Source organism: Budorcas taxicolor, chromosome 14, assembly GCF_023091745.1.
Source record: "Budorcas taxicolor isolate Tak-1 chromosome 14, Takin1.1, whole genome shotgun sequence".
Lineage (NCBI taxonomy): Eukaryota > Metazoa > Chordata > Mammalia > Artiodactyla > Bovidae > Budorcas > Budorcas taxicolor.
The window spans coordinates 26,143,388-26,215,476 of NC_068923.1; the positions used below are offsets into that span (position 1 = coordinate 26,143,388).

The 72,089-nt window shown below is 45.1% G+C and overlaps 1 protein-coding gene across 1 annotated transcript; it reads right to left on the bottom strand.

The window, feature by feature from the left end:
• Positions 1–22,234: 22,234 nt before the first annotated feature.
• Positions 22,235–27,419, bottom strand: MYC (MYC proto-oncogene, bHLH transcription factor). Its single transcript, XM_052651515.1, has 3 exons — positions 26,851–27,419; positions 24,358–25,123; positions 22,235–23,111 (listed from the first exon to the last, which is right to left on the bottom strand). Exons 2-3 carry the CDS (start codon positions 25,112–25,114, stop codon positions 22,549–22,551), a joined length of 1,320 nt encoding a protein of 439 aa, XP_052507475.1. The 5' UTR covers positions 25,115–25,123; positions 26,851–27,419; the 3' UTR covers positions 22,235–22,548.
• Between the last annotated feature and the right edge of the window lie 44,670 nt (positions 27,420–72,089).

The window sequence follows — 72,089 nt, forward strand, 5'->3', positions numbered from 1 at the left end:
ATCATCTTTTCCTTAATGCCCCCAGAGTTTAAAATAAAGTAAACACATGAAAAATTCATTGTAATCACTGTCTCCAAAAAGAAGAGCTATCTTGGCCCTGAGACAGACAAGAGCTTTTTCATATGGATTCAGATAAAGGTGACTATAGTGACTGTATCAATCATTACTGACAGGCCTACTTTGTGATAGCATGTGACCACAGGTAAATTTTGATTTAGATGAAAATATTGTTAACAATTCAGGTAAGCAGACCAACAATACGATTTGTTGATGAACTGAAGGTTGAGTTAAGTTATAATTCTCAAGGTGATAAAGTGGCCAAAGTAGGCTAGGTAATGCCACGGTGACAAGTAACTCCAAAATCTTAGAGGTCTGCCACAACAGGGGCTTTTTCTTACTCTCAGGCCTTACTCCTGGGGAACTGGGTGGCTCTGCTCTGTCATCCTCAGCCAGGAGACCAGATGGGGAGGTCCTATCACCGTATTTCTAGTACTGCCGCACAGGAAAAAAGCAAGGTAGTGACTTGCATATATTGTTTTATAAAAAGTTTGTCCAGAGATGGCATGTGTCACTTCCACTCACAATCTGTTGCTCAATGCAGATCATTTGGCCGCATCCAACTCAAAGGATAGGAAAAGTAAATCTGTAATCTTCCCAGAAGGAGGAAGAACTGGTGAACTATTTGGTGAACAGAATCAATGACTATTCCTATGGAGTAATTTTTTTTTTTTAATTAGGTGTATTAGTCATCTACTCCTGTGTAACAGATGACCCCCAAAGTCAATGAATGAAAACAACAGATGTTTACTATCTCACAGTTTCACGGGGGCAGGAATCTAGGCTCAGTTAGTTGGTGATTTTTGTTCAAGGTTTCCCTTGAGGCCGCTCTCAAGGGACTAGTCAGAGTTGCAGTCACTTCAAGGCTGGACCAGGAATGAATTCCCTTCCATGGTCGCTCCTGTGGCTTTCGAAAGACTTTAGGTCTTTCTTGGAGGCTGGAGATATTAGCTCCTTACCAAGTAAGCCCCTCCATCATGCAGGCTCATGGTATGGCAGCTGGCTCTCCCCAGAGTGAGTCATCTGAGGAAGAACAACAAGTAACATAAGATGGGGCCACAGTCCCTTATGACCTAACCTCAGAAGGGACATCCCATCATCTCTACCATAGTATGTCTGTTATAGGCAAGTCGCTAGGTTCAGCCCACACCTAGGGAGAGGAACTAGGCAGGGATGAGAATACCAGGAGGTGAGGAACCGGGGGCCGTTTAGAGGCTGCTTTCCACCATGGGATTGCTGGCAAATCCCAGTTCTACCATTCACTGACTTGGTGACCGTGTGCAGACAATTCAACCCACCTAAGCTTTCTCATGTACAAGAAGGCACTTGTAATAGGATGTACCTCCCTGGGGGATATAGTGTAATATTCTTTTATACATATGAATGCTCCCCTGGTGGCTCAACGGTAAAGAATCCACCTGCCAGTGCAGGAGATACAGGAGACATGGGTTTGATCCCAGGTCGGGAAGATCCCCTGGAGGAGGAAATGGCAACCCACTCCAGTTTTCTTACCTGAAAAATCCCATGGACAGAGGAGTCTGGCAGGCTACAGTCCATGGAGAGGCAAGAGTTGGACATGACTTAGCAACTAAACAACAACACACATGAACACATCTGGCCTGGTGATTGTAAACAGTTTCTAAGTTTGCTTGCTCTCTCTCTCTTTTCTTTTCCCTTTCTTTGACTCTGTGTAGGCTCTTTGATGTATTAGAAGATGACGCCTCTCTTTGTTGATGCAAAGGAATTGGCAAGCTATTGGGTACATGCTATTGGACGTGCTTATCTTTCTATCAAGAATCTCAGGGTTGGAAAGAATTTAACACATCATCTAATCTTTCTAATGATCTGATGTGTGTCCATCAGCCTTCTTTTTCTTTTCTCCCATTGGCCTGGTTTTTGCTCCATCCAATCAGGATATTCTTTACAATTGGGTATTCCCTACAAAATGGGACCCTTAATGCTTTCTTCTTTTTTTTTAAGATTATTTTATTTTCTAATTCTTATTTTTTGGCTGCACCACACAGCATGTGGGATCCTAGTCCCTGGAACAGGGATCGAACCTGTGAGCCTTGCATTGGAAGCACAGAGTCTTAACCACTGGACCACCGTGGAAGTCCCTAATGCTTTCTTAAGTCCTGTGTCTTCATGCCCTCCGCACTACTCAACTCCTGGCAGCTTCTGCCTTTATCTTTCTTGTGTGCTCTGGCCTTGGCTGCTGTGTTCCAAGGAAAGTTTAATTACCATTGACTTCCTGCCTGCCTGCCTCCCTGTCATTAGCTTATGATACTCTCGTTGGCATCTTGTCCCAAGCAGAACCAATATTCTGAGTAATGAGCTGAAGCACATGAGGTCTGGTGAGGTCGCTGCACCAACCCCAGAATCGGACAGTCAGGAAAATGGAGTTTAGGTACCTCGTGGGACTTCGGATGAGGCTGGACACAGAATCTTCTCCTTGACAATCTCCAGTATCCCCCAGTTTTATACTATTATTCTTCCAGCTTCTGTAAAATGTTCTTCTCAGACAACTTCAGGTCATCCTTTCCAACCCAACTGCCTCCCACAAAAGTATTTTACATGGAAATATTAGAGCCACGGGAGACTGTGAAAATAGGGAAGTAAGTGGGAAGATATGTTACGCTTTTCTCGTGAGAACATATTTAACAATATCTCCTTTATTGATTCATTCAACCCACAGTTTTTAGATTTATTTATTTATTAAAAAAGTCATTTATTTAGTCTGTGCTGGGTCTTCGCTGCAGCTCTCAGGATCTTTACTGTGGCATGCAGGCCTCTTACTTGTGGCACCTGACTCTTGGTTGCAGCGTGCATGCGGTTCTAGTTCTCTGATTAGGGATCGAACCCTGGACCGTCTGGATTGGGGGCATGGAGTCTTATCCACTGGACAACCAGGGCAGTCCGTACAGTTTTTATTGTCTTCTATCTACCAGGCACTCAGCAGGTTCTGAAGATACAATGGGGAGCAACAAGAAGGACAGTCTTTATCTACAAGGACTCTACAGACTGAGAAAGGCCACAAGCTCGAAGAAGACAGGCTCTGGGGCACCAAGGGTCAGCCAGGGCAGAGTTCACACCTCCTTATCGCAACAGATGAAATGAGGGGTTCCTCTCTTTGTTGAATCCGCCTGCAATGCGGGAGACCTGGGTTTGATCCCTGGATTGGGAAGATCCCCTGTAGAAGGGAAAGGCTACCGACTCCAGTATTCTGGCCTAGAGAATTCCATGGACTATACAGTCCATGGGGTCGCAAATAGTCGGACACGACTGAGTGACTTTCACTTTCTCTTTTTGGGCAATGTCTCAGGCTTCCTTAACCTTCTAGTTATTTTTTGCTTTTTCCTGGGATTCTCTAGCAAGAATATTGGAATGGGTTACCATTTCTTCCTCCAGAAGGTGAGATGGTTAGATAGCATCATTAACTCAATGGACATGAATTGGAGCAAACTCCAGGAGACAGTGGAGGACAGAGGAGCCTGGCGTGCTGCAGACCATGGGGTTACAAAGAGTCAAACATGACTTAGTGACTGAACAACAACACATTCTTTGCCATCCAGTCAATCCTATTCTGAAGTAGGAAATAGCCACCCACCCCCGTATTCTTGCAAGGAAAATCCCTGGCAGGCTACAGTCCATGGGGTTGTAAAGAGTTGGACTTTACTGAGCATGCACACACACATAATCCTGTTACCTCTTTTTTGATCTTAAAGGATTGGAAAAGATTTAGCTTTCAAATCTAAATCAGTTCCTTCTGGTAAGAATGAAGAATGCAGTAGTTGACTTTTACCCCAGGCACAGGGATGCAAAGATGAACAAATCCAGTCCCCATTTCCAGGAGCTCACAGCATAGAAGAGAAAATTGGAATCAGTTGTGGCTTCCCCTTTGGCTCAGTAGTAAAGAACCTGCCTGCAGTGCAGGAGACTTGGGCTTGATTAGGAAGATCTTCCTTGATTAGGAAGATCCCCTGGAGAAGTGAATGACTACCCACTCCAGTATTCTTGCCTGGAGAATCTCATGGACAGAGGAGCTTGGCAGGCTATAATCGAAGAGTCAGACCTGACTGAAGTGACTTAGCACGCATGCAAGGAGTCATTATCGGGCTTCCCTGGTGGCTCAGATGGTAAAGCGTCTGCCTACAATGCGAGAGACCCGGGTTCAATCCCTGGGTTAGGAAGATCTCCTGGAGAAGGAATATGGCAACCCACTCCAGTATTCTTGCCTGGAAAATCCCCCATACAGAGAAGCCTGGTAGGCTACAGTCCATGGGGTCGAAAAGAATAGGTCACGAGTGAGCGACTTCACTTTTCTACTTTCCTTTTCTAAGGAGTCATTATAATGACAGGAGGGGAAAGCTATAGCCCAGGGCTTCCCAAGCTGGGATAAAGCTACAGTATAGAAACACAACATGATTTTAGATGGAGAAGGAAATAGCAACCCACTCCAGTACTCTTGCTTGGAGAATCCCATGGAGGGAGGAGCCTGGTGGGCTACAGTCCATGGGGTCACGAAGAGTCGGACACGACTGAGCAACTTCACTTTCACTTTCACTTTAGATGGTACACACTGTTTAAATAGCAATAATTGTATATATCAATGTACCTCGAGTATGAATGAGAAAAAATATATATCCAACACCTCAATCTCATGCTAAATGTTTTTGTTTTTATGAATTTACTCATTCATTGAACAAATACAGTGTTGGTTACTCTGTACCTGGTCACTATTCTAGCTACTGAGGGTCCAGAAGTGAACAAACTGCTGAAAATCTTGGCCTTCATGGATTTCACATCAAATTCAAATAACTTACTTAACTTCAAAACATGAGATGACTTAAAGAAAGAAATCCACAGATAAGCCAGTTCTGCCACTTACTCCTCAGGTAAAGTCAAACCAGTTTCTCATCTTTTCATGCCTCAGTTTCCACCAATATTCTTGCCTGGGAAATTTCATGGACAGAGGAGCCTGGTGGGCTACAGTCCATGGGGTCATAAGGAGTAGGACACGACTGAGCACACACACACCATCATTCCTCATCTGAAAAATAGGGCTAATAGGATGTGTTCCTCACTGGGTTACTCTGGCTTTTGTGAGAATGGATCGTGTGAAATGCACACAGTACCTGGAACACAGAGAGCCCAGTGTGAGTGTCTATTAATTTTTTTTTTTTAATAAGGACAAAAATTTTGAACAACTATGGGAAGCTGGAGGCTCAGCCTGGGACATCTTCCCAAGAGCCTGGAGAACTAGTTAAGATGCATGCTTCCCAGAGTCTGAAATCCCCTCCCCACTACTACCCTGAGACTGACCCACCAGCGGGCTGTGTTAGGGTTCAGATGAGAATTCCTTAAGGTGCACTGTGTGTGTGTCTGACTCATGCTCATTTGTGTCCGACTTTTTGCGACCTCCTGGACTATGATCCACTATAACCCACCAGGCTCCTCTGTCCATGGGGTTTTCCAGGCAAGGATACTGGAGTGTTGCCATTTCCTATTCCAGGGTTAAGTTGCAGTATGGTGGGGAAATGCCTTCCTTGGTGCTCTGGTGCCTTGAAGGGCAAACTCCCCAGCAAGTTGTATTTGTGGGAGGCATTCAGCAGAGGGACCAACAGGTACAAACAAACAGGAGTAAACTGATTTGCTTGTGAAACTGCAAGAAATTTGCCAGGGTTGAGGTGTTGGGTATGTGAGGCTGAGTTGACTCTGATTTGAGGAGACACTGGCTGGTTGTCCCCAGCATGCAGAACATGCTGAATCAAGTTCGGTGGAAACCTGCCAACAAGCTTTTTGAAAGTGTGAGAAGTTTGCATTTTAAGGCTTAAGTTATTGCAGCCAGAAGCCCAAAGTAGCTGCTCTAAGAAAAATGGATTCTAAGAGAACCTTTGATAAAGATCTGCAGGCTGTCACTTTGTCTGCAGGGTTCCCTTTTAATAGCATTTTATAGCAACTCCCCACAATGATTACAGAGGAGATGGCAAATGGAAAGAGTCTGTCCAACCCTTTAAAGAAAGCAACAGTCTCATATGTTTTCCAGAAGCTTTACTGGCAAGCAATGTGACGGAAGACAATTTCCAAGAATTCCTTTCATAACCCCAGGGTGGGGAAGAGAAAGTGCCGGGGAATCTGATGGATGTAGGTTCAAATTCTGACTCTACCTTGAGCTGGCTGCCTGACCCGGGGTGAACTATACAGTTGCTTAAGACCTCATCTCATCTGTCTGATGACAATCATGTCAAGAATAAAAGAGGCTTGGGGTGGGAGAAGAGGAGGTACGTGCTCTTATGTATAAAATCAGCTACAAAGACTTCCTGTACGACTCGAGGAATACAACAAATATTTTATAACGACTATGAATGAAGCATAACCTTTAAAAATTGTGAATCACTATATTGTTCACCTGAAACTTATATAATGTAACATTAAACATTAACTATACTTTAATAAAATAAATAAGCTTCAAGGATATATTGTATGATACAGAGACTGTAAGCCAATATTTTCTAAAAACTACAAGTGGATTATCACCTTTAAAAATTGTGACTCACTATGCTGTATTATACATCTGAAACATATAATATTGTATTAATATATCAGGGAATTCTCTGGTGGTCCAGTGATCAGGACTCTTCACTTTCATTGCTAAGGTCCCAGGTTCAGCCTCTGATTGGGGAACTAAGATCCTGCAAACCACAAGGTGTGGACAAAAAAATAAAAAGCAATTGTACATCAACTGTATCTCTACAAAAAAATAATAAAGAAAGAAATCAACATAGGAAAACAAAAGCAAAACAACAGAGTATGTGACCTAATTAGTGTGATATGTGTGGCACAGTTTGGCACAAGGTAAAGGTTCATTGAGTGACAACATGTTATTCATTTTTTGTTGTTATGTTATTTATTTTTTTATCAGAAAAAGTGAACTGGTGTCCAGAAACCAGAGAAAGAGGAAGACACAGGCAGCGCTCTCCATGAGGGAACTTTTCATTTCAGACTTTTAGAGAAAAAAAATTTCCAAAGGGTATGTGGCTGAGAGAGGCAATCTGACCAAGGGCTGAGAATTCAGCTGGACTTTCTGCAGGGGCAGGAATGGCCTTGTCCCGTCAGAGCACAGAGTAAGGAAGTGCTTGGGTGGGTGAGGGAACTCGAAGTGCCGAGGACAGAGGCACCAAACAGAGGGAGTTCTCCTCTCGCCAGCACACACACACACACATACATCCCGTTGTGGGTTCAGCCACTCATGGGGAGTTATGAGGAGGAAGGAAGCAAGGCAGGGTAGGAGGCAGAAAGAGAAAACCACATCGAAAAAGGAAGGAAGGGGACTTGGAGGTGGTTTGCTGTGCAGAGCGTTGGCGTGGAGAGAAAGCTGGCCTCCAGTGAACTGAGTTCCTGGCTGCTCTCCCCCAGTTCTGCCTTCATCAGTGGGCCCCACCAGGCTCCTGGAGGGCCTGTGATGTGCTCCCCAGTTTGGGCACTGAGACTGGAGTTCATCGATGCCACAAATCCGGCCCTCGAGGGGCTGACCCACCTGCACTGGTCTAAACTGTGTCTGTCCTCTCCCCCCGTCCCAGAGTTCATATCTACCAGGAATCTCGGAATGTTTGGAAAATAACATCTCTGCAGATGCAATTAGCTAAGATGAGCTCATACTGGACTAGAGTGGGCCCCCATTTAATGACTGATGTCCTTAGAATAAGGAGAGGGGAGATGGAGAGATAAGCACAAGTATAGGGGAGAGGCCGCGTGATGACAGAGGCAGAGACTGGAGTGATGCAGCTGGGAGCCAGGCATGGCAAGGATCGCCGGAATCCACCAGAAGCTGGGAAGAGGTAGAAAAACGTTCTCCCCTAGACCCTTCAGAGGCCTCCCTGGTGCTCAGCAGTGAAGAACCCACCCGCAATGCAGAAGACTGAAGTTCCATCCCTGGGTTGGGAAGACCCCCTGGAGAAGGAAATGGTGACCCACTCCAACATTCTGGTCTGGAGAATCCCATGGACAGAGGAACCTGGCAGGCTACAGTCCACAGGGTCGCAAAGAGTCGGACACGGCTGAGCCGCTAACAACGAGAGCCTTCAGAGGGAGCACAGCCTCGCTGACACCTGTGAGAGTACCTTTCTGTTCTGTCAGCCACCCAGTTTGGGATGATTTGCTATGGCAGCCCCCAAAATCTGATGATTTACTACTGTAAGAGAAAAACAGAACGCTGACACCCCTCACTTTGCAAGGTACTGTATTAACCGAAACCCGAGCAAATCAGAACTGCGTCCACACCTTGCGGGCCCTGTGGTAGCTGAGCCCCAGTCTCAGTTACCATGGAACCATACCAAGCGTGCCTGTGCACACCCCCTCCCAGCACCCCCGGGGAAAGCACAGACAGCTCATAATCAAGAGAGAAGTAATGAAGAGCAGGACAAGGTAAGTTATTTTAAAAAATCAACTATATTGAATCAGGAAGGGCTTTCTGCTATAGTGAAAGTGTGTGTGTGAAAGTTGCTCAGCCGTGTTCGACTCTTTGTGACCCCATAGACCATACAGTCCATGGAATTCTCCAGGCCAGAATACTGGGGTGGGTAGCCATTCCCTTCTCCAGGGGATCTTCCTGACCCAGGAATCGAACTGGGATCTCCTGCATTGCAGAGGGATTCTTTACCAACTGTGCTATCAGGGAAGCCCCTTTCTGCTATAAGCGAGTTTTAAAAGATTAGCAGAGGCTCTCAGAAAAGTCATCTAGGGGAATGTAGGGGGCCTCCTCTACTTCTTTCAGGATTCAGCTCTGACCCTGTCACTTCTTTGCTGTGAGATCCTTCTCTACCTGAGGCTCAGTTTCCTCACCTATGAAATGGTGATCACAAATCGAGGTATTCCTGGGGGAATCCAGACCTGATCGTTCACAGAAGCCCCTTTCACTCTCACTGGTGCCCTGGTTTGTATTAAAAATCAGTCAAGCCAGAGAAAAAGTAGGGGAGGGGACTTCTCTGGTAGTCCAGTGGTTGAAACACTGTGTTCCCAATACAAGGGGCCCAGGTTTGATCCCTCATGCTGCAACTGAGAGTTTGCATGCCTCAACTGAAGTTCCTGAATGTTGCAACTGAGACCTGGAGCAGCCAAATAAATAAAACAAAATAAATAAACATCTAGGACTTCCTTGGCAGTCTAGTGGTTTAAGACGCCACTGCATGGAACATGGGTTCAATCCCTGGTCTGGGAACTAAGATCCTATTTACCATGTGGATCAGCCAGATAAATAATTAGGTAAAATAAAAACAAGCAAAACTATAGGATTGCTTTGATTTTCTACTTTTCAAATGTGAAATTATAATATCATATGCTTTTCAAACAACAATTTCCGAAGAAGTTCTGGTATTCAGGTTTCCTACCTCAAGGGGATTTCCAGACTGAGAACCACTTGAATGAACTGTCTCTGGTCCATTCCCAGACAATTCAGCTTCAGGGCTTCAGAGCAAAGCCTCCAGAATTGGACTAAACTGAGTTGACATCTAAGGTCTACTACCTATTCACTTTGTGACCCTGGCAATTTGTTTATTATCCCTCTCCTCAATCTTGGAGTTTTTTCTTTCATACAGTGGAGCTAATCACAGTGCGTAATTTGTTGAGATGATTAAATGATATATGTAAAATCCTTAGTGCAATACCTGTCACAAAACAATTATTTCTTACATGGGACATGAGAAAAAGGATTGCGTTTAAGTTATGCAGAGTTTATTTGGGTTTGCATGAAGGAAGAACTCCTGGACAGTCGGAGTGAAGACACTACGGCATCCAGACGGCCTGCTGTCATTTGTATCTGTCGGCCTGGACGGCAGTGCAAACTATCCCTAATTGTAGATAACCAGGGAACAAAATATGCAGCCAATGAGATGCGACCCAAAGGATATCAGGGCTCAGGATTTGATTGTACTTACACCTTATGGCTTTCAGTCCTCTGTCACTCTTTGCCTTTTTTTTTTTTTTTTTCGTGAACATTATTATTGTCTTGTCCCCAGAACAAGGTAGTATCCTGTTGTGGGGGCAAGCTTCTAGCAAGTTTCACGTCATACTGGGCTTGTTAGCTATAAGAAATAGAAATTCCTACTGAGTCATTGAGTCCTAAATATAATTTTCTAGAAGGATGTTGGGGAGATCCCAGGACTGATGGTGACCTGGGAAACAACTCCAAGCACCTTCAGAGCCAGAAAACTTGGTCTCCCTGGGGACAGTGAGTGACCAGAAAGAACGCACTCAGACCTCTCTCTCCTGTTCTTGGTTCACTCCAGTCAAGACTCAAAGTACTGACAGAAAAAAAAAATCTGCCTATTCTCCCCTGGGCATCTACATGGCTGGAAGAGGCCAGGGCACTCCCTTGAACCTGCCCAGACCACCTACACTGGGTAAAAGGACATTCCGAAAGGGGACGGGGGTACTCTACCCGAAGAAGACAGAGGATGCCTGCAGCCCCAGCACCCCGAGGACTCCTGAAAGTGGGCATAGGAAACTCGAGAGTTACTCTCCCAGGGTGCCCCCAGAAGTCTGAATACTCTAGACACAGCCCTTCCCCTGCCTCACTGCAACTTTTTCATCTGCAAAAAATGGTCAGTTCACCAGATATTAGGGGCTTACCATGCAAAATGTTTCTATACTCCCTGGCCGCTTCTGCTGCTCTGATTTCCTATTTCATTATGACTAAGTGGTCCACTCCCAGCTCACAGTACTGACTTCCTTTCTGATGAGCCCGTGAACAGTGAGTGCCCTGCTGGCGAAATCCCCCAGGCCAGCCTGGGAAGCATTCCATGATAAGTTTCCAAATTTATTGTGGAAAAGGCAGCAGTCTCAGCGCCTGCAAGGGAGATTTGTGAGGTGAGGGAAATGACAGCTTAGTTTGTTAAGAAGAGGAGAGGGGCATGCCAGCCTTCTGGAAATAACGGCCCCGGGATGCGTGTCTGGCCTGGATTCATCTGGTGGTGGTTGGGACTCCAGATTCTTCACGCTGTGGGGCTGCCTGCCTTGGCTCCCAGGCCTCACGGAATGCTTCTGTAGTGTTCCATCTAGGATCTTCCAGCGTCACATGGGGTACTTTGTCAAAACTTCAAAGAACCTGAAATGATCTTAAACATGGTTGTGCGCGTGCTCAGTCGCGTCCGACTCTTTGCAACCCCACAGGCTATAGCCCACCAGGCTCCTCTGTCCATGGGATTCTCCAGGCAAGAATACTGGAGTGGGATGCCTACTCCAGGGGATCTTGCTGACCCAGGGATCAAGCCCAATCTCCTGCAGCTCCTGCACTGGCAGGCGGGTTCTTTACCACTGTGCCACCTGGGAAGGCCTTGTGGTTAGACTGGCACAAATCATCTGGGTGCTTGAGGCTGCAAGCCTTTCTAAAGGATGACAGCTGTATGATGTGGCTGGTAAGAAAGTCAGACAGGGAAATGGAGCAGGCCTGGGCCCGAATCCTGTCTCTTCTATTTCATTAAAGGATTTTGTGCCATTCTCTTAAGTTTTCTTTGCATCTTTCTTCTCATCTGTAAAATGGACATAATCACAGTCCTTTATTTGTGTGCTTATTGTGAAGATTCATGGAGAAAATGCATGTGAAGCGCTTTGCACAGTACTAGCCCCTTAGAAAACACTTGATATATGTTAATGTTGCTATTATTACTAGGATTTTTATTGCTATGTTCCAGTTGGAAAGAATATCATATTTATGATTACCTGATCCGGCTTACTGATTCTTATTACAGGCAAAGGTACAGAATACAACTTGTCTGGACAGCAGCCATTTGGAAAATCTCATGTCCCAATACTCAGCATCATGACTTTCAACTTGACCATAACCCAAGTCCCCAGGGATGGTGCCAGCATGACCAAAGGATTCAGAGAAATGTAGTGGGAATGATGTGACTTCCCCCACTGCAGAATCTGTCCTTAGACAAAGTCCAAACCCCTTCACGTGGCCCCTGGGTGATCCGGCTTGGAGCCCACACCTTAAGCCTGAGCCAGGGATGTTTTTTTCTTGTGCTGTCGGTTCCTCCCAATTTCGTGGTTCCTCTAGGTTCTTCCTTTCTTCCACAGAAGAGTCTTGGAAATATTTGACTTGACTAACTCATACCCATCTTCCATGTTTTAGCTGGATACCTTCCCTGGACCTCTAGGCTGTCAGGCACCCCCATAACACTCTGTTCTTCCTCAGCCTACTACATTGGGTCCTTGAATTTATTTAATTACTTGTGTAAATATTTATTTAATATCATGTGTCTTCACTAGATTGTTTAAGCTATTTCTTCCACACTGGTGCCTACTTTGTATGTAGTGGTAATACAATAAATATTTGTTGAGGAGGGCGGTCTAGGGGTGGGGATCAGACCTGGCATGGCCTCGGCACTGAGCCAGTTTGGAAGATCCATCCCAATGGTAAGATGTCCCTGCTGCTGCTAAGTCGCTTCAGTCGTGTCCGACTCTGTGCGGCGACCCCATAGATGGCAGCCCACCAGGCTCCCCCGTCCCTGGGATTCTCCAGGCAAGAACACTGGAGTGGGTTGCCATTTCCTTCTCCAATGCATGAAAGTGAAAAGTGAAAGTGAAGTTGCATCAGTCGTGTCCAACTCTTCGCTACCCCATGGACTGCAGCCCATCAGGCTCCTCTGCCCATGGAATTTTCCAGGCAAGAGTACTGGAGTGGGCTGCCACTGCCTTCTCCGGATGTCCCTAGTTTAGAAGATTATCCTGGATTCAGAGAAGGCAGGGAAACAAAGCCTTTATTTTGAAAGACTTGAACCAAGTCAGCCAAAAATGAGTAGAACGCTTTTGGGAAGATTATGTCTTCTCTGGTGGGTTCTTCTAGAAAGCCGAGGTTAAGATTACATTACCTCCAGCTCTATGTCATGTGTCCCTCAAGGGGCACGGCAAGAACAAATTCCTTTAAGCATCAACCTGTTGCCTTTTTCTGGCCATGAAGCTTATCTGTTGCATTTGTTTTGCAACATTAGCTGAGTACCTTCTATGTGCCTAGTCAGTGCTTAGCAGTGGCGATATCAAGACACATCAGCAAGCAGCTCCAACTCCACTGAGGAGGCCAGAGGAGCACATGGGCAGTTTGAGGGGAATCTCTTACATGGGAAACAGCAGGAAGTGGAGAAGCCTAGTGATGTGGGGTCAGGGGACCTAGGCTGAACCGCTCCTTTGACACTGCCTAGCTCTATGACCCTGAGAAAGTCACCCAATGACTTGGAAACTCAGGACCCTGAAGTGTGTGATGAGGAAGTAAGGGTTTTCATCTCACGAGGATGTTGAGACATAAGACAGGCAAACGACCTGCTGAATGAGAAGGGTGTCATGGTGCTTAGCTCTTATTAGTTGCAAAGGTGTAGAAAAGAGAACTGAGGAAGCAGCAATCTGAGGGGCTTCCCTGAAGAGGTGACATTCAAAATGAGACACAAAAGTGTGTGAGAAATACCAGGCAGGTTGAGGAACTGAGATCCAGAGGAGGGAATGTGCCTGGCAGTTCAGAAAAAGAAAAATGTAAATTGCCTCAATAAAGTTGCAAGGGGTGATACGGCAGCAGGCTGGACAGGTAAGCTGGGGCAGGTTAGGAAGAAGTACAAAGATATTTATATTTTTATAGCCGGAGTAAGGAGGATTCCTAAATTCTCATCTGTCAGGGAAGGACCTGGCCAGTCGCCTTTTTTAAATTAATAATTTGGCTGTGTTGGGTCTTCGCTTCGGGGTCTTCGCTTCGGGGTCTTTCCTTATGGCGCACGGGCTCTCTAGTTGTGACGCTCCAGCTCAACAGCTGCGGCACGTTGGCTTGGTTGCTCTGCGGCAAGTGGAATCTTAGCTCCCTGACCAGAGAGGGAACCCACTTCCCTTGCATTGCAAGACGAATTCTTTAACCCCTGGCGACCAGGGAAGTCCCAGACCAGTCAGCTTTTGAAGAAGACCACTGCTGTTGCTTTGAGGAGACCATGTTAGAGTCAGGAAGACGCTACCGTGGAGACTTAGGTACAAGGTGGTGGTGGGGAGAGAGATGGGGTGGCTGTCATCAGTGAGACGTGGGATCAGAGCCAAGCGGAGGTAAGGAGAGAGCATCTGAAGCACTTGCTGATATGTTAGAAATGGAGGGGGAGAGAGGGCAAAGAGGGAGAGGGAATGCTCATTTACTGAGCCCTGCTGGGCCATTTCCCATATACAGTCCCATTTAATTCTCAACTGTCCTGGCAGAGAGGAATGGTTCCCACATACCCCCAGCCTCCCCTTTACTTTCTTCTCCCTTCAAATTGGGAAAGTCAGACTCAGAGTAGTGACGTCCTCTGCCTGGGATCACATGGCCAGCTGGTGACTCAACCGGACTGAAACTGAAGTCTGTGGGACTCCTGCCGCCAGATGCCTTTGTTGATGATGACTGTTAGTTCTCAAACTCATGTCTTCATCCCCATCACTTGTGGAACCTTAAAAAAAAGAAAAAATGGGATTCCTGTCTCCACCCTCTGGACATTGGTTTAGTAGCTCTGAGGTGGACATTTTATAAAAAGATCCTCAGGTGACTTTGAGATTGAATCAGGCTTCTAAAACATCTGGCCTCTTCCAAGCAATTCCGAGGGGCTTAGCATCACTGTTACCCAGTGAGCCAGTCTTGGGAATGGCTCTTCTTTGTGTGCGTCCATCTTTGTATTTCAAGAATTAATTGTATTTCCCTTGCTGGATGGGAGGTTGTCAGTCACACTCAGGGCCCCAACTGTACCCAAGGAGGAGGGTTGGGAGCCAAACCTCAGCGTGGGCAAGTGACCCCAGAAGAACAATCAGGGAAAGAGGGACGTGCTTTCTTTGATGAGCCTATGTTAGCTTATAGTTGCTGGCACCCATTTGCTCCAGGAGGGCAGATCCTGACTGAGATGGAAGTATGGAAAGAATCCTGAGGCCACTGTCTGTTCGAGCCCCTAGATTCAGTCAGCCTTGGCCTTTTTCAGTTACAAAAACTAATTATATACATTCCCCCACTGTCCATGTCTACCAGCTAAAGTTGAGTTTCTGTTGCTTGCAACCTCTAGATTCTGACTGAGACTCAGAGAAGCTTTTGCTGAGGTTTCTGTTCTTTGAAATGAATTAGGTAGACATTACAGTGGGGAATAGGTTTGGCATGAACTGAGCACAGAGCATTGGATTGAACAGGGTAAAAAAGATGGGCAACTCCAGGGTATAGAAACTGAAAGTATATGGCAAATAGGTTCATTCATTCATTCATTCGTCGATACACTCATTCATTCCATCAGCACAATCTTATATGCTAGATACTATGTCTGCCCTATGGGTACAGTGATGGAAAAAGTCGTAGCATGTGTCCACAAGGAGTTTAGAGTCTAGCAAGGGAAAAAGAGAATTAAACAGGTTATTTCTATATGGATGAACATGTTCTGTGAGCCTAGAAGAGACTTGGCCTGGTCTTTGACGTCATAACTGGGAAGAGTCACTCTGAAGGGGTGACTATGTTCAAGAAGGCATGCCCCTCTCAACCTAGTCCACCTAATCCTTATCTTCCCCTTTAGAGTTCCAGGCAGCATGCTTGGCACCAGGCAGACAAAGATGGAAGCTGCCCTTGAGATACTTACATTTAGATACATTACCCCTTTTCTTCTGTATCTTTACTTCTCCCCTTCTCAACTTCATCCCATCAGCCTACAAACTAATAATCTCTTTACCTTTAATAAGGAAGTTTGGTGGCTCAGACAGTAAAGCGTCTGCCTACAATGCAGGAGACCCAGGTTCGATCCCCGGCTTGGGAAGATCTTCTGGAGAAGGAAATGGCAACCCACTCCAGTACCCTTGCCTGGAAAATCCCATAGATGGAGGAGCCTGGTAGGCTACAGTCCATGGGGTCGCAAAAGTCGGACATGACTGAGCAACTTCACTTATCTTTAATAAGATAAAATTGAGATCCAATCAAGCAAATCAGTTCAGTTCAGTCGCTCAGTCGTGTCTGACTCTTTGTGACCCCATGAACCGCAGCACTCCAGGCCTCCCTGTCCATCACCAACGCCCAGAGTCCAACCAAATCCATGTCCATTGAGGTGGTGATACCATCTAACCGTCTCATCCTCTGTCGTCCCCTTCTCCTCCTGCCCTCAATCTTTTCCAGCATCAGGGGCTTTTCAAATGAGTCAGCTCTTTACATGAGGTGGCCAAAGTATTGGAGTTTCACCTTCAACATTAGTCCTTCCAGTGAACACCCAGGACAGATCTCCTTTAGGATGGAAAATCAACCAAATGCAAATCTTGGTCTTCTTTTGATAAATCCATCTCTTTCCTTATCCTCAGAGCTAGCTTCTTGAAAAAGTTGTGGTATTTTGTACTTTGTGCTTTGCTTTCTACTCACTGTCAAAGCCCACACCACCAGGAAAACGGTGCCGCATTCACCCATTCACCAAGGAACTGTTGAGTCATTGTTCAGCCATTCACCAAGGAATTGTTGAGTCATTGTTCAGTGTCAGGCATTTATGTTGTTGCTGATGAAGATTCACTGCTGAACAGGACTGATGTGATTCCATTCCTCAAGGCAAGACAAGAGATTTTATAAAGAGTGGAGAGTGTTTGGGCAGACAATCCTGGTCTCCTAGGGAACCTTGTCTCATGGCCTTAGAGCTTTAGGAGGTGAGCCATGAAAGATGAATAAGAGTGTGCCGGGCTTGTGGGAGTTGTGTTGATGGACAGATGGAATGTGGGTCAAAAGTTTTTAAACAGAGGGGACAAAATATCTGAAAAACCTCATAGGATATTGGAAAACCAGAGTGATGAGATTTTTGAGTCAGTGGAAGCCAGCATGTGGAGGACCTTGGAGTTCATATGTGGAAGGCAAGGGAAGGGCATAATTACATTTGTGATTTAGAGAGATCCTGGGAGTGGCAGCGATGGAGAAAACAGTGAGTGGTTCTCAACTTTTTCAAGCCCTGCAGCAGCTTATTAAAACCCAAGCTTGGGAGCCATTTCCTGAAATTCCAATTCAGGGGACAATGTGTTTGAATTTGTCACAAATTCACAGGCTGTGTTAGTATTGATGGTCCAGGAATCACACTTTGAGAACTCTTGGAGAATGTATTGTGGGAGGCCAGGATGCTGGAAAGATTGGAAGGCAGGAAGAGAAGGGGACAACAGAGGATGAGATGGTTGGGTGGGCATCACCGACTTGATGGACATGAGTATGAGCAAGCTCTAGAAGTTGGTGATGGACAGGGAAGCCTGGTGTGGTGGGGTCGCAAAGATTCAGACTCAACTGAGTGAACCAAACTGAACTGAGGATGCTGGAAGAATGATTAGGCTGCTGTTTTAAGTGATGGATTGAATGAAAGGAATGAAGAAGAGAAAGGATCTTGGGTGGATGAGGCTGCTGTCCCACTGGGGAGGAGGTGTGGTTAAGAAGATGCCTCCATGTTGCTAAATCCCATGGAACCATTCTCTGCACATTCTGCTCCCCCTCTTGCTGTCTCTGACACTTCTGATAAAAGGGCCTCCACCTAGAGCCTTCTCCCTCCTAAGTAATAATAGTGTTTTCTCCTTTGTTTCCCTTCCAGCATTTCCTGGGTTCTTTCCCAGATTCCATTTACCCTGGGAGCCTGGGGGTGGTCTTCAGCAGCTCCCAGAGCTTGAACCCTTTCCTGCCACATAGCACACTTTGAAAGTGTTTGTGAAATAACTTAAGAGTCTAATTGTCTTCGGTTCCTTTGTTCTCCAGCAGTCCATAGGTGACTCAGGGCTAGGACCTTATCTGTCTCATTTATCTCAGCATCTCTTCACACCCCCAGCACACTGTGGGCACCTAGTAGGTGCTCAGTAAATATTTATGGACAAACAACAATTCATCTTGCTCTCACCATTTTGCCAGCTCTGTGAATGCAGGCAAATTACTTAATCTCTAGAAGTTTTCAATCTCTTTATACGTAAATTAGGGATTAGCATAGGAATTAGGAATTTATCTTCTACATATTGCTTGGGGGTGGTGAACTAAGAAAATTGTACATAAAATTCACAGTGTAGACTGACTACTGTTGTCGTTGTTTCGTTTTTGTTGTTGGCTGCTTATGTAACTTTGGGAGAACTTGTCTAAACTTCAGTGTCATTGCATTAAAAAATTACTCTCTAGGTGGGCTGCTGGGAGAGGCCCAAGAGATGGAAGGAGATAGGAGGTGTGTAAAGAAGGTTAATCCTCTCTCCCTAAATTCTCCCATTCCCTAGTCCGGAGACACCCCTGACTGCACTGGTTTGTTTTATCCCTCTATGGGCTGATGGGGTGACAAAGGAAGAAAGTGTTGGGGATTGCGATTGAGCTGCTCCCAGGCATTGTGCAAAAACAAAGCACATTCCTTTAGCCTCAGATGGTCTACACACCATTAACATCCCCTCCACTGTGTCTTCCTAAAGAATTTAATGTAGACTAATATTGAAAGAAACAAGATTTAAAACAAAATGAGAAATCAACTCAGAGTCATTTTGAGTCACTTCAAACCAGTTTGGCAAAATGAGCATTCTTAGGTATTTCTTTTACATTTGGAATTAATCTCTAGAGTGATGAAAATAAAAATAAATAAATAGAATTAGTCTAGTTTCACCCTGGAAGGATCTAGACTAGAGAAACATTATTGCTACAGCTTTTGTGCTGGGTGGTTGAATCTTTGTAGTTTTTTTTTTTTTTTTTTTCCAAACAGGTACCTGTTCTCATTCTGTTAGCTGTGTCTGCCTCCTTCTTTGAAACCAGCATGAAATATATATTCACTGAAAGGACTGATGCTGAATCTGAAGCTCCAATACTTTGGCCACTTGATGTGAAGAGACGATTCATTGAAAAAGACCCTGATGCTGGAAAAGATTGCAGGCAGGAGGAGAAGGAGAAGGGAGCAACAGAATGAGATGGTGGGATGGCATCACCGACTCAATGGACGTAAGTTAGAGCAAGCTCCAGGAGATAGTAAAGGACAAGGGAGCCTGGTGTGCTGCAGTCCGTGGGGTCACAAAGAGTTGGACATGACTGAGCAACTGAAGGACAACAACAAAAGGTTTATAATATTAAAAGGGGATCCTTTTGTAAAGCGAAAAATGCATTTATAGTGTCAGGGGACACCTTTCAGCCTCTTCTAACCTAAAGTTTATGCATTGTTGGGAAGAAATGTTTCAGAGGCCCTCAGCGTGTACACTAACAAATAAATTCTCATGGGCTATTGCAACCAAGCCACACCAAACAAAACAAAGCAAAACAAAACCCTAACATGATTATTTTGTTCTCTTTCCCAAACTTTGCCTTAAAGACCAGCAGAGAACTCTATTCGCACATCCTAGCTGTAAGTACCCAGTTCTGAGGCTGAGATTGCGAAAACTGTGCATTTAAAAATTTGATTGATTGTTTTTATAATGTGGATCTCTATCCAAATGGCAGCATAAAATAACACTTTCTTCCTCTTTATACATTCCATCCCTAAGCAAAACCACTCCAGGAATCCCCTGGAGAAGGCATTAATTCCTGGACAGCATCCTGGGTTAAAGATATATTAATATTAACTTATTCCTTCTTGTATAATCCTGACCGAATCATAAGCTCCATCCCTCCTTCTCCAGTTCTGGATCATTGTTACCTACAAAATAAGATTACACAACAGCATAAACCCTGGGGATACTCTGGATTGGCTAGGAGGACCAATTTATTGAGGGTCAGGGTCAGCCTGATTTTCTGGAAAGAAGTTGGCATCTATTCTGTTTTCAGAATGTTCCCTGGCTTCACAAGCCTAAGGAGGTGGGGGGAGCCCGATATGTATTTGGAATGGTTCCCTTTCTTCACAGCCAAGATTTGCATCCCGAAAGTTGTTTCCTGATCATTTGGAACGGGGAGTTGTTTTTCTAGTGAGAAACACTCTCTCCTATTCCACAGGCTTGTCCAGACTTAGTGATTCAAACTAACACCTTCCGTGTTCCCCAGTGACTCACTCTAGGGCTGTACTCCAGCCACAAAGGGGCAGAGAGTGAGTCCTGTAAGTTTGCCTCTGCTTCTCTAACACTTTGAACTACTCCCCCTCTGTGGATGGTATCTTCCTTTGAATTTAGGATATAGGGTGTGACAGTTTGAAGCTATTAGGGTAGGATTTAGGATCCAGAATAAAGCCTCAAGAAAACAGACATTAAGGACTTGGACAAATTATTTTAGAGGCCAAAGCCAAAGACAGTAATTATTTATTGATTTATGGGTCACAATAGATTTAAATTCCCAAGGAAGTACAGGGATCTGAAGATCTACTCTGAGGCTGAGACAATGAGATAATTACAACAGTGATAGTAACTTCCATTTACCTATGTTGTCAAAGTTCTAGTTTCTGGTTTGGACTGTGGGGTTTTCAAAGGTTCATAATTAATAATATGTGTGTATATATGTTAGTCACTAATTGGGGCTTGCCAGGCTCCTCTGTCCGTGGAATTCTCCAGGCAAGAATATTGGAGTGGGTTGCCATTCCCTCCTCCAGGGGATCTTCCCAACTCAGGGATCAAACTCAGGTCTCTCTCATTGCAGATTCTTTACCCTTACCATTCTGAGACACCAGAGAAGCCCAAAATCTACCTTCAAAAATGCCTTTCATGTTCTAGTGATGAGCATGTATCATGCATGTCCCTGTGTGAAAGGGGTTGAAGGAAGGGTTGCAAGTTTGTCATTTCCAAAATAATGACTCACACGATGAAGACCAAGTATGTTTTATGATCTGGACAATAGCATTTCCATACTGGCTGCTTTGCAGGAGCAACTGGTAAGTTTCATTTAACAAATGACTAAGGTAGGAGTGAATGGATGGCATCACTGGCTCAATGAATATGAGTTTGAGCAAACTCCAGGAGATGGTGAAGGACAGGAAAGCCTGGCCTGCTGCAGTTTATACAGCTGCAAAGACTCAGACAGGACTTAGTGACTGAAGAGCAACAGGCGTGAATGAGCCGTGAGTTTCTCTTTGGGAAGGGAAAAGCTAAGCAAGGAACAACAAAATACAAACAAATACAAAATAAAAGAAGAACTGAGGTTCCATCAGGCCTAAGTGCTGAAACCTCAGGTCCTTGAGACCGGCCAGTTTAATGCTACTGGCTTGTTTGAGAGGTGGTGGTCTAGCACAGGTTAAGCCTGCGTTGGAATCCTGGTTCTGTTCTTCATTATCAGTGCACCTTACGCACATGGATGAGTTTCCTTATCATGGAGAAATCAACAGTACCTTCTTCATACGGCTGCTGGGGAGAGTTACTAGAAGGAAAATGCTTAGAAAAACGCCTGAAACATAATTATGACTATTTCTTGTGTCAGCCCATCAGGCCCCAACCCCAAAGCATCCTTGATCTCAGTATTGCCAATACAGAAAGAACTCAAGCATGATAGCCAAGTGTTGAGTGCTTTTCAACAAGCACGGGACTTGGATTCAGCCTCTTACTGTGCAGCTGTGGAGAAGTTCTGTAACCACTCTGAGCTTCTATATTCCTTTTTTTTTTTTTGGTAAAATAGGGTAAATAACTTGTCTCCCAGAATGCCTGCTACTGCAGATCAGCAGCAAAAGTCAGTTTCTACTCTTTTGCCATTGACTGTTTCAGTGGGCAGAACCTCTGGGTTCCAATGGAGCTGGGGAATGGCATGGAACCTCCAAACTGAGTTTTTCCTTCATCTTCTTCCAAATCCCTAGTCCTCACCTTCTTTTGTATTCATAACTGTTATCTTTAACTTCTAGCATCCCTTTTACCTACCTCTAACCCTCTCACTAGCCTATTGCCCTTTCAGTCTTTGAAGTATCATCTCTGGCCCTTATCACAGATCTCCAGGAAGCATCTTATAGCCCTGAGAACTTAAAGAACTTAAGTCCCCAGATCCATCAGAACAAAGAAAAGCCCTTATCCTTTCTTAAATGACTTCTTTTCCCATCCTTGTAAGCTCATTCCCTTAAGGGCCAAATACTGTTAATTTGCAATCAATGAAAAGGGAATGAGGGGGGAAAAAGCGAAAGAAACAAAACACAACTTAAGATTTGGCTCAATTATATATTTGAAGGTATTTTATTTTTTCTAAAAACAATAGAAAAAAATCAACTTTAAAAAGGAAAATGTACTTAAATAAAAAAATTATACTATATAGTAGGTATACCTACTATAAATTTTATTAAAGTTATTTACATTTAATGGCTATATTTACAAAGGAAAATTGGGTGAAATTCAGGAGTTTTTAAAAACAATTCTTAAATACAAATCTGTTAAAGGAAAAAAAAAATGGTAAGCATAAAAAAAAAGTTCTTTTATGCCCAAAGTTCCATTTGAGGCAGTTTATAGTATGGCTAAATCTTTCAGTCTTAAAGATCCAGCCAAGGTTGTGAGGTTGTTCATGCATATGAAAGACGTTCCTATGTAAGGAGTTGACAGAGGAACCTTTTTCCTCACTTTCCCTTAGTAACAAATGAGAATTTCCTGAGGGAGTTCAGTTCCTCCCTCCAATAGGTCAATTTAGGCGCAAGAGTTCCGTATCTGTTCAAGTTTGAGTTTCAACTGTTCTCGCCTCTTCCGCAACACGTCTTTTTCTGAAATGAGCTTGTGCTCCTCTGCTTGGACCGACAGGATGTATGCTGTGGCTTTTTTAAGGATAACTACTTTGGGGGCTTTTTCATTGTTCTCCAACTCTGGGATCTGGTCACGAAGAGCAAAAAAGCTGCGTTTCAGCTCGTTTCTCCTCTGGCGCTCCAAAACGTTGTGTGTCCGCCTCTTGTCATTCTCCTCCGTGTCCGAAGACCTCGGGCTGGCACATTTGCGGTTGTTGCTGATCTGTTTCAGGACCCTGCCACTGTCCAACTTAGCCCTCTTGGCGGCGGGATAGTCCTTCCTAGTGGAGGGGGGCGCTGCGTAATTGTGCTGATGAGTAGACACGTGGCATCTCTTTAGGACCAACGGGCTGTGAGGAGGTTTGCTGTGGCTGCCGGCAGAGGGTGACCCCGATTCTGACCTTTTGGCAGGGGGCTGCCTCTTTTCCACAGAAACAACATCAATTTCTTCCTCATCCTCTTGTTCTTCCTCTTTAAGAAAGGAAAAAATCACCCAGTTAACAACGGTTTCCTTAAAGCAATCAATGACTAGATGAAATTAATACTATGCCAATACAAGGGATTATTAGGTAAGAGAGGACCCGGAGGACTTCCCTGCCAGTCCAGTGGTTAAGACTCCACGCTTCCAACACAGGGGGCAAGTTTTGATCCCTGGTTGGGGAACTAAGAATCCCACATGCCATTGGGTGAGGCTAAAAAAAAAAAAAAAAAAGGGACCCTGGCACAAAGTTATTCCCAGACAGGTAGCCAATGATCTCTGCTTTTCTTCTCAAGAAGGCAGAGTCTCAGGGAGGAAAATGACAGCTGGGTTTATGGCACAGACAAGAAAATTACAATTTACTAGGATACAGCATTGATGCCAATTCTTACCTAAGACTTAATGAGGCCCTGGACACACCCAAAGCACATTCCCAAGCACCTCCTATTTGCAAGGGACTTTACCAAAAACCCTTCAGGTGTTGCAAATGATAGCTGCAAATCTTTGGTATAACTTTAGCAACTCCCTATCTTACTGGAAGTGCAAAAAGAAAAAACAAACAAACAAAAAAACAAGTCTTGCAGCTTTGCCAAAAGTCCTAGAAGGTGGGGGAAGGAAAAAACGAAGTCCAATTTTGTAAAGGATTGGCTTTTAGTGTTCAAAAGAGGTGCAAAGATCCCAACTCAGTCCATACACTTTTAAGGCACTTTCACTAGCTCCCGGCGCCCAGGGGGAGGCTGCCCGGTCTCTGTACACTGCCCTTCTTCATTTTTGTTGATCTGTAGTCCGTTAAATCCCAACAACTCAGAAGGGAGGAGGGAGGTAATTCATTCACTCTCGGAGATCAATCCTCTCTTAACTCCACGACGACTCGCCCCGCCCCCTTCCAGGGCAATTAAAATGCTTAAGAGGGGTAAGAGGGAGCGGATTGAGTTGCTAGATAAGCTAGAAGATTTAAAAACCCAAAAGAAATTCCTAAGGGGAGGGAAGGGAAAGGAGAGGACTGGCCGCTAGGGCGATCTTAGGGGAAGGAGTGGGAAGAACACTAAAGCTCAGTGTTTCAGGGATGGTGAGCTCCCAAACTCTTCCAGACCTGACATTTCTTTTTCAAATATAAGGAGAAAAAGGCAGTGGGGGGCAGTGGGGGGCAACTGAAGTATGGCCCCTTGAGTTGGCAGCCAATGAGAATAGGAAAGAGCCAGCCGACCCCTCTGACGCGCCTGGAGGGTCCCAGCTTACCAGAGTCGCTGCTGGTCGTGGGTGGGGTCTCCTCGTGGAGCGCCAGGGGCTCGGGACTGGCCCGCGGGGAGGACTCAGCAGAGGAGAGCAGAGAGTCAGAGGAGGGGGAGAAGGCGGTGGAGTCCGGGGAGGCGCAGGGCTTGGGCGAGCTGCTGTCGTTGAGCGGGTAGGGGAAGACCACCGAGGGGTCGATGCATTCGGAGGCGGCGGCGCTCAGGTCCTGCAGGTACAAGCTGGAGGTGGAGCAGCCGCCGTGCCCGCGGGCGGGGCTCGGGCTGCCGCCGTCTTTGCGCGCAGCCTGGTAAGAGGCCAGCTTCTCCGAGACGAGCTTGGCGGCGGCCGAGAAGCCGCTCCACATACAGTCCTGGATGATGATGTTTTTGATGAGGGTCTCATCGTCGGGGTCGCAGATGAAGCTCTGGTTCACCATGTCGCCTCCCAGCAGCTCGGTCACCATCTCCAACTGGTCCGCGGAGGAAAAGCTGCCGCCGCCGCCGTCGTCGTCTCCCCTGGGCGAGAAGGAGGCGACCGCGACGTACGACGGCGAGCAGAGCCCGGAGCGGCGGCTAGGGGACAGGGGCGGGGTGGGCAGCAGCTCGAATTTCTTCCAGATGTCCTCGCTGGGCGCCGGCGGCTGCAGTTCACTCTGCTGCTGCTGGTGGTAGAAGTTCTCCTCCTCGTCGCAGTAGAAATAAGGCTGCACCGAATCGTAGTCGAGGTCGTAGTTTCTGTTGGCGAAGCTGACGTTGAGGGGCATCGCGGCAGCCTGCCGGAGGGGGCACACAAAGACGGGGCAAGTCTTGAGTTAAAGGGGTCTTGGATGGTGCCGAAACCCCCAAGCAGCGCGCTCTGCGCGCCACAATCCAGAACCACTCCCCTTCCAGCGCGATCCCCAAATGAGGCTGATGGGAGGTGGGGAACGGACAAAAAAGGCACCCTTTTCCCCCGCTCTGAGTGACCCTCTACTATCTCAGACACACACTTGGCGAACCAGCTCCGCAGCGCCGCGGGGCTTTTCTGCTCCCCTCCGGGAAGCCTGGAGCGCGAAGCCCGGGAGTCTGCCCCGCGACCGCCCAGCAATCGAAATCAGCTTTGGCCTCCGTCACAGGCCCGGGTAGGCGGCGGCGGCGGTGGGGAATAGGATCTGCCAAACGCCGGGGCGCAAAGTTTTGCGCCACCTGAAGGAGGCGGCGAGAGACGCCGCGGCTGGAGCGGTTGCGCTCGGCCCCCTCCCGCTCCCGGGCCCCTAGCGCCGCGCCCGTTCCCACTCGCGCGCCCTCGTCTCGCTGTTTCCCCTGCCGGCGCCGCCGCCCCTCCCAGCCTCCCTTCTCCGCCTCCCGCATCCCTACCCCCAGCGCAACCCCCTTCTTTCCTTTGCGGGCTTTCCTTCTCTCTCCGGCTGGGGTGGCGAGCTCAGCTTCGAGCCTTTAGCCTTTCTCCAACCCCCACCCCCACCCCCGACCCTCATAAATAAAAGGAGAGTGTTAAATAATAACAGAGACGTCTCCCTTCAACACTCAATACGGCGACGTAACTGCGCCAGAGACCCTGCTACGATTCCGCGCCCGGAGCCGGGCGTCTTCTCCCTCACCCGCCGAGGGTAGCAGCTGTTCTCGAAAAGCCCGGTGCCTCGCTCCTGGCCGTCCTCCGCATCTCAGGGGGCGCAGGGACACCCGCGCGGGGACCCCGGAGGCGGCCGGGGAGCCAAGGCTAGGTGCAGAGATTTTGCCCTCATTCCCCCCCCCCCCCCGCCCCCCACCGCCGAGTCAATAATTCCAGGAGACTCGGTCACATCTTTGCACCAGCTTCCTTTTCCCCGTCCCCGCGCCTTCCCAACACCGAATCCTAACCTCTCTGTAGACCAAAATCTTTAATTTTACTATCCTTTAAAAAAAAGTCAAAGGCCAACTTCTAAAAGGAGCCGGGAGCGTTGGAGACGCCGAGGGGATCGGCGGGCGGGACGCGCCGCAGTGTCTGTCTCCGGCTGTCAGAAATGCAGTAAGCCGAAATTTAAATGCCCTTTTCCAGACAGGGAAAAGTCAGCGGCTGCGGAGCTCTCTTCGCTCAGACATGCAATGTGTAATTCTTACTCCAAGGAGTTCAGGATGTAAAGGGTTTTCTGTCAACCGCGAAGCATACCCTTCTTCTCCCCGACAAAAGGCAAAAAAGCAATTAATGCAATAAAGCATGAGTGTCCACCCGGCCCGGGTCAGCGTCCATCTAAGGCGAGCAAAAACCTCTAAAGGCTACTTTCAGAAAACGCACCCCCGGTTTCCCTCTGCCTTCCTCTCTCTTCCCATCTTGACAAGTCACTGTACCCCGACCCAGTTCTGGTTCCTCTCCACTCCACCCCGACCAGCCACAACTACTCTGAGAAAAGTGTCAATAGCGCAGGAATGGGAGAAAAGACACTCGATTCGGGCGTTCTGCTCATCGCGGCGTTAAGGCGGTAGCAAAAATAAATGAAAAAGGCCAATAGGTCCGGGTGCTCACCCGTATTTCCACTATCCGAAGGAAATCTAGCGTCCAAAAAGCGGCGAGGAGCGCCTTTCAGAGGCGCGGGTCGTGGGCTGCGGCGGGGGAAAGAGTCTCCCCAAAAAGGCAGAAGAGCTTCTCAGCGTCCGGGGAGTCTTGGTGTCGCTCGGGTGTTGTAAGTTCCAGTGGGCAAAGTTTCGCGGATGCGGCGCGGGTGGCGGACCGCTAGCAGGGGTCCGCGGGGAGGGTGGGGTGGGGGCCGGCCGGGCTGGAGGCGCAGAAGCCCCCCTTTGACTCCGGATCTCCCTTCCCCGGGCGCCCGGAGCGCGACTCCGCTCGCTAGGCTGGCTCGGCTCTTCCACCCTGGAGGGCCCGCCCGCTCGCTCCCTCTGCCTCTCGCTGGAATTACTACAGCGAGTCAGATAAAGCCCAGAAAAAACTGGCTTTTATACGAGAAGGTACGGCCCCTCCTCTGTTCTTTTTCCCGCCAAGCCTCAGAGTAGCCCTGCCCTTCCAGGCAGTGGTGGAGCCAGGCGGCGGCCCCGGCGAGCCAGCCGCAGCGGTAGCCGCGAGATGCGCAGCCCGGGGGTCCTCCGCAGCGGAGACCCTCGCCTATAAAGGGCTGGTGGGCGGGGACTCACCAGAGAGGATCTTTTCTCTGTCTCCCCCGCCCTCTGCTTTGGGAACCCGGGAGGGGCGCTGGTGGGGAGGGAGGGCGGGAGGGGCGCTGGTGGGGAGGGAGGGCGGGAGGGGAGGAGATTCAGCTCTTTGAGCCTGGCACTCCAGTGCGCCGAGCTCTCGGATGTAAACACGGTCAGAGCGCCGCATGAATTAACTGCGCGCGCCTACCATTTTCTTTTGCTCCCGCTCAAACCGTCTCTCTGCTGCTTGGTTCCTGTGGAGCAGCGCTGTGTTGGACAAACCGCATACTTGTCCTGTGTTCTTAAATCATCTGGGGCAGAACCGCTGATCCCTCAATGCTGAGAATACACCGTGTACCCACGGCTGCGCCATGCACGTCCCGGGTGGACAGGCGCCTCCCTAAGGCCGGGGAAGGGGCAGCCTTTGGAAAATAACTCCTACGAAGAGAGGAGGAAAGAAGGGGTATTGATGGGCGTGCGCTCTGAGTGTGTGTGTGCTGGGGGGTTGTTAAGTGTCGATGGGATACATGATCAGAGGTATGGGGAAAAAAAATGGTGCCTGGAATTACTAAAATAATTCAGCAACGCGCTGCCACGTATACTTGGAGAGCGCGGTATGAATAAACACCCATTGCATTTGTTGGGGGTGTTATGCATTCTGGGTGTGCGCAGCTTTCTCGACTGTGCACCTTCCACCCACAATGAATCCCCCGATTGCTGCCAAAGTCGCAGAGGACCCCCACTCCTGGCTCCGCCCGCGCAGACCTACACTGATCTCCGTGGGGGCCAGCGTTCCTCCTGCCCCACCCCCCACCCAGTACGCGCTAATCCCTGAGATCTTTCTGCGGGTTCCGGAGCTGGAATAAGGGAGGAGCGCGCCTGCGGGTGCGCGCCGCGGGGGACCAACCCCGTCCCTCTAAACCCCCATCTCACCCCCGCGCCTCTCTCTCGGAGTTCCCAATTCTGCAGCCAGGTTTCAGAAGAGAGACGAATCCTCTTTGCGCCCCGTGGCGCCGGTTTGCACCACTCTGGGGCTCCCAGGTTTGGGGAAAAATCGAAGGCGCTAGACGGGAGGATACAGCCCGGGGGAGGGGGGCGCGAGCCGCGGGACCAGACTCCCCAGAAGAGGGAAGGGGGCGAGCCGGCGGATCCTGCCTGGGGAGTCTGCAGAGTCCCCGGTGAGGAAAACCGTTAACTCTTTCCTGCTCGGACAAACCGAACGTTGACTTCCTTTCTGGGTCTGCTTTTCTCTTTATCATTGGGCTCGAAATCACACACACACACACACACACACACACACACACACACAATGCATCGATTCTCAACTAAGGAGAGGAGCCAAGTATTACTTCCGTTTCTTGGGGGGGAGGGGTGTGCTGGCAGTGTCTTGAGCCAATTAAAAATTGGCCGAATTTCAGGCATTGATTTCCTAGTTCACTGACTCTTAAATTTTTTTCTGAATACCATAGTGAAGTGTGTATGTATAATAGAATCCACGTACATCTGTATACTTTACATGTTCACGTCAACCTAGAATTTTGCCCAACACGGCACATGATTTGTTCACTCCCTCAATGAATCTATATTTAATATATAATGCATATCCCCTCGGGATTTACTATTTTGCATTATACAGAGGCGATCTATCCCAGCCCCAGTCCCTCTTCCAAGGGCGTTATAACTTTGCCACGCCCCTTCCCCCTCCTTCCAAAAGTGAAAAAAATTCGGGACGGGGAGGGCTCGCCTATGTCATGCCTGTGTTTGAGATAAATTATTACCCGTTGAGTTTGCTGCTCGGCATTCGATTGTTAAAAGAGTAGTAACTTCCTCCAGATCAGGCACAAGGCACAAGTCGGTTTTAATGACTGCAAATTGCTCCAGCCTCCAGGTCTTTGCCGCAAACGCAAGTGACCAATCCCTAGCCAGGGTTTTGCCGCAAAGCGTCTTTCCCTGCCCCCTCCCAGAGCTGCACCCTCGCCCCATGTTTCGAAAGTTAAAGTAAGTGTGCCCTCTACTGGCAGCCTAGGTCGCTGCGTCTGGATGCCAGCTGAGGGCGGGCTGGTCGGGTGGGGGCAGGGGCGTCCGGGAGCACCGGGCTGAGGAAGGGGCGGTTCCTTAAAATGAGTTTCCAGCCGCCGTTTTATGATTCCTTCAGGCCAATTGCAGAGAGGTGGAAAGAAGAGGAATCACCGGAGAGAAAAGTGGTTCAGAGGCGGCTGTCCAACTGCATAAGAGGTGGTGAAAATTAACCCATAGCTACCTCCGGGCTGGCTTCCTAGGTGGCTAAGTGGTGAAGAATCTGCCTGCCAATGCGGGAGACGCAGGAGACGGAGGTTCGATCCTTGAGTCGCGAAGATCCCCTGAAGGTTTCAATGGCAACCCATTCCAGTATTCTTGCCTGAAGAAATCCCATGGACAGAGGAGCCTGGCAGGTTATCATCCATGGGGTCGCAGAGTCGGACATGACTGAGCAACTGAGCACGCAGGCACTTATAGACAACGAACATCACCCTATAGAGAGCTGATTCCATTTATGGGAAACGGTGAAATAATTAACAAGTATGCACATGAAAAAAATTCCAGCAAAATTCTAAAGCAGCAAAACACGCTTTAGACCACACACCATCGAAACCAATCATCTTCTAGCCACGAAGTTTTAGAGAAAGACGTTAGATTTATTGGGGAAGTGAAGGCAAGGGGAAAGGTGAGGAGTTAATTTTGCTTACTGTTTTATTTAAATAAATAAAAAATTGGTGAAGAGCCAGATGTTTTCATAACGATGAAGGGGCGGGGCATTTGGGATTCCACTGGGAAAAAAGTGTAAAGGATCATTTAAATAAAAAGCTTTCATATCAAAACAACTGAGCGATAAAGGTGGAGGTAAATGTGCAGGAAATTTACATAGCATGCTTAATGAGTGTGAATATTTCAGATAGGTCTCTGTGACCAGAAGGATGCTTGACAGTGTCTGATCACCTAGATAGATCCTCAGGAAATGTGACAGCAGGAACTCCTTCCTGGAAAAGGTCTCTTGAGCTGTTTTCCTAGGAATCTTGCACTTTGGCATTACTCTGTGGAGGCTGAATGACTACTCTCTACTGTGGCAAGAAAACACACACACACACACATACACACACAAACTCAAAACCAGTAAATCAAGCAACAACAATAAAAGTAGGTCTAGTTTGATCTCAGATGGTAGTTTCTGAAAGCTGCTAAAGATGACTGTTATACCTGTCTTAAGGTCTGACTACCAAACCATGCCAGCCATGTGTAGGCGATGTGAACCCCAAGGAGAGATGCTGTTGGTGGGTTCAGGACTCAACCTTCTCTCCCAGGCTAGTAATATCAACTGTGGTGTTATTTTCAAGTAGCAACCTGGAGTTTTGTGCTTCCAAATAAGGTGGGGGCCATCCCATGTCACAGCTGAGGAAATGGAAGGCCATGTCTCAGCAAGGCTTGTCTTAAGGGACTTCTCTATCTTTCTTTTAGTAATTTTAAAGAGCCATTTGACCTAGAAGGGACATTTGCTGGGTTGAGAAATGGCAAGGGAATTTAAAACTAATAATATCATTCAAGATGACCAAAGAGATGCATGTTACTGTAAAATAAAAGTTATAAATAGAAAAATAACAGAACTTAGAATGAAACGAAAGAGTTTCTGATCCTGATCACCTGGAGATAGCTGATGAAGTTTGTCTTTGAAGAAAAGTTTTTAAGGGACAGCCTCGGTCTTTCTACTTCCTTTGGAAGTCAGTGCAAGGTGTCTATTAAATGAACATTTCTGGCTTGCTGGTCTAAGGACGCTCCCAAGCTGTGTCTCCTTCTTTCCGGGGTGCTGCTGGATTTCTAAGAAGAGACAGGTCGCCCAAACGGCAGCTCTGTTTTCACCCACAGGGTTGGGACTCCAGGTCCAGTATGATTGCCTCACGGAAGAGAACATTGTGTCACTGCAGGAAACATTTATTTTTTTTCCTTCAGGATGGTATAACTGGAAGTCATTCGATCTCTGCATATTCTTACAATGACAGTCATGTGTCAGTTTTATACTTAGGAAAAATGAAGTACAGAAAGAATGAGCAATGTGACCACACTTTCTCCTTTCTTTGCAGGCACAGGATGGTGAGATTCAGAATGCGTGACTTGTATAATGTAACACCAGTTTCCTCCCCTTCTTTGAATATCTCTCCCCCTCCAGCCCACCCTGAGAAACTTTCCTATGAATCTTCCTTAGACAAGAGCAGTGGAAAGAAAATGGACGTGGGTGATCAAAAAGCTAGCTGCAACCTGGAGATGAGACAGAAAGCCCCTCAAAGGTGATTGGAATGCTATTTCAAAACCCTTTTAGGGACTTCCCTGGCAGTGCAGTGGTTAGGACTCTGTGTGTCCAATGCAGGGGGCCTGGGTTCAATCCCTGGTTTGGGGAACTAAGATCCCACATGCTGTGTGGCCAAAATCAATAAGTAACTGACTTTAAAAAAGAAAGAAAAAGAAAGAAAAACACTTCAAGTCATTGAAGACTGTCAAGGAAAGGGTCGGGGGAGAATGATAAATACATACATAGCTCCAGCAGAAAGATCATTTGGAAAGGACTGTTAGATTAAAACCAAGCTAGCCAGGGAATGTTAAAAGAAGGGAAAGTCTGACGAGCATTTTAATGCCAACCTTGTTCCCAATGAGAGAAGTATAGGAAAGCTCTCCAACAGACAAGCAAATGAAATCTAGCATCATTAATTCATAGGAATGATATAAAAAAAAAGCAGTGAAGAAAAGCTTTGTGCCTTTTTAAAAATGCATGTTTTTGAATCTTGTTTCTCTCCCCCCACTCTTGCTTCTAGCATACTGCATACATTAAAGAAGCTGAGAAAGAAAAAAAATTCAGCAAGTGTTTTTAACATAAAGCTCTAAAGCCTATGTTTCCTCTGTCGCGTTGAGTACGTTGAGTTGCCTGTCTTACCTATGGACCTTAGATGCTGGCAGAGGGTCCGAGTTAGACTCGGTAAACCCTGGTCTCCTCTCCAGCTTGGCATTCTTCTTTTGCTCCTTAGTCCTTTGCTGTAATCTTGCCTCACTTTGTAGCTGCTAGAATAGACAAATGGTTCCTTTGTTTAGCCTCTTCAAAGGCTTGGTTTATTGTTCTGTAAGTGCCAAACCCAAGCCAATTTCAGAAGTTTCCACACTTTCGCTCACTTGGCCTGTCTTTGCCATGGTCCTTTTGGGCAACATCTGTCTCCAGGATGGACCCTAGCTGGGTTGGAGATGAGGAGATGACTGAAATGGAGACTCACTGGGTAGAAACTTCTACTTTACAATCTTTGACCTTCCTTTGGAAGCCAGGGGGATGGGAGACTATTCTTTGGACAGGCTTGTGGAGATCCCAGACCAAGGCTTTCGGACTTTGTGCAAATATCTCACCCTTGGTTGCTCGTAGTTTTAAATTCTGTTCCTTCTGTGACTACCTTTAAATGGATTTCGTGACAGAAGGGAATTTCTTGAAAGTACCTAGTGCCCTTGGATCACCTTGGCCCTTTCCCATTTTCTTAACTTTGCTGCTGCCAGGGAAACTGATGGCTTTCGAAGATGATTTCTTCTTTGGTAGATCAGTGGTCTTTGACTGAAGGTGATTTTGCCCTCAGGGGATATTTGAATATGCTTAGAGACGTTTAGGGGTTGTTACCAAGGAGTGTTCCTACTAGCATACACTGGGTAGAGGTCAGGAATGCTGCTAAATGTCCAACAGTGCCCAGGACAGCCCCCCAACAGAACAGTGTCAGCCCTGATACATCAGAGTGAGAATCCCAGTGTGACTCCTTCTCCTGACATTAACATATCCAGCTGCTTCTTCTTTTTCCACCGTTGACTCTTCTTTCTCCTCTACAGGTCACTCCTAGACTTGGCTTGCAGTCCCCTTCCAGTTAACCTTATGCACTGATTCGTTCACTGCTAAATCTGGCAAATCCCATGACATCTCTAAGTCTCACTACTTTTCTCATCTGTAAAGCGGGACTGCTGTCATCGTAGTGTCTTTCTCTCTCTCTCTCTCTCTTTAATTGGAGGATAATTGCTTTGCAATATTGTGGTGGTCTCTGCTGCACATCAATGAGCATTGGTCATAATTGTATATATACTCCCTCCCTCTCTTCTGCTCCCCGTTCCACCCTTCTAGATGTTACAGAGGGCCAGGCTGGCCTCCCTGCGCCATACAGCAACTTCCCAGTAGTTATCTGTGTTACACATGATAACGTATGTATGTCAATGCTGCTTTCTCGATTGGCCTAACCTCTCCTTCCCCCGCTGTGTCCACAAGTCAGTTCTCTATGTCTGTGTCTCCATTTCTTCTCTGTAAACAAGTTCATCAGCTGTTTTTTTTTCAGATTCCATACATATGCATTAGTATACAGTATTTGTTTTTCTCTTTCTGACTGACTTCAGTCTGTAACAAGCTCCCAGTTCATCCACCTTACTACAGTTGACTCACATTCATTCCTTTTAATGGCTAAGTAATACTCCATTGTATATATGCAGCACAACTTCTTTATCCATTCGTCTGTCGATGGACATCTAGACTGCTTCCATGTCCTGGCTATTGTACATAGGATAGCATCTTTCTTATTGCTGCTGCTGCTGCTGCTAAGTCACTTCAGTCGTGTCCGACTCTGTGTGACCCCATAGACGGCAGCCCACCAGGCTCCCCTGTCCCTGGGATTCTCCAGGCAAGAACACTGGAGTGGGTTGCCATTTCCTTCTCCAGTGCATGAAAGTGAAAAGTGAAAGGGAAGTCACTCAGTTGTGTCTGACTCTTCACGACCCCATGGACTGCAGCCCACCAGGCTCCTCCATCCATGGGATTTTCCAGGCAAGAGTACTGGAGTGGGGTGCCATCGCCTTCTCTGTCTTTCTTATTGAGAATATCATAAAGATTAAATGAGATAATGCATTTGATACAGAACCTGGTACTTGGACTGGAGTAGGAAATGGCAACCCACTCTAATATCTTTTCCTGGGAATTTCTATGGACAGAGGAGCCTGGCAGGCTATAGTCCATGGGGTCACAAAGAGTCAGACTCTATTGAACCCACACACACATGCACACTAATGCTTGGCCTAGGGTCAGTAAATGCTAGCAATTGTTAGAATTTTCGCAGAAAATTATGGATTGAGTTAGTTTAAGTTTAATGTATTCGTACGTCATGGTGCTTCCCAGAGAGTTCCATGACATTTCTCGCCTCCATCACTTCATCAAACTTGAAAAATGGTGGATGAGTACACATGTGACATTGGACAGATGAGAACTGGAGGGGGTGTCTCTTCTCCCAGAGAGATTACATAATGTTTGATGACTAATTCCTAACCCACCCCTCGCCTGTCTCCATCTGCTGTAAGACTGACTGACTCTTCCTACTCTAAGCCGTTTCATAGATCCCTTCACTCAGAAAGAGTAAAATTCTGGAAGATCTGCAAGGTCAAATTATGCATTGTTCTTAATTAATACAAATCCAGGCATTCTGTTAGAATTACCCTCCTTTGACTGAATTCATATACTATCTAGTAACTGACCATCAGTGTGGTCCTGCCAACCCCAGAGTGAATTCCTGGCTGAACAAAGCTTCTACTGAAATCTACATCTGTTTTCTTGCCCTGGTGAACTGACAGGGACATTGGGAAAACTATTCCTTTAAAGCATAGACTGACACCCTAATTGAAAAGCTCTTCCCAACTTCGGATCCACATTTCCTTCATGTTTTAGATCAAGGGGTGCAAACTAGAATGCTTCCAGGGGCCCAGCAGGGAATGTAGATGAGGAAGCCTGAAGGGAGTGGTGAGGACTGCGACAGACGGGAGAACATTCGTTTGTATGCAGCCGGCAGTTGCTACTCGGCATCTGTGGGTTGTTGTCCTTCAATACAGGCTCATTGGTGCCAACACTTCCAATTTTTCAGGGAAGGTGGAATTTCAGGGAAGGTGGAATATCAAATGCTGGCAACTCAGTTTAAAAATTATGCTGTGCTGTGCTTAGTTGCTCAGTCGCACCCGACTTTTTGCGACCCCATGGACTGTAGCCCGCCAGGCTCCTCTGTCCATGGGGATTCTCCAGGCAAGAATCCTGAAGTGAGTTGCCATGCCCTTCTCCAGGGTACCCTCCCAACCCAGGAATCAAACTGGGGTCTCCTGCCTTGCAGGCGGATTCTTTACCAGCTGAGCTGCCAGGGAAGATTATATATAGAAGCGAAACCTGCTTGTGGGATAGATTCAGCGCTCAGTCTGCCTGTCTGAGATCTCTGCTCTTACATGTTAATAAGCCACCTAAAGAGTGTTCCTCTTCTGATAGTATTTCCCCTTCCACTGCAAGTCTTTTTATTTATTGATTTTTTGGTTATGTTGGGTCTTCGTTGCTGCACAGGCTTTTCTCTAGTTGCATCCAGTGGGAGCTACTCTCTAGTTGTGGTGCGTGGGCTCCTTGGCATGTGAGATCCTCCCGGACCAGGGTTCAAACTCATGTCTCCTGCATTGGCAGGCAGATTCTTTATCACTGAGCCACCAAGGAAGTTCCCCTTGAGAGTCTTAACTGTCCATGCTTTTGTGATAAGAAATCTAACAGTTTACTGCTTTTATGGATTTTTGTGATTCCAGGCACAGAAATTTCTGGGGTCAGGAGGGACTGTGTTTTATTCACGTTGGCACCCACTAAGAAAGCCTCTGCATTGCCACTTGCAGAGTCTGTGATCTCCAGGGCCTAGCACACTGCCTGCTGCATTTTTTTTTTTTTTAGCTGTTACTAATAGTGCTGTTATGAACACTCATGTACAAGTTATTATTTTTATTTTTCTGTTTGCCTGAACCAGGTCTTAGGTGAAGCATATGGGATCTAGTTCCTCAGCCAGTAATTGAACCTGGGCCCCTTGCATTTGGGAGCATGGATTCTTAAACCCTGGACCATGAGGGAAGTCATGTAAAGGCTTATTAAATGAGTGCTATCAGAGGGAGCTCCCAAGAGGAAGACATATGTAGCCCAGCCCAGTTTTAATCCAAAGAGAGAGATCTGAGAATTCTTCCTTGCTTCAGTTCCACTGATGGGTGGGTCTTGTTCACATTCCTTGAGGATAGCTGAAGCCTGGAGATGGTTGAGGAGGATGATGAAGACAGAAGCCATCCAGATAAGCAGAACTGGACTCAACGACCAAAAACCAAAGAGGGTAAAATAAAAACGAAACCAGAATTCACAACCACTTAAAACAGCACCCCTGCAGGTCCCTTTCCTCACAAGTTTATAATCAAACCCAGAGGAAATTCTTACCAGAACCCAGCAGAAGAAAGGAGGTGTGCGAACATGGTTATTGGAGCTGGGCAGGGAGAAGCTTATTGTGTCTGGCTTTTCACAGGGAAAAGTTATGATCCTTTACTGGATATGAAGTCAGTTTAGCTGGTAGTGTTGTCCTGAAGGTTAGCTGAGAATACCAGCTGTCTTCAAAAACCATAGGTGTGGTAGTTCACAAAAGTGGACTAGCAAAGAAAGTATCCAGGCTAGCAAAGAATATTACTAAGCACGGTTTTATGAAGCCCCCTTCTCTCCGTATGAACTTGGTTATGACATGAAATGCACTGCGTCTCTTTTGTAGTTCAGTCACTAACGTGTCTGATGCTCTGCAACCCCATGGACTCCAGTGCGCCAGGTTCCCCTGTCCCTCACTACCTCCTGGGGCTTACTCAGACTTATGTTTATTGAGTTGGTGATGCTATCTAGCTATCTCATCTTCTGCCATCCCCTTATCCTTTTGCCTTCAATATTTCCCAGCATCAGAGTCTTTTCTAATGAGTTGGCTCTTCACATCAGGTTGCAAAGTATTGGAGCTTCAGCTTCAGCATCAGTCCTTCTAATGAATATTCAGGGTTGATTTCCTTTGGGATTGACTGGTTTTATCTTCTAGCAGTCCAAGGGACTCTGAAGAGTCTTTCCAGCACCACAATTTGAAAGCATCAGTTCTTCGGCACTCAGCCTTCTTTATGGTCCAACTCTCAAATCCATTCATGACTACTGGAAAAACCATAGATTTGACTATATAGATGTTTGTCTCTGCCTTTTAATACACTGTCTAGGTATGCCATAGCTTTCCTTCCAAGGATCAAGTGTCTTTTAATTTCATGGCTGCAGTCACCATCCGCATTTCTAATTGTGTATTAAAAATGTTAGAAATTCACTGCATTATCTCATTATGTCTCCACAGTAATCCTATGAGGTGCAGATTAGTAGTCCATTTTACAGATGGGGAAAATTAATGCCTTGGAGGGACTTGTTCAAACTCACACAGTGAGTGGCAGAGGTGGCATTCAGCATCCAAATCCTTTTGATGCCACAGTCTTGGGTTCATCTGTTCCACCACAAGCCTCAGTCAGCCCTGATGCCCAGTGCTTGCCATGTCTCTGCTGCTGCTGGCCAGGGCCAGTTTTCTCTGCGAAATGCTAGTGGGATCAAATTGAGCACTTTGCTTCTCATGGCTACCCTACACATGTACACCCTCTTATATATACCTATTATATCCTGCTGTATAATTGCCAAGGAGGCAAGAACAGCATGAGTGTCAAGACAGTGGACAATCTTTGCCTTCCAAGAGGCTTGGTTCTCTCTCTGCTGAAAAATGTCTGGAGACAGCTAATACGTGTGTTTGGGAAGTAGATTTCTATGTTAGTGAGAGAGCGAGGGCGGTGGTGGCATACATAGGAGAGACTAGATTGTGGCTGTCCTGGGAATCCCTGTAAGTCCGAGTTCAAACATCATGCTGACTGTGGATTTGGAGGCTTTGAGAAATGACTTCAATGAACAGAGCCTCAGTGTCCCCATCTGTAGGAAACTGTAACAAGCCTAACCCCCCAGAGTTGTCCTCAAGGTTAGCTGAGAATACCAGCTGTCTTCAAAAACCATAGGTGTTTTGGGTATCATTACTGTCTTGAGGGTTTTGTTTTCATTTTAGTATTCTGGAATTAAAAACTGTTTTTTTGGGGCATTTAATTACATGGATTAAAAGTCCTGTTCTCTTCAGAAAAAAATAAGAATTAAAAAAACATATAGTTGAAAAGGTAGAAATGATTTTTATAACTCTGTACAAGCCAAAAACAAAAAAAAAAGGAAGAAGAAAAATGCAGCTATATAGTCTTTAAAAAAAGGTATCTTGTTATTAGGATTAGCAGAATTCTGTATCTCACAGCTTCCAGTTTCTTCATTTTTTTTTTTTTTCCTCCACAATGAAATGCTCTTGCTTGCCTTGGGGGCTGATGCAAGGGTTCTATGGGGGCATGCATAGTAATTTCCAAGCTGTGTTGCCTGAGCTGGCATTTTGGTGGGTGTCCATATGTAATAGGTCTTATTATTATTATTATTATTCTTGCCATGCTGCATGGCTTGGGGATCTCCCTTTCCTGACCAGGGATTGAACCTGGGTCATAGCAGAGAAATCACTGAATTATAACCGCTAGACCACCAGGGAACGTAGTCTCATTATTGAGGGTGAAGCAGAGGCTGGGTAACCCTGCTCGTCACTTTCTGCTTGCACACCCAGGCAGTCACTGCACCCTGCCTCCAGCCTACAAATTAAAGTGAACTCCTCCCTGTGACCGCAACATCAATGCCCTCGGAAACTCTTGCTGCCCGCCTGTGGCCATCTTGGAATTCTCACCCTCGCTGCGTCTCTACCGGGAGGGATGTGGGGGAGGGAGTTGACGTTGGACACTGGCCAGGGGACTTCACAGGCCCAACAAAGAATTTTTTAAAAGGGTGGAATTGGTAATAGGCAGAGGGGAATTCCACGGATAAATAATAATTTATGCAAGGAATGCCATCTGTTTCTCTGTCGAAGCATTAGTGCATAATTGCGGGCTCAATTCCCTTCCTCTTCCTTGCCCTTTACCTTTCAACTCCTTAAATAATTATATTGACACCTCCAGGGCCTGACTGGGTGGGAGGAGAGGCAGAAGGCATCCTGCTTGGATGCTTGTTGCCTCCAGTGTGCCATAAAGCTGAAATAATTAACTGTAATGCTCTAAAGGATTAAACACTAAATAAAAACTTATTGAAGTTCTGGCCAGTATATCTGAATATTGTGCTGGAAATTAATGAAAACCGGCTTCACTGGAGATGCAAGTGTTACTGGCTCAGTCGTGTCCGACTCTGCAGTCCCATGGATTGTAGCCCACCAGGCTCGTCTGTCCGTGGGATTCTCCAGGCAAGAATACCAGAGTGGGTTTCCTGCTCTAGGGGATGGATCTTCCCGACCCAGGGATCAAACCGTGGTCGCCTGCATTGCAGGAAGATTCTTTACCATCTGAGCCACCAGGAAAGCCCTACTGGAGATGTAGGATTGAACATTAAATTTGGTCTTTGAATAAAAACTCTATTGTAAGATTCTCTAATTGGATTAGGAATCAAAAGCTATGTGCCCCCAATCCCTCTCCATGCTACTGTACTCTAACTTTGGCATCTACCAGAATGTGTAGAAACTATTTATGTATGAATTCTCTGTCTCTTTGGAGAAGGAAATGGCAACCCACTCCAGTATTCTTGCCTGGAGAATCCCATAGACGGAGGAGCTTGGTGGGCTACAGTCCACGGGTTGCAAAGAGTCGGACACGACTGAGGGACTTCACTTCACTCTCTGTCTCTTTAGCCTGGATAGGTTTTGGCAGAGGAAGTGAGGAATAAACCAGAGTCTAGGAGGAGGGAAGTGGACAGGGGACAATTTTGGGAATCATACTAAAGAACTGTGAGCGGAGACAACAGAGCAACTTGAAGACTGAAATTTTCCTGCTGCTATGTTGGCTCAAGTGTAAGTTTTGACCTTCTCAGTGTTTATAACATTTTAATGTAGGTGCTGATACTTGGGCTTCCCAGGTGGCTTAGTGGTAAAGAATCCACCTGCCAATGCAGGAGTCGAAGGAGACGTGGGCTTGATCCCTGGGTGGAGAAGATCTCCTGGAGGAGGAAATGGCAACCCACTCCAGAATTCTTGCTTGGGAAATCCCATGGACAGAGCAGCCTTGTGGGCTACAGGCCATGGGGTCATATAGAGTTGCACATAATTGAGCATGCAGGTATGCATGCCAGTACTTAGAAGTCAATAGGTTTCACATAAAAGTCTGAAAGTCTGCCTTCCCTTGAAAAGTCAGCTCTGGTAATTCTGGGCCTAGATTCCCATGTGGATGGAGGTGAGAAGCAATCAGCTTTCCATTTGGACTCAGTCTCCACCACTCCCTTACTCTGGGCACCTTCACTTTATGACCTTTTTCTGGCTTCTGCATGGTTTTTGTAAGCCTTTGAATTTATGACCCTGATTCAGAAAATTTCCTGGTTGATTCAGAGTTGCCATTGTAAGGAAAAGTTTCATCCAAAGAAAAGAGGTATTTATTGAATAGTGATGATATTAGCCAACATTAAGCACACACTATGTGCCCATTGGTCTGACCCTATTTTTTATAACAACATTATTGAGATAAAAATCACATATCATACAATTCATCTACTTAAAGTGCATGGTTCAAGGAATTCGCTGGTGGTCGAGTGGTTAAAGCCCCATGATTTCATTGCCAACGGTGCAGGTTCAGTCCCTGGTCAGGGAACTAAGATCCTGCAAGCTGTGAGATAGCAGCCAAAAAAAAAAAAAGTGCATGGTTCAGAGTTCTTTTTCTGTATTCAGAGTTATGCAGCTATCACCGCAATCAACTTTAGAACATTTTTATCACCCTCAAAAGCGACCCTGTACTTATTGGCAATTACTCTCCATTTCCCATCAACACTCCTGTCTTGAGCATCAAGTACTCTTTTATCTCCATGGGTTTGTTTATTTTTGCCATTTCGTGTTCATCGTATCAGACTACATGTGGTCCTCTGTGACAGCCTCTTTCATTTAGCATAATGTTTTCAAGATTCATGTTGTGGCATTTATTGATATTACATTTCTTTTAAGTTAATGTATTTATTAATTTCTTTTGACTAATGAATACTATTCCATGGTAAGGATATATCACATCTCTGTTATCTCTTCATCCATTGGGTTGTTGATGGACATTTGGGTTGTTTCCACTTCTTCCTATTGTGAATAATGTTGCTATGAACATTCCTCTGCACATTCTTATGTAGACATAGGTTTTCATTTCTCTTGGGTGTGGGAATGCTGGGTTTTATGGTAACTCTATGTTTAACCATTTGAGGAAATTGCAAATTGTTTCCCCATGTGGCTGAACCATTTTTTATTCCTACTGGCAGTGTGCTGAGCTGCAGTGGTTCAGTCAGTAAAGAATCTGCCTGCAATGCAGGAGACCAGGGTCCAATCCCTGAGTCAAGATATGGCAACCCACTCCAATATTCTTGCCTGGGAAATCCCATGGACAGAGGAGCCTGGTGGGCTACAGTCCATGAGGTCACAAAGAGTAGGACAAAACTTGCCTCCCACCCCACCGCCACTGCCCCCACTGGCAGTGTATGAGGGTTCTGATTTCTCCTTATTCTCACCAACCCTTGTTGTTATCTGTCTTTTTTTTTTTTTATTATAGTCATGTTAGTTGGTGTGGAATGGTGTCTCACTGTGGTTTTGATTTGCATTTCCCTGATGGCGAGTAATATTGAGCATCTTTTCATGTGCTTGTTGACCATTTGCCAGGCCTGTTTTAAGGGCTTAAGTGAAGGAATCCTCAGCCCCCTGACAACAGCAGGTGACAAGTGCTGTTACTGCTCCTTTCCCCATTTCATGCCAAGCTCAAACTGAGTTGCCAGTGTCTTTTCAGCAGATGGGCTTCCCTGATTGCTCAGCTGGTAAGGAATCCGCCTGCAATGAGGGAGACCTAGGTTGGGAAGATCCCCTGGAGAAGGGAAAGGCTACCCACTCAAGTATTTTGGCCTGGAGAATTTCATGGACTATACAGTCCATAGGGTCGCAAAGAGTCAGACACGATTGAGTGATTTTTCACTTTCAGATGATATTAATCCTTATTACTTACAAGGAAATTTTAGCTCCTGGTTCTGGACAGGAAAGCCAATCTAAAACAAAGACTTTGATGCATTGTTAGCACCCAGTAGCCAGCGCCTCAGAAACGTCTATTTGTTGTGTTTTTCCTGAATCAGAACCTCTGCACGTGCTCTTTCCTCTTCCTGAGTAGTCCTTTTCCCTGGTTAACTTCTAGATTCTCTGAGAGGCTTCCCTGATCCTCCAGTCTAAATCTGAACACTTATCCACTCTCACAGCATTCTGAACCATTACTGTGACAGCATTCATTCATTAGTGTCTTTATATTTTCTCATCTTTCTTTTAAGCAAAAGATCACACCAGTCCATCCTGAAGGAAATCAATCCTGAATATTCATTGGAAGGACTGATGATGAAGCTGAAGCTCCTATACTTTGGCCACCTGATGCAAAGAACTGACTCATTGGAAAAGACCCTGATACTGGGAAAGATTGAAGGCAGGAGGAGAAGGGGATGACAGAGGATGAGATGATTGGATGACATCACAGACTCAATGGACATGAGTTTGAGCAAGCTCTGGGAGATGGTGAAGGACAGGGAAGCCTGGTGTGCTGCAGTCCATGGGGTCACAAAGAGCTGGACACAACTGAGCAACTGAACAACAACAGCAATATGTGTAGATTTGTATTCTGCCTTTCCCCCCATTTCACGTGATATTACAAAAATTGTCAACTTAATTGAAAGTATCATTTTAAATGGCTACAAAGTATTCTATGAGGTCATTATAAAATAGCTCATATAACCATTTCCTTTTTTAAAAAAAGTGTTTATATGGTTCCATTGCTTTTGCTATGGTAAATAACACTGACATGAACATCTTGGGGCACAAAGATCTTTTTTATATGTTTAGGATTATTTCCTTAGCATAGAGTCTCAAAAGTGAAATTATTGAGGCATTGAAGGCCCTTGATGTCTATTGCTAAAGTACTAGCCCAGAGAAGATGTTGCAATGATTTAGACTGCCCTCAATATATATAACAGTGTCAGCACTGGGTGTATTATCATTCTAAGGAAAGCTTTGCCTGGATCTGCATTTCTTTGATTAACAGTGGGGACAAATCTAATGATTATACAAACAATGGTAGCATGTCTTAATTGATATGCCAATTAAAAAAAAAACAGATATTACATTATTGGTGCATTTCCTGCAGGATCCCAGGAAAGACTGAATGAGGGCATTTTCTGGTGAGGATAGGAGAATCAAGTGTCCTGAACAGCCTCAATAAAACAGCTGATAAGGGGATTTGCAGATAAGGCAGAAGGACATATGGCTGGACTGTTACTCTGTAGCTCATATTTTACGCCTTATCAGAATAGAGAGGCCTACTCCCCTGTGAATGATGGCTACATTGGACAGTGCAAGGAAAAAATCCACACATTGCAGGTGACAGAGCTGCTGGAGGCACATGTGATGGGACTTAAGATGGAAAATGCTGTGACTGAAGAAGCCTTAGTGAACTCTGGGAGGTTAAGAGTCTTCAAATGTTTTGTTTTAGTTTGATTTACCTGGGGAATATTTGGGGGCTTCCTAGGTGGCCCTAGTGGTAAAGAACCCACTTGCCAATGCAGGAGACAGGAGATGTGGGTTTGATCCCTGGGTTAGGAAGATCCCCTAGAGAAGGATACAGCAACCAACTCCAGTATTGTTGCATGGAGAATCCCATGGACAGAGGAGCCTGGTTGGCTACAGTCCATAAAATTGCAGAGTTGCACACAACTGAAGCAATGTAGCATGCACACACAGGGAATATTTTATTTCTCTGTGATTTCTCAGCAGGGAACCTGGGCTGGGGAGTGGGAGGAGGAAGCAGGAGGCCCATTTGGTCCATTCCCTCATTCACAAAGAGATATTTGGCCCTTGTCTCCAAACGAGGTTATAAATGCAATTCCAGAGACACGTTGAAAGGTGGAGAGCAGATTTCCATCTTTAGACTTTCTTCCAAGCACTGACATGTACTCAGCACTTAGACCTCACAGCAACCCCACCAAATGCATATCATCACTCTTATTTCCACCTTGCAGAAGAGGTGACTGCAGCATGAGGAGGTTCAATCATCTGCCTAGGATCGAATAGTTAGTAAGCAATGAAGCAAGGATTCAGACTCAGGCAGTGTGAAGAGGGCAGAATGGAGACTTTCAAATTGGAGAGCAAAGGAGACTTCTCTGGGGATCCAGTGGCTAAGACTCTCTGTACAAGGGGACTGGGTTCCATTCCTGGTCAGGGAACTAGATCCCACAGGCTGCAACTAAGTGTTTGCCTTCTGTAACTAAAGACTCTGCACACAGCAATGAAGATCCCACATGGGGCAACAATGCAGCCAGATAAATAAGTACAATATATATTATAAAAAAATTGGAGAGCAAAATCATGTAAGTCACTGGGAAAATGTGGTCTGTTGTGGTAGATTTCTTATTTATTTTTTCTTCTGAATTTTTAATTTTGTATTGGGTTATAGCCAATTAACAATACTATAATAGTTTCAGGTGAACAGCGAAGGGCCTCAGCAATACCTATATGTGTATCCATTCTTTCATGGTACATTTCCTGACTAAAAAAAAAAGGCTGAATTTTCACTGAAAACAGATGAGCCAACCTTGGCTTCCTGAAAGATATCAATTAAATCAGTTGAAATAGGATATCAGGAAAGATCAACTGACCCACACATATGCTTTTGAGGGCCAAGGTCTGAAGAAAGAATTGGGACCTTCCTATCAATTATCCATTTACTTGTATATTCTCATAGTCATAATCAATGAAGTGGGCAGAGAGTGGTTCTAACCATGAGTGGTTAGAGAAAAGAAGCCCCTGGGTTCAAATCCTGCTGTCCCTGCTCTATAAATCTGAACTAAAAATTTCTGAGCCTCAGTCCTCTTGTCTTTAAAATGGGGGTTGTATTAGTACCTATCTTATAGTATTCTTAGAAGAAATAAATCAGATTATGCATATAATATGCTTCTATTGCCTAGTGCATCATAAATACTCAAATGTTAGCTGTTAATATTTAGTCATTCTTTCTTTCAACAAATATTTGCTTAGCCTCACCTGTACTCTATGGGATTGGTAGAAATGTCTTGGATGACCCAGGAAGGGGATAAGATAAAATTCTGAGGTCAAAGGTTTTAACTACAAAGCCTCTTGCTGTGAAATGTGTTGACTGGTGAGAATTATTGAGAGATAGGACTGCAGAACTTATCTAATGTGTAGAGACCAGGAGAAAGGGGGACCCAAGGTCCACTGGGAACAGACTAGGATGCACTCAGACGTAAGGCCTTTCGACATGGACTGTGAATTGTGTTCCTTTAGGCCATCTAGGATCAACAAAACAAAATAACACAATACAAAACAAAATCTAGTGCTTTTCTGCTGCTCAGGATCAAAGTAGGATCTCTGTCTCAGAAAGCAGTGTTTAGACTTTGTCTCTGGGGAACTGGCTAGAGCTGAGTTGAATGAGATGGAAAGAGTTTGGACCATAAAACAAGGTGCCTGAGTTAGCAGATTAGCTTCTGTGAATAAATCATCTAGATATTACATCAGAGCTCAAACAAAAGTTCAGTGTCTTGAAACTGACACTTTAAATTACCCTTTTGGTGGAAAAAGAAAGAGGAAAAGAATTGAATGGAGACCAGCGAGCCCATCAAAACCTTTTAAAAACTCCAGATAAGGCATAATATTTTAAAATTTTATTTTTGTTGAAGTATAATTGGTTTGCAATGTTGTGTTAGTTTCAAGTATAAAGCAAAGTGATTCAGTTTTACTTACATCTATCTATTGTTTTTCAGCTTTTTCCCCCCTTATAGCCTAACTGCAAAATATTGAGTATGGTTCTCTGTACAATACAGTAGGTCCTTGTTGGTTATCTATTTTATATATAATAGTACATATATGTTAATTCCCAACTCCTAATTTATCCTCCACCCCCCACTTTGGTAACCATAAGTTTGTTTTCTATGTCTTTGGATCTGTTTCTGTTTCGTATATAAATTTATTTGTATTGCTCTCTCTCTCTTTTTTTTTAATTCCCCCATGAAAGTGATATCATATGATATTTGTCTTTGGCTTGCTTCACTTGGTATGATAATCTCCAGGTCCATCCACATTGCTGCAAATGGCATTATTTCATTCTTTTTATGGCATTCATTCATTCTTTTATGACTGAGTCATATTCCATTACTCAGTAATGGAATTTTTTACTTTGTAAAAATTTGGGTTTGGAAATAAAATGATCCTCTAAGCAGCTGTCACTCACGTAGCATGTGTCACCTGCTAAATTCTGCATCAAGAGCTCAATGCACCATTCTTTCATTTTATTAACTTTTGATTAAAAAGAGTTTTTAGAGCAGTTTTAGGCTCACTGCCTAATTGTAAGGAAGATGCATGTGCTTTCCATATACTCCCTGCCCCCACTCATGCATGGCCTCCCTTATTATCAACCACACTCCCCAGAATGGCCCATTTCTACCAAGGATTAGTCTACACTGATGCACACTACACTGGTGCATACAAACCCCAAGTCTGTACTTTACTCTGGGACTCACTCTTGCTGTTGTACTTTCTATGGATTGGATGGATGTGTGATGACATATATCCATCATTATGGTATCATGCAGAAGATTTTCACAGCTCTAAAAATTCTCTGTGTTCCATCTATTCATCCTCCCCCTCCCAACCCCTCACCCCACAACTCTGATATTTTTGCTGTCTTCATTGTTTTGCTTGATCCAGAATGTCACATAATTGGAACCCTAGAGTATGTAGCCCTTTCGGGTTAGTTTTCTCCATTTAGCAATAGGCATTTAAGTTTCTGCCATATCTTTTCATGGTTTCTTAGCCCATTTCTCTTTAGTATTGAATAATAACCATTATCTGGAGGTTCCACACTCTATTTATCCATCCACCTATATAATGACATCTTGGTTGCTTCCATGTTTATACAATTATGAACAAAGCTGCTATAAACATCTGTGTGCAGATTTTCGTGTGCACATGTTTTCAGCTGCTTTGAGTAAATATCAGGGAGCACAATTACCATTTTTTAATTTATTTACTTATACTTGTGCTGGGTCTTTGCTGCGATGAATGAGCTTTCTCTAGCTGTGCAAGTGGGAGCTACTTTCTAGTTGCAGTGCTCCAGCTTCTTGTTGTGGTGGCTTCTCTTGTTGCCAAGCACGGTCTCTAGGACTTCAGTATTTGTGCACACAGGTTTAGTTGCCCTGCAGCATGAGGAATCTTCTAGGGCCAATGATCAAACCCATGTCCCCTGCAGTGGCAGGTAGATTTAACCACTGGACCACCAGGGAAGTCCCTATTCTTTCATTTTAATTCCTTCAGTGGCTCTGTGGTATGATCATATTTATCCCTGTTTCACAGATGAGAAAACTAAGGTTCAGAGAAGTCCTGATTTACCTAAAGACAAGTTACAAGTCGAAGTCAAGACAAGACATGGTCTTGTCTATTTGATGGATCAGGAGTCAGATGACAATATACAGCCTTGATGTACTCCTTTTCCTATTTGGAACCAGTCTGTTGTTCCATGTCCAGTTCTAACTGTTGCTTCCTGACCTGCATATAGGTTTCTCAAGAGGCAGGTCAGGTGGTCTGGTATTTCCATCTCTTTCAGAATTTTCCACAGTTTATTGTGATCCACACAGTCAAAGGCTTTGGCATAGTCAATAAAGCAGAAATAGATGTTTTCCTGGAACTCTCACCCTTTTTCCATGATCCAGAGGATGTTGGCAATTTGATCTCTGGTTCCTCTGCCTTTTCTAAAACCAGCTTGAACATCTGGAAGTTCACGGTTCACATATTGCTGAAGCCTGGCTTGGAGAATTTTGAGCATTACTTTACTAGCATGTGAGATGAGTGCAATTGTGCGGTAGTTTGAGCATTCTTTGGCATTGCCTTTCTTTGGGATTGGAATGAAAACTGACCTTTTCCAGTCCTGTGGCCACTGCTGAGTTTTCCAAAGTTGCTGGCATAATGAGTGCAGCACTTTCACAGCATCATGTTTCAGGAGTTGAAATAGCTCAACTGGAATTCCATCACCTCCACTAGCTTTGTTCATAGTGATACTTTCTAAGCCCCACTTGACTTCACATTCCAGGATGTCTGGCTCTAGATTAGTGATCACACCATCGTGATTATCTTGGTCATGAAGATCTTTTTTGTACACTTCTTCTGTGTATTCTTGCCACCTCTTCTTAATATCTTCTGCTTCTGTTAGGTCCATACCATTTCTGTCCTTTATCGAGCTCATCTTTGCATGAAATATTCCCTTGGTATCTCTAATTTTCTTGAAGAGATCTCTAGTCTTTCCCATTCTGTTGTTTTCCTCTATTTCTTTGTATTGATTGCTGAGGAAGGCTTTCTTATCTCTCCTTGCTATTCTTTGGAAGTCTGCATTCAAATGCTTATATCTTTCCTTTTCTCCTTTGTTTTTTGTTTCTCTTCTTTTCACAGCTATTTGTAAGGCCTCCCCAGACAGCCATTTTGCTTTTTTGCATTTCTTTTCCATGGGGATGATCTTAATCCCTGTCTCCTGTACAATGTCACGCACCTCCGTCCATAGTTCATCAGGCACTCTGTCTATCAGATCTTGTCCCTTAAATCTATTTTTCACTTCCACTGTATAATCATAAGGGATTTGATTTAGGTCATGCTTGAGTGGTCGAATGGTTTTTCCTACTTTCTTCAATTTAAATCTGAATTTGGCAGTAAGGAGTTCATGATCTGAGCTGCAGTCAGCTCCAGTCTTGTTTTTGTTGACTGTATAGAGCGTCTCCATCTTTGGCTGCAAAGAATATAATCAATCTGATTTCGGTGTTGACCATCTGGTGATATCCATGTGTAGAGTCTTCTGGAATCAAGATTTCCGGGAGAAATATCAATAACCTTAGATATGCAGGTGACACCACCCTTATGGCAGAAAGTGAAGAGGAACTAAAAAGCCGCTTGATGAAAGTGAAAGAGGAGACTGAAAAAGTTGGCTTAAAGCTCAACATTCAGAAAACGAAGATCATGGCATCTGGTCCCATCACTTCATGGGAAATAGATGGAGAAACAGTGGAAACAGTGACAGACTTCATTTTCTGGGGCTCCAAAATCACTGCAGATGGTGATTGCAACCATGAAATTTAAAGACGCTTACTCCTTGAAAGGAAAGTTGTGACCAATATAGATAGCATATTCAAAAGCAGAGACATTACTTTGCCAACAAAGGTCCGTCTAGTCAAGGCTATGGTTTTTCCAGTGGTCATGTATGGATGTGAGAGTTGGACTGTGAAGAAAGCTGAGCACTGAAGAATTGATGCTTTTGAACTGTGGTGTTGGAAAAGACTCTTGAGAGTCCCTTGGACTGCAAGGAGATCCAACCGGTCCATTCTAAAAGAGATCAGTCCTGGGTGTTCTTTGGAAAGAATGATGCTAAGGCTGAAACTCCAGTACTTTGGCCACCTCATGCGAAGAGTTGACTCATTGGAAAAGACTCTGATGCTGGGGGGGATTGGGGGCAGGAGGAGAAGGGGACGACAGAGGATGAGATGGCTGGATGGCATCACCGACTCGATGTGAGTTTGAGTGAATTCTGGGAGTTGGTGATAGACAGGGAGGCCTGGCATGCTGCAACTCATGGGGTCGCAAAGAGTCGGACATGACTGAGCGACTGAACTGAACTGAACTGAACTGGAGTCAGATGAATCTATTTAATGCATCAGCAGTCTTATTCCCAGCTCTGCCCAAATCCTCTGCAAGCTCTTGATCTGCCAACCCAGCCTCTCTTTTGCAAAATAACACTTTTGCGTCTTATTGCCTCATAATGTCCTTGTAACAGGCAATCCTGGGCAGAGAAACACTTTGGACTCCTCATGTTTCCAGTTAGCCTTGTGGACAAGTCCCTGGGTCTCCCTGGGCTTTCTTTTTTGCATCTGTGCAATAAAAGCATTGGGCTAGCCACTCAGTGGACTAGCTCCTTTCTCAGCTCTGCAAGCGTAGGGATTTGCATCTTTACACCTCTCCTGGTTCCTCAGTGGTGACAGAGAGATGCTGACATCAGTGGGGGTGGATGGGAAGCTGCAAATGCTTCCATTTGAGCTTTGGGGTTGAATCATGTTGGTAATTTCAAAGTCTCATTATCTTATTCCCTAATGTTTGCTTCTAAACAAATATTGTTTTGGGGGGAAGGAGTGTTGGAATAACAATGTTGGTAATAGTTCCACTGGGGAAAGTGAAGAATATTTGGAGTTTTTAATGTAGAACCTTGAAGTGACCAAATGCTGCTCAGAGTTTGTCCCTGGGGCACCCCAGTCTCCATCAAGGACTCTACTATGTTTGGAACGGAGCCTGTAGTTAAGTGGGGGCTGGATGATGAAGGATCAGATAGCTAGTGGTGGAGACAATAACTTGAGTTGCCAGCTTGGGCTTGAGGTCCAACAGCCTGGTTCTAAGGCTTATTCTCTCACTTCATAGTGATGTGACAAGCTCTGCATTCCTCATTCTCCATAAAGCAAGAATCGTAGCACCTCTCAACTGGGTGTCTTAACCTGAGGTCTGGTGTCTAGTTAACTATTGTTCAATTCAAACTCTACAGAGGATGATCTGGTTTTTCAAGAGACCAGGCAGAACCTGAAGCTGCTCTGAGTTGCTCTTTCTGGCAGAGCTGTGATGTGTCTGTGCTTGAAAATTCTTCAATGAGAATTGCATCTGATGTTTTCCTCACCTACAGTCAAGTCCATGCTGAAAAGAGGAATGTAGGTAGGGCCAGACACTGCCTTATATAAAGTTTATCCTTATAACAACTCTTTACCATTGTTACTCTTATCCCCATATTATAAAGGAGGACACTGAGTTGCAGAGAGGTAAAATTCGGCAAAGATGACAGAGTCATAGGTGGAAGAGCTGGGATTCAGATTTATGTCTGCAATGTCTGTGTTCTTCTGCTTATGCCAGGAGTCCTAGTGAGAATTGCTAATGCTGGACCTCCCCACGCCGAGACTCTATTTACCAATGGCTGCAAACAAATGACAAGAAACTGTTTCACTGAACTTTTCTTGACCATACATAAGTGCTTTAAGGATCAAGAAGAATGAGATAAAATGACACCACATGTAAGATTGGTTGTAGAAATGACAGGAATTAATGTGTTTGCACTATGCTGGTGCAGCTCCTAATCAAGAGATAATGTCCATTTCTTGTCCTATGGATCTAGGCTAGCCCTATTACCTGCTTTAGCCATTAAAACAAAATGGAGCTGATGGCATGCCACTTTCAACTCTAGGTCTCAAGAAGCTTTGTGCAGTACTGTTTATTCTGTCTTGGACACCTGCCAAGATGCCATGAAGACAAACTCAGGCTACGGTGCTGGAGAATGGGAGACTAGATGAAACAGAACCAAGATGCCTCTGCCCAAAGCCAGCGAAGCCCTAGAGGCAGAGCTGCCTTCTTAGCTTCAGTAGACTCTATGCATGGCTGAATCCAGCCAATACTAGAAGAACCATTCCACTGAGCCCAGCCTACACTGTCTGCCCATGCAGTTGTGCACTAAATGAATGGTTGTTGTTTGAAAACATCCCATTTTTGAAATAGCCTTTTTATTCTGGAACAATTACAAATTTTTGAAAGAGTTGAAAAGGTAATATGCCTGTCACCTAGCTTCAATTTCGCCTAATATTACCATCTTATATATTATTGTGGTACATTTGTGAAAACTGACACTAACATTGGCATATCACTATGAACAGAACGGTTGATATCATTTAGATCTTGCAAGTTTTCCCACTAATATCCCTTTTCTATTCTAGAGTTCAAAACAAGACACCAAAATTCATTTTGTTAATGTATTTCCTTAGTCGCCTCCAATCTGTGACAGTTTTTCAGTCTTCCTAGTTTTCATGACTTTGAGATTTAGAGGGGTACTAGTTGGGAGTTTTGTAAATGGTGTCTCGGTTTGGGTTTGTCTGAAACTGGGGCTATGGATTTTTTAAAATCCTGCAGAAGTGGTTGTTCTTATCCTGAGATCCACTTGACGACACTGATGATGTTAAGCTTGACACTTGGTTAAAGGAATGTTTGCCAGGTTTCTCCACCATAAAGTTACTCTTTTTTTTTTCTAAGGCACTACATCTTGGCTGGTTTATATGCAGCAGTAGGTAGCTGTTATATATTGCTGCCTGTCCCATTCATGGCTCTCTAAATCTGACTCTTCCAAGCTATTTCCTGGACTGTTTTCCGAATTTAGTCCTTTGGTCAACACTCCATTGTAATATTGCTCACACATGGTGAATGCTAAAACAAATTTTTTGTTTCACTTTTGAAATTCTAAGAATCTTTCTCGATTCTGGTCAAATGCTCCTGCCTTTATAAACCTTCCTTGGTTTGCTCTGTAAAGTCTTACTGTATTCATTCCCTCATTTGCTCATTTTATTGAGCACCATCTATGTGCCAGATACTCTTCTGGCTTTTGGGCCACAGCCATGAACAAGTCAAAATCCCTACACTCAGAAAGCTTGCCAGGAGGGAAGTTTCTGTTCTTGGGTTTAGTTGTTTCACAGCTTGTGAGATTTTAGTTCCCCAACCAGGGATCAAGCATTTAAAGAGAGAATTTTTGATCAAATAATTTAAAGTGAAGTATGTAACTGTGGTCTTCTCTGATATCCACGTCCTCTTGCTGCAGATATTAGGTTGTTACCTTGCCATGCACCTCAGTAATCAGTCAGTCAAGAGCTAATTCAGTAAATAGTTATTGTGCACGTGCTGTCTACAGTAGAATCTCTCGCACTGCTCTTGGAGCCACAGAATGTCTTGTCCAATTCATTCTGTTGTAAAACTGTGAAAGAGGGACATTGGAGGGATGGCTTATTGGAGCAGAGCTGGGACTACAATGCAGATCCACGAACTTCTAGCTTGAGGTTCTTTCCAGTATGTCCCACTGCTCTCTTGGCTAATAAAAAGGAATGACTGGGGGCTTCCCTGGTGGTCCAGTGGTTAAGAAGCCATCTTGCAGTGCAGGGGACTCAGGTTTGATCCCTGGTTGGGGAACTAAAATCCCACATGCCAGGGAGCAGCTAAACCCAAGTACCACAACTACTGAGTCTGCGTAATGTAGTAAAAGATCCTGCCTGATGCAGCTAAGACCTGATGCTGCCAAAAAAATAACTTTTTATTTAAAAGTGAAAAGGATTGGTCTTATTGCAAGGTTCCACCGCTTATTGCCTATATAACATTCAGCAAGCTACTCATCTCTTTTTCTTAATTTTATTTTCTTTTTAATTGGAGGATAATTACTTTACAATATTGTGACGGCTTCTGCCATATATGCTTCCCACATAGCACAGTCAGCAAAGCATCTGCCTGCAATGTGGGAGACCTGGGTTCAATTCCTGGGTCGGGAAGATCCGCTGGAGAGAGAAATGACAACCAACTCCAGCATTCTTGCCTGGAGAATCCCATGGACAGAGGAGCCTGGTGGGCTCCAGTTCATGGGATTGCAAGAGTCAGACACAACTTAGCACTATCTTTCTTTCTTTCTTTTCTGCCATATATCAACATGAATCAGTCACAGGTATACACATGTCCCCTCCCTTTTAACAGTCTCTTCCACTCCTCATCTTTCTGAACCTCAATTTCTGCAGCTGGGCATGTGGATGCCAAGTTGCTTCAGTCGTGTCCGACTGTTTGTAACCCCATGGTTGGTAGCCTTCCAGGTTCCTCTGTCCATGAGATTCTCCAGGCAGGAATACTGGAGCGGGTTGCCATTCTCTCCTCCAGGGGATCCTCCCCACCCAGGGATCAAACTGTGTCTTCTAAGTCTTCTGCACTGGCAGCCAAGTTCTTTACCATTAGCACCACCTGGGGAGCCCCTGACCTCTTATAGGCACTTCATCTACTTTATTCTCTCTTTCTCAGTTATTGAGAATGCCTAGTTTTTCCTATCACTCTCTGCTTTATTCATTTCTTTTGTTTTTCTCCATTCCCAATTCATACTCAGATATAGAGTAGTGCTTCCTTTTTGAGGAAACAGAGTCTTTTGTGGTTGTTTGATGTCAGTGGTAGATAATAAACTTTCCAAAATAACCCGGAGCAAATGTATGTGTGTGTGTTCAAAGTATCTATACCCTAGTTATGGATTGGAAATGGCTGCTGGAAGTGGAGGGCAAAGTTGAGTCCACACCTGAAGAGCACACTGCGACATGCTGATAAAGACTGGAGGACCTAATCACTTGTCTTGAAGAAACTGAAACAGCTGTACTGATAAATGGACCAATTGAGAACAATTAAAAATCTCAACCCCTTATCTGAATCCAACAAGAACTTCTGTGAGTTTGAAGGTAAGAAGTCAATTATGCAGAAGCTTAGAAAGCAGGATTACTTGAGAAAGAGGACATTTATAGCAAAGTTTCACCTCCACACATCCTTATGTACAGAAATAGGGACAAAGCAGAGAGTTTTGGGTGAGGGGGGGTCCTCTGACTCTCTGCCAGGTATGGGCTGGGGAAGGTGAGGGGTGGGTATAATGACAGAAAACAACCCCAGATAATGACAAATTGGGTTTACATACAGTACAGATTCTTTCTTTTCTTTCTTTTTTCACTACTTCTGCTTGAACTTTGTGGTTTTTCTTGGAGAGATTGGTGCCCCAGAAGGAAGGGTAGAAAGAACCAATTGACTGTTCTCAAAACAAAACAAAACTCAACAAAGGTCCTTTCTTCCTCAAGGACTATTCCCATGGAAAGTAAAAAGTGAGCCCACTTGGAATTACCTGACTGCAAAACAATGCCACTTTTATTAAAGAGAGTTAGTTTTTCACTCACCCAATTTAAACATGGCTCCACAGAAATTGCTGAAGTCTTCAAACGGATATGGTCCTCAGACTAGAGGCCGAGACAGAGAAACTTAAGGCTGAAAGAATTTTTTTTTCTTGTTTGAGTGAACCAAAAATAGGGGTTTAGACAGGAGCCACTCTTCTCAAATTATGTTCATAGTGAGATATATTGTTCAGATATTCACTGGCAGCAATGAGATTTTGTGTAACAATCTTTTCCCCAGTGCTTTTGGAAGAGAGCAGTTGCTTTGGTTCTCAGAATATTTTAAACCAGCCCAGCAATTTTTTTTTTTTTTAGCACACTTAGATTTGGTTTGTGGTTCTATTTAGTGTTTTTTTAAATAATACACATTTGTGTTGGGATGGGCAGATTGGCCAACTTTCTCTCTGAAAATGGCACATCACCTTTGAACTCATAAGGAGTTTAAGGAGGTAACAATGTGACATCATGGAAGAGAATTCTGTCCCATCTGAGAGAGGGGAGCAAGGGATTTGCTTTTTCTGCAATTAAAGTTGAGTATAAGGTAGCTGTTATAACTCATTCTTAGTTCTTTCATTCCATATTTCAGGAATCTTCCAGAACATGATCACCCAAGAGGGGCATTGAAAGTGTATCTCATAGAGCTGTGGGAAAAGACAAGATTTGAGCAAGAAACCACAAAGCAAGGGTTAAAAATCCTCTGAGGATCCATATCATCTCTGGTTTTCACTCCAACATGTCTTTTTCACAAGATCACTGTGTGATAGGTCTTGGTGTGGGTTTTGACTTCAGTTCAGTTCAGTTCAGTTGCTCAGTCATGTCTGACTGTTTGCGACCCCATGAATAGCAGCATGCCAGGCCTCCCTGTCCATCACCAACTCCCGGAGTTCACTCAGATTCACATCCATCGAGTCAATGATGCCATCCAGCCATCTCATCCTCTGTCGTCCCCTTCTCCTCCTGCCCCCAATCCCTCCCAGCATCAAAGTTTTTTCCAATGAGTCAACTCTTCACATGAGGTGGCCAAAGTACTGGAGTTTCAGCTTTAACATCATTCCTTCCAAAGAAATCCCAGGGCTGATCTCCTTCAGAATGGACTGGTTGGATCTCCTTGCAGTCCAAGGGACTCTCAAGAGTCTTCTCGAACACCACAGTTCAAAAGCATCAATTCTTCAGCACTCAGCCTTCTTCACAGTCCAACTCTCACATCCATACATGACCACAGGAAAACCATAGCCTTGACTAGAGGGGTTTTGACTTAGGTGTGCAGTAAATTGTATCATTTTTTTTTTTTTAAACGAAAGACCAAACTAGGATTTGAAGAAATCTTGTTCATCATTTAAAAGATTCAAATAGACAAGGGTCTCTTGGGGAAAAAGGCTTTGTCTTGATTATCATTTTATCTTCTGTACTGAGAAGAATAGGGTTCACTTAATGTCTGTTGAGGGAATGGAGGTCAAATACCATTGGTCAGCACATGATCCTAAATGCTGGGGGGACAGATTCACTCAACAGGATGAGGGATGCAGACTGCGGGACAGATTTTCCTTCTCTGTTGCCTCAAGACCAACAAAAAGGATATTTTTATTTCAAAAGAATTTTTGCCACTCATTTCTATGAGGAAATGGCCAGGAGAAATAAATAACCAACATGGACGTTGACACAAGTTTTGAGAAACTTTGCAGCCAAAAGATTCCTGCATTTTGTATTCAGATTCCCTTACTCAGACTATTCCTTCCCACCTGGTTTCATACATTTTAGAGGCCAAATTTCTCCAGAGCCCCAGACTAAGCAACACCTATTTATTTGTTTCCTGCCTTGAATGTTACCCCATATACTCTAACAGTGCTAATCTGTAATTTTCCCATTTAAGCAGAAAATATGTATGAGTTCCTTGCATGTACAGGAAGCAAAATGCTTGCCAGTGGTGGCACAGGGATATGCGAGACATGGTTTTTAACGCTTAAGATACTCACAGACTAAAAGAGACAAAGATAGGTGTAGAAATGATTACAACAGGAAATGGTAAGGGCTCTGAAGGGGTGTTAGTGTGGCCTGAAGGTGGTGGCCACCAACCTGGCTCTTGGAGATTCTTTTCTGTTTGTGGTGTCTTTTTCACAGGTGGAGAGACCTTATGAAAAATCATTGGCGAGAAGATGCTGTTGAAAATGGTACTGAACACGTGGACATTGTGCATGTTCTTTAGGAGAACTCTGGGAGAGCAATTGACCAACTGGCCTCAGCATCAAGAACAAATCTCTTTCCTGAGAAATGATTCAGTTTTGCCTTGATTGGGATGAGATTAGATGCCCCTTTAGAGATCAGTTGTTGATGAAATTTGAACCAAAGTTTTGGCTCACCCCATTGCACCTGTCAGTAACTGAAGGCATTCGTAGAGCTACAGGAGTTCATTCTACATTCTGTTGTAATTTCTTACCTTTTCTTAAGTTGCTATCTTTCCTTCTCATTACCTTTTAATTTATGTTATTTCTGTCTTATTTTAAGATTTCCTGGGATATTTTTGCTCTAGGCAGAAAAAGATGACATAACAAAAACAAAAATAACAATACACGTTCCCCCCTCACCATCAGAAAGAGACCCTTGAGCTGACACATGATAGAGAGGAGGAAAATAGGATGGTAGAGGAGAGGTTTTAGGCAGAATAACAGCCTATGGAAAAACAGGAAGCTGTGAAAGGGACACGGGTTCCGGTTTCCATTTCAGTGATATAAAGGAGATTTCTATTTCCCCCATTAACTTCATTTTCTTGCTCTGCCCAAGTACCATCAGTACAAATATATTTTGAATATATTCTGCTAGGTTGAGCAAGCACGACTCGTTGGGGGTGATCACAAAGGAGCTTTACTCAGCCTGCCTTCCACCCTTTTAAGTCCACTCTGGGAGCCTGCTAATCCTCCTGGTCCTAGGAGAAAACTCAGGCCCAAGGATTACCCTGGTGTCTCTGCACTTTATCATCAAACAGCATTTTGATGGAAGAATTAAAATGTCTCACCCAATATGACTTTTTTCTGTTGCGGTTGTTTTTATCTTTTTACTTTTTTTTCTTTTGAGCCTTTTATTTTGTTTTGGGATATAGCTGATTAACAGTGCTGTGGTAGTTTCAGGTAAACAGTGAAGAGACTCAGCCATATATATACATGTATCCATTCTCTCCCAAACTCCCTTCTCATCCAGGCTGCTACATAACACTGGGCAGAGTTCCCTGTGCTATACAGCAGGTCTTTGTCTGGTTATCCATTTTAAATATACCAGTGTGTACATCACCATCCCAAACTCCCTAACTCTCCCATCCCCCTGGCAACCAAAAGGTATTTTATTTTTTCCCTAAGTCTGTGAGTCTCTTTATGTTTTGTAAGTTCATTTGTATCATTTCTTTTTAGATTCCACATGTAAGGGATGTCATACAGTATTTCTCCCTCTCTGTCTGACTTACTTCACTCAGTATGGCACTCTCTCTGTTCAGTTCAGTTCAGTCACTCAGTCGTGTCCGACTCTTTGCAACCTCATGAATCGCAGCATGCCAGGCCTCCCTGTCCATCACCAACTCCCGGAGTTCACTCAGATCTAGGTCCATCCATATTGCCGCAAGTGGCATTATTTCATTCTTTTTAATGGTCGAGCAGTATGGACATTTAGGTTGCTTCCATGTTTTGGTTATTGTAAACAGTGCTGCAATGAATATTGGGGTGCATGTATCCTTTGGATCGTGTTTTCTCTGGGTATATGCCCAGGAGTGAGATTGTAGTCACATGTTAGCTCTATTTTTAGTTTCCTAAGGAACCTCCCTACTGTTCTCCATAGTGGCTGCACCAATTCACATTTCCACCAACAGTGTAGGAGTCACTCAATATAACTCTCCCTTGATGAGAGCTGAGACTTTACTTTTCCTCCAGCTCAAGAGGGAAGCCTGAAGTTGGAGAAGGGGCAGAGAATTGGCTTCTCCAATTCACTGCTGGTCCTTGTCTTCCTGTCAAGGCTTCTGAGCCTTCCAGCTTCGGAATTCAGGGAGGGGTAGGGAGGTTTCCACTCTGCTGACGCTGCATGGAGACCAATGAGCTGCCATGTGAACTGCTCAGCCTGACAGTTTACTCCATCTTTTGCTTCAACAACCAGTGGCAAGTAGGAGCAACTTGGAAACACAAACTTATTCTTTGCTTCTTGTCCCAGAGTTTCTTTGCTGTTACTCTCCATGATGCCAAAGGATTCCTCTTAGCCTTTCCAATGTATGCATGAGGGATGAGAACCCAGTGGGGCAACCCTTGATGAGTGGGGGTGGCTCCTGATGGACTAGTGCTCCCCTTTCCCATGTCTCAGAAGGTTGATCCGAGGGGCACCCTATAAACCTCTGGGATGGTTCCTAGGGAGACAGAGCCCTGGTTGCCTAGAGAAGTGAGCTCAATGAAACAAGCATGGACCATAATTTCCTCCTCCCCATGCTGTGCTCCTTCTGAACCCCCAAACCTGTATTTAGTAGTCATTTCCTCAAATGGACTACCTGCCTGCAAGCCCTTGTCTTAAGCTATGCTTTTTGGAAGTGCTCAGGCTAAAACTCAATGGACATACATTTAAACTAATTCCAGGAGACAGTGAAGGACAAGGGAGCCTGGCGTGCTGCAGTCCATGGGGTTGCAGAGAGTCAAACATGACTTAGTGACTGAATAATATCAGTGGGTTAAAACAGAAATCTATCCATTAGATACCATTTCAGATTTCTCAACAGTTTAAGCCTGACTCTTTGGGAGGTGCTTTCATGGGTTCTTCAGGGAACCGCATCACTGGGGATCGCTCACCCATACTTCCTGGACAGAGCAATGGCATCTTTATGTCCATGGATGGTTATCTTCTTCCTTAGCCTCTATCCAGGAGCAGCTACATAATTAGTGGGGCCCAGGGCAAAATGAAAGCATCAGGCTGTTTGTTAAAAAAAGTATTCAGAATTTCAAAATGACAGTAGCTGAGCATTAAACCCAAGTGTGGGGCCCTTCTGAGAGCCCTGCTTGAAGCCTGTCCTGATGAATATAACCCCGTTATATTTCATCACGTTTCTAATCTGACTCCTCAGCAGGGCTCTTTCACAGAGAGGTCCACATCTGGTCCATGGGAAACCCACATCCTCTACCCCCCGCTTGCTGACTCTACTGCTTCATCAGCCTTTTCCCTTTTAGATTTCTCAGCAAAAGTCATGTGCCGTGTGCTGAGTGCTGGCTGCCTTCAAGATGGCACTCAAGGATACTAGCTTCTTGTTTTTCACACTCTCTGGTGCAGAACTAAGACTGACTTGTATAATCAAGAGAATACTGTGGAAGCCGTGGGTGTGACATCCAAGGGCAGGTCTTTGATCCCTTGGTTTTCTTTCTCCAGGGGAAGCCAGCTACCATGCAGTCAGGACACTCAAGACGCCCAAGAGTGATGACATTACAAAAAAGACCTGGCCACAACTTAGCACCAACTTGCCAGCCGTGTGAGTGAGCGCCTTGGAGTGGATCCTTCGGCCCCAGTAGAGTGGAGACTTTGGATGGTGCAGCGCTGGGTAACGTTTGACTGTAACCACAGGAGATCCCGAACCAGAGCTGACTTAAATTCTCATGCACAAAACCATGAGGGATCACCAACCATTATGGTGATTTTGAGCCCTCAGCTGTGGGATGGTATAACCTATGGCAAAGGATTACTAAGACAGCAAATCAAACCTCCCATTGGGTGGGGGAATAGCTCTCTTGAAAGAAATCTCCCAGGATCCTCTGTCAGTCTCTATACTTTCTATGGACCAGGGAGAGACTGCCTGTGGGGTCATTTTAGGTCCTGCTCAAAAGAGTGACCTGGAGGGACCAGCTCATCCTGGAAGAGAAAAGCCATCATCTTCTGGGTGGTGGGCTTCCCTGGTAGCTCTGCTTGTCAAGGATCCACCTGTAGTGTGGGAGACCTGGGTCTGATCCCTGGGTTGGGAAGATCTCCTGGGGAAGGAATAGGCTACCCACTGCAGTATTCTTGGGCTTTTCTGCTTCCCTGGTAGCTCAGCTGGTCATGAATCTGCCTGCAATGCAGGAGACCCCAGTTTGATTCCTAGGTCAGAAAGATCTGCTGGAGAAGGGATAGGCTGCCCACTCCAGTATTCTTGGGCTTCCCTGGTAGCTCAGATGGTGGTACTGATCCTTTTTGTACACTCAATTTTGTACCAGAGATTTAAACAAGCTACTTACAGATTTTTGCTACTTATTTTGATTATCTTTTGCATTTCGTTTAAAGAGTTCATTTTAGAATATTCTGACTTCCTTTTTTTTTTTGCCTCCATATATGTTCTGTGTCCAATTTGAAAATCAATATGACCAATGCCTTGGTTAGGACATCCCCTCCTCCTCCATATTCTCAATGATAGCATCTCCATGAATTCATTTTGGAAAACAGTCTGCATTACAGAACTTCATTGATTTAGTGTATCGGTCTCCCTACCACAGCCAGATTGGGTAGCCATGACCTTGGAAAACCAAGGAGTCCAAAACAGTGGGCATATTCACTAGAAAACAGAAGTCTGGAAACCAGCCCATGTTCTGGGAAAGATCTTTTAGCCTAAGAACTCAAGCCCGTGTTCAGATTTGCATGAGTAAAATTCCAAAGAGAGAGAGAGAGGGAGAGGGAGAGAGAGAGAGAGCCCCACTTCTGCAATTCTGGACTAATTCTGCTACTCATGGATTTATTACTAAGGACTGATAATTTATTTAGCATCTAATCAAAGACTTATTTCCAACCAACAGGGACCTGGGACTTGCTGGGGGTATTCGGGGAACTGAAGTGCTCTTATCACTCTTCCTCTCCCGAGCTGTGTGACCTAATGTCATGCTCATGCCTTCTCCGTGCCTCAGTGGCTTCCTCTGTGTGAGGCTGAGAATACCTGACAACCGGAGATGAAAGATCACAGGGCTTTGAAGTGCTGTCAGTGCTTCACCTATTTGAGGTTTCATTATTATTTTGCCTTTTATATTTAGAATCGTTTTCTGGAAGAGGGGAGAAAAATGGCTTATCTGACATTATAAAAACATTAAAAGTCAAATTAAAAAACAAGCCCTTGCTGATGACTGTTAAGCCAGTTTCTGTTAATTGAATCATATTTCCCCATTGATTTGCATAAAGAACGATGATTGGTTTCCATGGGGGCAGGGGGCTTGCAACGATGTGAAATCACACTCAAAAGTGTAGAAAATCTTTAAGCAGTTATTTTAAATACCAAAAAAAAAAAAAAAAAAAAGGCCAGAAATATGAGTGTAACATGCCAGTGAACATACTGGATCCTTGGAAGAACGTTCCACGTGTGCGGTGGGGCTGCATGCTTTTGGAGGGAGGCAAGGGGAGGGGGGTCCCCTTAGGTAATTAGGAGAGCCTCCCAATTCTGAAGGAAGTGAAATTCTTCCGCTCATCATGGGAAGATTTTTCTCAGGGAGGAAAATGTTGGATTGGCCAGAAATTTGTTCTTTTTTTCCATACCATCTTATGGAAAGATCCGAACGAACTTATCAGCCAACCCAAGAGCTGTGAATAAATCAGGGTTTGGTTGGGAGAACAAGAGCTACTCTGTAGATTCTAGGGGAAAAGGGTTTTACTAAAAGGAATTAGGGGCAAGTAAGACTGTTGGAACAGCTAGAGGAGGAAAACTACCATGGCTGGTCTTAGCCTGACGCAGCCAAAAGGTTCTCATGAGCTCTCATTCCCAAGTGTGTCTGGGAAGCAACAACCCGAAGTTCCTGGGCTACAGCAGGAAAGCGGTTGTTCTCAGGAGCCCGCTGGAAAGCTGCTGCGAATCTCACAGCCTGGCTGCTACTCCCTCTTCCGAAGCAAACAGCCCCTCCTCCCCTGTGCTTTCCAGGATCGGGTCTCTCACTGGCCAGCTCTTCCCAGGAACCACACAAGGAAAGGAAAGTTGGGAAATGAGCCCGGCTCCCTTTATGCAGCCAGGAGGTGAACTTCTCAGGGAGAGAGATGATGCTGAATCTTTCAAGACATCCCCACACAAGGGAAAATGCCAGGGCTCCCTGTGTTCCCATTGCCCGTATCATCTTCATGGACCCACCACCAAGGTTAGGAAGCAGGTCACATTCGTATTTTAACCTTTTTTAAAAAAATGATAAAAACAAAGCTCAGAAAAGTTAAATAGCCAGCCCAGGGCTATGCAACTGGTATGTAGCCATCAGGATTCAAACTTAGATCTACATAAGGGGAAACCCCATGCTCTTCTGGTATTTTTTTACAGGTTGGCTGGTGGTTCAAACATTTGCTGTATCAGAGTCACCTGGAGGAATCACCCCACCCCCAGAGTTTCTGAGTCAGAAGGTCTGGGTGGGACCTGAGATTTGAGTTTCTATTAAGTTCCCAGTTGATGCAGCTGCTGCTGATCTCGCGACCACACTTGGAGAACTCCATAGCGGGGAGGCAACCCTGTTCCCCGTCTCAATCTGCTGGTGCTCAGGTCAGGCAGATCCCATAAAATACCACATTTGCTTGAATACTTTTCACTGCCCTTGCCTATGGTTCCCATCAAGTAGCCTATATGCTATGCTTGGTTATGTGTGTGTGTGTTAGCTGTACAGCCTTAGCCTGTAATCACACAGCTGAATGAAAATGAATGGGCTCATATTTCTGAGTGCCACCTTATTTGGAAGCCAATGAGGGCTCCTGGTATTATGCATATGTCCCTGATTCAACCAGCATACCAAATGAAACTTTCGAGCTGATTATTTATTATTTCATTGTGAGTTTTTTTTTTTAAGAAATCAACATTTGATAAGTAAATGGCCCAAATCTTGCTTTGGCATTCACAGAAGTCACATTAGTCTTGATGAATTATTTGCTTATTCATTGAATATGTAATTTAATTCAATAGAAATTGCATGGCAATTTAGCACACATTAATGAACAGATACTATCTCACAGCTTAATGAACCTGTCATCCTTTTAAGGTAGGGAAAATATTTAAGGAATTAACGATCAACTAGGAGGAAGGCTGTTTAGATATTCAACGGGTTTAACCAAATTTTATGAACTCTTTCAGGTAGAGATACACAGATTTCAAATACCCATGTCAATACCAGTGGGTAGCAGCTAGCTGTCTTTGGAGAAAGTCAGGAAGACCCAAGTGTGGACCCAAGCCATGCCTCTGACTAGCTAGAGGATACTAGCTTGTCATCTAGTCCCTGGGGTCCTCACCTGTCAAATGGGGTTTCTAATTCTTATCTTCCAGGATCACTGTGAAGACTAAATGAGATAAAAAATGGATGTAAAGGTTCTGAAATGTTGTTGATTCTCAACACATGACTATTATCATTATTTTATAATGTTACTGCTTATCTGAGCAATGATGTTCCCCTTCTTTTCTTTCTTTCCTTCCTTCCTTTGTTCCTCTTGTTCTCTCCCCCTTCTTTCCTCCATTCATGTATTAAATAAATGTTTCTTTTTCTTTTGCATGTACTGGTTTATTATAAAAGATACAATTCAGCAAGAACCAAATGAAGGGACATATGGATGAGGAGGCTTGAGAGAAGAGCTCAAATTTGATCCCAGACTGAGCGACTTCACTTTCACTTTTCACTTTCATGCACTAGAGATGGAAATGGCAACCCACTCCAGTGTTGTTGCCTGGAGAATCCCAGGGATGGGGGAGCCTGGTGGGCTGCTGTCTATGGGGTCGCACAGAGTCAGACGCGACTGAAGTAACTTAGCAGCAGCAGCCAGCTAGCTCTAGGGCCCACACAGGTAACCATTTTGTCATACTACAAGGTCCAGGATGGATAAACATGGTTTGACCTCATGAATTTGCTGTTTATTAACCACATGGCCTTGGGCAAGCTACTTTGCCTCACAAGTTCTCAATGTGTCCCTCTGTACCCTGGGACTGACACACAAAATTGAATGACTGGTCATGGGATCAAATGAAATAACATCACGGGATAACTCTTTATCAGCTAGAAGTTGCCAGAAGTCAGACTGGCTGTGATTTCTTCAGTGCCAGTGGGGCTCTGAGTTCCAACTGGTGTCAAGACAGAGAAGCTGGGATGATTAGCGGACGGTCAGCTTCCAGAAGACGAGCCGAGGCAGTAGGACTGAGATGCTGTTTTTAGGGTGATCCTTGCAGCGCAGCCCACACTGTCCATTCTCTCAGCTTCCTGTTCCTGTGGGGATGAGTTGTGTTGGGTGAGACTCTTTGCTTTTCTGTTCTACTCAGCAGGAATAGCACAGTAGACAGGGAAACAGAAAGAAAGATGGATGTTGGCTCCATACAGAGGATCTGCTCTGTTACTGGGAGGAGATGGATCTTGGCGCTGACTCAGGTGGGCTTTCTCATTGGATCAGGAAGCAATACTATCAACCACTTCTCTTAGAAACATCAGAAACACCTCTGTTACTCTTTGTTCATAACAGACAGGACTCAAGTCAGCCCTGGACAGAGCTGGGTGTTGGCACAGCTTACGACCATCTCTGAGTCCAGAGCCCTCGGATGGTGGGTTTTCCAGGACTAATCAGAGTGAATGAATGAGAAGCTTTAGGCTTGTGTGCCAGGAGGTTCCTCAGCAGCCAGGGCTAAAGTGATTCTGTGTGGTGCTGTCTCCGTAAACTGGGTCAGTGGGTCAACCGGGCTTTTATATGCCAACCAGGCTGCCAGCATTTATGTTTAGGGTCAGATCTGGGACAGTAAAAACGATCTGGACAAAAGAAGTCCTTTCAGAACCTTTCTGTGCTGATATTGGCTACACAAAGGGGCTGGTGATCATTGAGAGGTCACACCGTGGTGTTTTGCACAATAACTTTCTTTGGCATATAAGTAAGCAAATGTAAGAGAGGAAAACAAAAGTTCATTGATTCCCCCCTCCTCCTTTAAATGAAAGGTAGATAAAGTGATTTTGTATTTGAGGATGCCTCACTGGCATATTGGAGCTTCCCAGGTGGTGCTAGTGGCAAAGAGTTTGCCTGCCAATATAGGAGATGCAGGAGACGTGGGTTCGATCCCTGGGTTGCAAAGATCCCCTGTAGAGGGAAATGGCAAGCAATTCCAGTTTTCTTGCCTGGAGAATCTCATGGACGGAAGAGCCTGGTTGGCTATGGTCTCTGGGGTCACAAAGAGTCGGACATAACTGAAGTGACTTAGCACATATGCACAGCTGGCATATTAACCAGTCAGCAGGAGTTAGAATAGATTTAATCCTCTAATCCATACTAATGTGGCCATTAAAAATCTTGTTTGTTTATTAAATCTATCTTTTTGACGTTTCTAATATAGTCCATCATATGCTGTGTCAGTGCTGAATAAAGATATTCGGCATTGATTAAATGCTTCTTTTAATTGCGTCAGGCACGGTGCTAAAGGAAACACATGATCACATGATCTCATTCAGCCCTCACCTCAAATGTGTGAGAAGGCACCTGTTTCAATTCCCATTTTACAGATGAGAAAGTCGAGGTACAGAGCGGCTCAATAATTTGCTGAAGTTCCTTTAGATCATCAGGAGGGGAGTCGGGGATTGACCCCCCAGTCATCCTCAGTTAGTTCATGCACTTGAACATCACACTGTAGGAATGATGGGGATTCCTACAGCTGGGTTGAGGGTGGCCCCTGTTCAGGTGGTGACAGGTGACAGAAGGAGCCTAGCCTGAGCGGATGCCCCCTGCATGCTGAGCACAGAGCTAGGCTTCTGATCCATGACCTCATTTTGTGTCCTGAACAAATGCTTATGCATTGATCCACCTCTGAGCATTGCCAGAACGTTCTCTGGAAACTGAAGTAGAATCTTGAATTTTATTCATCTCTGATTTAAAATAGCATGGCAGATTTTCTGACCTCTAGACTCAGGGGTACCAGTAAATTGGTTCATCTATTTGTTCACATCAATGATAATTTTTTGAGCATCTACGGTGTTATGGGTGATAGAGCTTTATCAGGAAATGAGAGCGACAAAGACTTCTTTCCTCAGCGAGCTTATAGTTACTATTTACCAGCACAGGGAATATCAGTCTCAAAGAGATAACCCTTTAATAAGTCATAGTTTTCCTGGGAGAGCTCTATAAGGCAATAATACACTTTAATACTACATGAAAAGTGCCAGGACAGATGTAGAAAGCCGATTGGATCTCAGTGTGGTACCCAGTCTCCATGACAACCCCAAGAGGTCCTCATATTTGATACCCTTATGTAGCTGGTCCCCTCTCCTGTGAAAAGGCTGACCCGAGAGGCACAAATGATACTGTAGGGACTTCTCTGGTGGTCCAGTGGTTAAAACTCCACTCTTTCATTGCAGTGAGTGCAGGTTCACTCCCTGGTCAGGGAACTAAGATACTGCATGCTGCGTGGTACAACCCCCTCCCCCCAAAAAACCATGATGTTATAGAAATGATGGAGCATGACTTACACGGCAAGATCAGAAAAAAACTCTGTGGTTTTTGCCCTGTTTTTGGAATCACTCTCTCTAGTAAAAACCAGCTGCCACGTCATGGTCATGAGGACATGTAACTAGTCCTATAGATAGTTCACATGGTGAGGAATGGACTTCTCCAATAAACAGCCAGTACCAATTTGCCTAACATGAATGAGTCATCTGGGAAGCAAGCCTTGTTCCAGTCAAGCCTTCAGATGACTGCAGCCTGGTTCTGATCCAGAATCATCTAGGCAAGCTGCTCCCAAATTCCTGACCCATTAAAACTGGGAGATAATGACTGTTTATTGTTGTTTCAAGGCATTAGTTATGCAGCAGTAGATAACAGAAACATTCAGGAACCCAGGCAGGGAAAAGCGGAGGTGGCCATCAGGAAAGGCTTCCTGGAGGAGGTGATCAATGAGTTTGTCTTGAAGGGTGAGTAGGACTCGTAAGTAGGAGTCAGTGTGGCTGAGAAAGAGTGTTAGGGTGGTAAGGGCCTTCCAGGCAGAAGCAACAGTATGTTCTAAGTCCCAGATACTGTGCAGTTAGGCATAGAAAACAAATGCCTGCCAAGCCTAGGCAAGAAATATACATGATCTGGTGGTTTCTTGTGCACCGTCTACAGAATTGCCTCAGAGTCCTGGGTGCCTTCATGAGTTGGAGGCCATGCAGGATGTAGTTGGAGAGGTTTCAACTCCCAGCATCCCAGAGCCTCACATCCTCCTGAATTTTGCTTCTCTGCACCAAAACAGTAGGATTATCACTTGGCCATGGCTCTTTAAATGACTTTTTGAGATACTTGATGTGTGGCCATGGGAGGGTGCCAAGCTCCATCATTGTGCCCATTTGACAGATGAGGAAACTGAGTCCCAAGGAATTTTACTAATCTGCCCAAGGTCTTATAGTCAGTAAGAGACAAGGCAGGAATCTCTTCTTGGTCTGTTCAAAGCCCACATCACTACCTACACTCCTGTATTTTCTTTCTGGCATCAGGAATGAGAGAGCATGAAGTCTCTGGAGTTTTCATTTGAGAGGAACTCAGCAGTGACAATCTGACTGGAAGCAGTGTTGGCCAGGGGGATTGTGAAATGGGGCATGTAGAGTGAGCAGTTTTTGTTTTTCTTAGAATGAGGCACTTTGCTTTCCTCTGTCTCCAACCTCAAGTCACTCCCTTGGTGACATGATGGGAAGGGACCTAGTTATGAAAGGAATGTCAAGGACAGCCCATGTGTGAGATTTAGCCACCTGGTTTGTACTGAGCTTGCAAATTATAATTAGGTGAGTCAGAATGGTTTCCCTGTTGGGCCATGTACTTTAATTTGTGGTAGGAGGTGGCATAAAGTAAAAGAAATGGTATGGGATTTGGAGCCTGGGATGTGTGAGTTTCGATCCTGGTTTAGTCACTAACTTGCCATGTGATCTTGGATGGATTGTATAACCTATCTGAGTCTCAGTCTCCGCTTCTGTTGTATGAGGACAGGAATCTTTAACAGGGTTCCCAGTGCCACAGTAGGCACTCGGTGAAACCTTGTTGAATGAATGAATGAATGAATGGTTAGGGAGGATGGCAGAGCAGATGGGAGTGAAGTGTTCCTGGAGAGCTGCAACATGTGCAGGGGAGGGAGGGGGTTGAGGACAGGAACTGGTGGCAAGAACACCAGGTTTAGGAAACAGTGAAAAGCCCAGTACAGCTTCTTAAGGAGAAAAGAGTAGCCCAAGAGACGCCTGCACTGTGGTCCCTCACCCTGATTATATTTCCTGGGAGACCAACTGCTTCTAGGTGCTGACACTAACAGCTTCTTTAAAAGACCCTTTCATCTCCAATCTCAAAGTGCTTTGCAAGCGTTAATTAAATCTCCAAACTCCTACTGGGGTAAGTATTATTTATCCACCTTTTGTAGGTGTGGAAATCAGACACAAGAGAAATGATTTGCCCAGGGTGATGCCTGGGTGGGTATCTTCCCATCCTGCTTCTGGACTTTCAAGCCAGAGTCAGAACACAGTTTTAGGAGAAAGCAGGGAAACAAAACCAGATCCCTTTACTTTCTCCCTCCTGCACCCTCATATGTATAAGAAACAAAAGTAGGACAGAAAAGTAAGACTCATCATAAAATATTATTTCTTAGAGTTTTTTTTAATGCATTCTCAAATGTATGTGTCTCTTCATAGTTTTTAAGAACTTGTGGGCAATGTGGTTGAGAAAATTGTTCAGCTAAGAGTTTCTCTGATATGTCAGATATAAGAACTCTACATCATATTTCTTATCTATAAAATAAAAATCTTTCCTCAGTGTGTTGTCTTATATATATATATGTGTGTGTGTGTGTGTATGTGTTGGGAGGATTAAATGAGTGTGTGTGTATATATATATTTATATGGTGCTGGCGGGTTCAGTTCAGTCGCTCAGTCATGTCCGACTCTTTGCGACCCCATGAATTGCAGCACGCCAGGCCTCTTAGTCACTAAGTTGTGTCCGACTCTTGTGACCTCCTGGACTCTAGTCCATCAGGCTCCTCTGTACATGGATTCCCCAGGCAAGAATAATGGAGTGGATTGCCATTTGGACCCAGGGATCCAACCTACATTTCCTGCATTGCAGGTGGACTCTTTACCACTGAGCCATCAGCGATGGCCCTATGTAATTGACTGTGTGTGTACTAAGTCACTTAGCCATGGATGACTCTGTCCGACCCTATGGACTATAGCCTACCAGGTTCCTCTGTCCATGGGATTTTCCAGGCAAGAATACTGGAGTGGGTTGCCAGGGGATTGCTCCTCCTCCAGGGGATTTTCCTGACCCAGGGATTAAACCCGTGTCAGGATTGGACCCACGTTTCCTATACTGCAGGTGGAGTCTTCACTGCTGAGCCATGGGGGGAAGCCCTGATGTAACTGAATAGTTCAGCCTTAATAATGATATCTAACTAATGATAACTAATTACACCTTTTGCTGGTTTAGCACTATAAGCTTTAGAAAATATATGCATTAACTCACTGGATAGTCACAACAGCTCTGCAAGGAGGTGGGACAGCTACTCTAGCGTCACTCACATTTTAAAGATCACAAACTTGAAGCCCAGGAAAAGTAAATAAATGAACGATTTGCTTTTTGTGAGGCATAATGCCCATTGTTGATGATACATTAATGGACCTCACTCTTGGGCCCATCCATTTAGAATTTGCTTCTTGTGGGTTGTTTTAACCCAAGTCTCCATCCTCCTTAGAGTTTTTTCAAACTTCACTGCTGGAGATCAGATTGTGGTGCACACCCCTGGCCCCCGGCACAAGCCGCCATTGGCTGACCTCTCTTTGCAGCTCACCTGTAGTAGGTAACGTTTATTTGCACCCACAGTTACTATCAAAAAAAAGAACAAAGCTGCATTTCTTTGCAAAGCATACTTGAAACTGAGTGACCATCTACTTGATCATGTAACCTGGGACCCTTTTGAGAGTGAAAAGGGTGTGATTCATAATGGCATTAGTATGACAGGTGCGTGCTGGGACTGTCCCTGGCCGGCTGGGATGTATAGTCATCCTAGCCACGAGCCACCCTTTTCCCTAACTGGATTCTTCGTCTTCCTCACTTTCTTCTGAATCACGTACTTATTCAGTTATTGGTCAATCATGCACCAGACACGTCTGCTCCCAAGCGCCTGGCTGCTGGAGCCGAAGCATCCTGGCTCCCTTCTGGAAGCACTAGGTGAGCACTGACTAACTCCCCCAGATAAGCGGACATGAGCCTCCTGGTAGCTTTCATTGACCATCTTCATGTTGGTTAATGAGTAATCAAAGGCTATGTTCCTGGAGGGCAGAGGCCTTATCTCCTCTGCCTTCCACAACACGTGGGTCACACGGGGGTGTTTTGTCCACATACACCACCAGGCAAGCCTTTCAAAATGATGGAAACCAGTCCCTCCCAGAACTTAGAAGCTTTCGGCTAATGACTCCCTGCCGGCCCTCCACTTTCAAATGCCTTTCCCCCTCCACTCTCCCTTTGTGTCTGGTGTCTTGCAATGCTCATCACATAGTCATTAACTATTTGGGAACACTGGTTTAATGCTGGTTGGGCCAGAAGTTGGGGGCTGGCCCTCAGTGTCTAGCAGAGGCCCCGGCTGGTGGGAATCTTCATTGCACGCTTGCTGGCTGGCTGATTGGCTTGAAGTTCAAGGAAATGGACAACCTCTGATGAGAATCTAGGCTTCCTGGGTGAGTAGTGGGGTTCAGGCAGAGGCTGGAGAGGGGCTTACAGATTTGGGGCTAGATGGAGAGAAGGTGCTTGAGTGGGACATCCACCAGAAGGTCTGGCTCAGGGGAAGAAAGGAAATGCCCCTTCTCCCAGGAGCTCCCCAGGTAGGTGTGGTGGCTGTGCCCTGTCTCCACCCTCCATCCCTCTGCCATACC

Bases quoted from the DNA above. Each gene is read 5' to 3' on its own strand.
- MYC (XM_052651515.1), bottom strand. From the start codon at position 25,114: ATGCCCCTCAACGTCAGCTTCGCCAACAGAAACTACGACCTCGACTAC. The intron at 23,112-24,357 runs GTAAGCTGGGAC...CCTTTCTTAAAG, and splicing joins CACGACCAGCAGCGACTCTG to AGGAAGAACAAGAGGATGAG.